Here is a 65195-nt window from a genome sequence, read left to right as displayed (position 1 = left end):
TACTCATAACGCATATACTCCATTGTTGCCTCAATACCATAGTGAGGTTAAACTCAAATCCTCTGTAAGCTTGTGTAAACACATTTCATCTAGTACTTCAACTCTTTGGCAATCTCGCAACAGTTAAACTCACTCTCTTAAGTGAACCAAAAATTTCAAACTTCAACACTTACAATTCATTTGCACATGAGATCTTCTGTCATTCACATGAGGATCACACCGCTTCAGCATACTTCACGGGAGATAACCCACCCGCTTCGCCTCAATATAACATTTTCGTATACCTTCCACCGCCATAAGCATTACGCAGTCACTTGATCTTTCTAAGTCTGTACTCATACTGCAACATGAAATTTACTTCACTCCCAACTAGGAGACATGAAAAGATTCTTCACACGCCCATAACTCGGGCTATAACTTGAATCACGATGGACTTCAAGCATCTATTAGTTCTTCCATCATTCAGTAGACCCTTCTCGTCGCTTCCAAATCATATAGATACGCCTCGCAGTACTAACATACTCATCACATAGCCACAACCATCATTTCCACTAACAGGGACACTACCGAACATATAAGTTCAAAAACACTTGTTCACACAATCAGCACCTCGGCGCTCCCGCCATAGGCAAAGATCCAACCTCAAGTCCTCCAGACTGGCCCACCATAAACTCACAGAGATAACACCTCGCCCCTCGATCGGGGAATCACAAGCCATCGAGGCACATCTGATACTGAGCGCACATGTGCGCATACGAACGCGTGGAAGGAATTTCAAAAGTTTCTTTTCAAGCTGAATCAAGGACGCACGATAAGAATTCAAGAATGTGAAGTTTTCCTAAAGGTTCTGAAGCCTCTCGAGGATAAATACAGACGTCTCCGTACCGATCCGCGAGACTCTACTAAACCGGCTCATAACTCGCGAGACCAATTAACCTAGGCTCTGATACCAACTTGTCACGCCCCCAACCCCGGTCATGATGGCGCCCAACATACTACTAGGCAAGCCCAACCATTCAACAACATTATCCCAAATTCTTATTCAGATTATAGATAAATATCACAGAGAATTTACTAAGTCATCACTTTCATGTGTATAATTAATAATAAAATCTGCGGAAATTCAACTAAAATACAACACCATAGCCCAATAGAATCCGGTGTCACGAATATGAACCTCTAATACAGAATATCCACCTATTACAAGTCTGTTTAGGAAAAATACGAAATAAAAGATAGAGATAGAGGGGAGAGATCAAGGTTGTGAACGCCATGCAGCTACCTCAATACTCCCAGATACTGCCTGCTCAGCTAAACAATTCCTCACTTAGCCTGTGGTGTACCTGGATCTGCACGCAAGGTGCAGGGAGTAATGTGAGTACTCCAACCCAGTGAGTAATAAACATAAATAAAGGCTGAGAATAAGAAATCGTGGAAAAATACAAAGTAAACTATAACTGGCAGTTTAGAACAACAAATAGTGAAGCAACAAGTCAATTAAATTATAGTACCAAATACTGAGACAGGTATAACCGATAAAAACAAATGCATGAGTGCAATGCAATGCATATGATGGTACACTCTAGTACCCACTGCGACGTGCAGCCCGAGCCATCCATTTATTTATCGTCGACGGCGCTCACTGGGGGTGTGTGCAAACTCCGGAGGGGCTCCTATAGCCAAGCGCAATATCAAGCCATCTCGTGGCATCAAATCTAGGCCCTCGGCCTCATATCAATCTCAGTATAATCACCCAGGCTCTCGGCCTCAATATCAATGTAATCAACCAGGCTCTCGGCCTCAATATCAATGTAATCAACCAGGCTCTCGGCCTCAATATCAATATAACACTGCTGCGGCGCGCAGCCCGATCCATGCTCAGTCCAGAAATCATCATAAGCCCCTTGGGAATTTGTAAAACAGTAGTTCTCAGCCCGAAATATCATTTAGAAATATCATTTAAGTTTTCAAATCTTAGAAAGATGGCTAAGTTTGCAAAATAGTATTTAAAACCTTGGACTGAGGTCAAATGATATGCAAAATATGCGAAAGCAGTAATATCGATCCCTGAAGGATTCAAATAATTGGCAAGAAGCCCAAATGTAACAATTAAATCCAAGTAAAGATGATTCTCAATTTAGTTCAAGTAGAAAACACGGTAAAAACATCTCTCGGGACGGACCAAGTCACAATCTCCAACGGTGCTCTACCCCACGCCCGTTATCCGGCGTGCAAGTCACCTCAATATAGCGTTACAATGTGAAATTCTGGGGTTTCAAACCCTCAGGACATCATTTACATCAATTACTCACCTCGAACCGGCTAGTTCTTTAGCTCGCGACGCCTTTGCCCCTCGAATTGGCCTCCACGTGTGTCGAATCTATCCAAAATCAGAACGAATATGTCATAATATGATAAGGGAACAAAGCCCAATCAAAACAATCGAAAAATACCAAAATTCTCGAAATTAGCAAAAATCCGAGCAAAATACTACTCCACAATGCCTTTTCCTCTCAAATCGACCTCTGAATGCCTCGAATCTAGCCACAATAATTCGATTCAATCAATAAAATTATAGGAATTAATTCATATGGAATTCTACACTTTCCATTAAAAATCCGAGATTGCACTCAAAATTCGCCAGTGGGGCTCGCGTATCGGAATCCGGCGAAACTTATAAAATCCGACAACCCATTCCGATATGAGTTCAACCATACCAAAATTATCAAATTCCGACAACAACTCGACCTCCAAATCTTAATTTTTTTTATTTTTTGGAAGATTTTGCAAAAATCTTGATTTCTTCCATTTAAATCCGAATTAAACGATGAAAATAACCATGGATATATGTAATATAAACACTTTCAAGTATAGAACACTTACTTGAGTTGAAATCGTGAAGAACACCTCAAAATCGCCCAAGAACCGAGCTCCAAAAATCCCAAAACGAAAATGAAGAAATCGGCATTTTTGGTCCTTAAGTTTCTGTCCGCCCGTCACTAAAAGTCGTCACTAAAAGTCCACGAGAGACAACTTTACCAGCCATATTCAATCGATCATAACTTTCTGTACAAATGCCCGAATGACAAATGGTTTAAAATTCTGGAAACTAGAATACAAGGGCTACAACTTTCATGTTTTATACATTTTCCGATTCCATATATATTTCGAGATATAAGCTTCCAAATTAGCCTCCTCGCATCAGAAATTTCTGGGAAATTTCAAAACAGCTTTACTAGCCCTTATTCAATCGATCATAACTTTCTGTACAAATATCCAAATGACAAATGGTTTATATTTCTGGAAACTAGAATACAAGGACTACAACTTTCATGTTTTATACATTTTCCGATTCCTTATAGATTACGAGATATAAGCTTCCAAATTATGCTCCTCGCATCAAAATTTTCGAACATTGCTGTCAAAAATCCAGCAAGTTAAATTGGCCTAAAAATGGCCCGAAACCATTCCGAAACTCACCCGAGCCCCTCGGGACTCTAACCAAGTATGCCAACATGTCTTAAAACATCATCCAAACTTGCTCCAATCATCAAAATACCTCAACTAACACTAAAATCATCGAATTACATCGAATTCAAGCCTAAGTTCTTCTAAAACTTCCAAAACACGCATTCGATCAAAAACCCAACCAAACCATGTCCGAATGACCTGAAATTTTGCACACACATCACAAATGACATAACGAAGCTACAAAAACTCTCAGAATTCTATTCCGACCCTCGGATCAAAATCTCACCTATCAACCGGAATTCGCCAAAATACTAACTTCGTCAATTCAAGCCTAATTCTACACCGGACCTCCAAAATTACTTCCGAACACACTCCTAAGTCACAAATCATCTCCCAGAGCTAACCGAATCGTCGGAATTCACATCCGAGCCCTCTAACTCATAAGTCAACGTCCAGTTGACTTTTTCAACTTAAACCTTCTTAAAAGAGACTAAGTGTCTCAATTCCTTTCAAAACCTTTCCGAATCAACTCGTTCACACCCAACACTGATAATGAAGCATAAAGAAATAGGAAATGGGGAAAACGGGGCGGTAACTCACGAGACGACGGGTCGGGTAGTCACACATATTTAATTGAAGTTTATTAATTTTACTCACTATATTGGTTTTTCTTTTCTATTTTTGAGTCCAAGTAGGTCGGCCAAGTTACCTATGCAAGCCATATTATTATGTAATTTTTGTAGCTGAAAATTCTTTTCTTTTCTTATTGTTCTATTTTTATTCTTGTCAGGTACTTTATATATTGACAAATTTTTCACTAATATGTGATAATTAAATAATTCATAAAAATATATATATATATATATATATATATATATATATATATATATATATATATATATATATATATATATATATATATATATATATATATACAATTATTTTACTTTCAATGTAATATTAATGTCAACAATATGAAAATCTTAAAATTCGACCTCAAGAATAAGTCTACTTGCAGATAAAATTATTTAATCCAGTTTATCATTCCTCAAAAGGAACTGAAGCTTCATGGTGAGCTATATTTTACTACTATTTAGAAGCGGGAGTTAGCAGCTCTTCGTCGTCCTCTCAGGGGTATTTAAGAAATTTCGTTTAGAGATATTCTTACTTTGACCTGGAAAACTTGCGGTGCTCTGACAGTCATCTCTCTTGTGAACGGGTGGTTTACAGATACCTACTCTCCTGTTGCTTCCGCCAACGTCTTCCCCGTTAATCTGCAGCGTACCTATCTCGAAGCATGTTTGATGATTCCCCTCTTCTGTCGTTGTTGAAGCCAATGGATTTTGAGTCAAAGTTCTATAAAGTTACGCGTAGGTTAATTTTACACAGAGGCTATTTCGAAATCCCTAGGTAATCTTACTGACGCTCTATCTCTTCTCATTTTTCCCTTCTCTTGTCATTTTACCTTTAATGTGTCTATTTACGTCTGGTTAGTGGTTGGGCTTAAATTTGATCATTGGAAGGTTATGGTGTTATCGGTGGCTGAAAAGGGGAAATAGAGTGCTTCTTCCATGTTTGTTGGCTGAGTTTGGACCCTAAAAGAGACTAATAGGTAATGTAAATTTTGCTTCTGATTTTTCCTTGTATTTCTTTGTCAATTAGATAAAAATCAGACCGTTCAATTGCCCTCACAATTAACAGTATGAGGGTTTTCCTATTTAAAATAGATACTAAGATATAAGATGATGTAGAGGCATTCTTTTGCTTATCGTTGCACATTCTTGCTCTGCATAACTTTCTTTTGAAATAAAAGAAGTCACAATATTATTTACCCCATGTAAGCGATTGGTTTTCATATTGCTTCTCCTGAATGGACCCAAGTTATATTTTTTTGATAGGTCTAAGTGAGTCACAAGTTTATACTTATACAGGCACTCGTGATTGATTGTACATTGAATTTTGCTCTCTATCTTTGCTTCTTTTTCCTTTATTCTTCTTCTGTGTTTCTCTATTGGAGAATTCCTATTTCACAATCAATATGAACAGAGTCGTGTCTAAGAAGTATCTTACTTCTGCACCTAAGAGTTGCCTTGTTGCTCCCAACAAGGTTGAATCCAGTTCAGGTGTAAATGCATCTTTTGGTGTGTCATTGTGGGTTTTTTTGAAGTGTTTGTGCAGTATGTCATCTATTCTTCTTGTGTGTATCATCTTTCTATTTCAAATATCTTGTTTAAGATAAAATTGTTAAACTTCTTGCATTACTGATTTTTAATTGTGAAACTATGACTACTCAAAAGAAAATATCAGTCTTATAATATGCTTTGCTGTGGTGAAGTCAGTCTAATTGATTAACTACCTCTTCGGGAGCTGCATTCACTGGTGCAACAGCATTCAGGTATTTTGTTACATAATGAAAATAACAACTGAAAAATTGTGGGAACTAGGAAATTTTGCTGCATTGTAATTTTTGAGGTTTGAAAATTGTTTTTCACATTGAAAACATTAGATTTCTGTCTTCCTCCTTTATTAGCATCTCGGAGAGAAAGAAGAGGAAGAGAAGAGGAAGTACGATGAAAGAGTATGAAATAAGTTGCTCGTAGCGATTGCGATAGCTTATTTGGTACAATATTTGTGTCTTGAAACAAGATGTACATGACAGTTTTTAAAATGGGAATAGCTATTGGATTGTAATAGTAGCGTGCCCATGCTTTCTATATCTAAGCATAAAACATGCGCTGAAAAACGTTAAGAATTAGTTTACACCTAAATGCTCAAAATCTTATTGTTTTAGATACTAAAATCTACCAAGATCAAGTAAAACGGTGCAAGTAACAAATGAACCGAGTAAAGTAATAGAAATAACAGTAAATAGAAAACTCAGATATGGAGAGAAAGAAAGGGAGTCGTTTCATTATTGTTCTGCTGTCCAGTCCAAGATGCAAGGACCCAAAGTCAAGACCTAAAGGTTGTCACAATATGCTCTGCTCAGAGGCAACACATAGAAAGTTTTTTATTCTTTGATTTCTAAATTTCAGTTTCCAACATCATTAAGTTTGCCAAAAAGTAAGTCGACCGAGCTAATCGTATTGTGAACTAAATCATCAGAAAGGAGCATCCATGCATCTAGAAAGTGCCGAGTTTAATTTCTTGAAAACTTGAAAGTGCTTAGATAAGAGTCTGAGTTATAAGGAGCATCCATGAGAATGTTTATCATTTTATTTCAATAGTGAGTTGATTAACAACGTAATCCCTGTCATGACTCTCTTACTCTCACTCTGCATAATAGACTCTTATTAGACCAAACTTCATGATAGAATATTGGACTCTACTGTGTATGTGTTATTTTGGAATTTAGATGGAGCTTCAAGAATGAGAATTCTCTTCTTAGAGAAATGCATATCTTTTTTAGAGAATAAATTAAATGCTTCACTTTATTTTAGAAAAACTAATTATTTATCACCTATATTTCAATACAGCTAAAAATCTTACTCTTTTTAGGATACACAACCTATTGTGACTAAGAGATATGGAACTAATTTTTTGAGTTTCTTGTTTCTTAAGTGATTGAAGAGACAAATTTGATGTTATACCCGTTCAGATGACTAACATTTTACTTTGAACATGCTATTGTAAAAAAGTTGTTATTGTTAATGAGATTTCAAAGTTGGCTATAGCTTGAATAATCTGTAATCTGTGTTGAAAACCCCGAAAAAGGGCTAGATAGAGATAAACCAGAAACGAATATAGGAAAAAGAAGGAAACAACATTAGCAACTTCAGTTGCAAGAATAATAATCATATGGCATTTCACATATGATTGCTCACAGACAAGTTAAGATAATCTAAACTTCAAAGAAAACAGAGAAGGAGGGAGTTTGCAACTAAAGGCTAAAGATTTATAAAGTCGATCATCTAAATTTAAAGCATTCAAATGGAAACAAAGTATGTTTAATGAGGGGTGAGATGTATGCAAATAAAGAGGAAAATTTTGAAATTTTTTTAGAGCATTCAAATGGAAATAAATTATGTAGATTAAGGGCATAGTCCTCTGCATTTGTAGTAAAATAGTTCTCTGGTGGAGAAGCACCATGGTATCGTAAGCAAGCATATTGTATACTGTGGATGCATATATATGTCGGATGTCACACATGCATTGAATTTTCTTTTTTCCACAGAATCTGCTTATGCTTGAGGAATTCAACAGCAGTTGCAATTATAATGGTTTCCAGAGTTTTCTGCAAACAACTAGCGTATAGAAAAAATGACTAAATTGTAGTTATGTAACATGTAAGGTTACAAATGTAGAAGACACTTGGGATCTTGTGCAATATTAGAAACACATTCTTCATTTGTCCAATATTTTTAAAAAGTATAGTGATTCTCCTTGACACTGTTCACATACAAAGTGATTAAAAGTTTAACATAATCATGTTTCTTTGGATGTGGACTGAATTTTTTTGACAGACAGATGAAACCAGAAATACGAGAGGCAGAGTACTCTCAATGGATAAATCTAACCATGTCGATTTTGCATGTTTTCACATTGTGGTTCGACTCTTTCTCACTCTTTTGCATATGACTATGTTTTTGCTCTCTTATCTTGTTCTGTTATGTGGCTGCTATTCACAAGAGTTCATCACTGAAGCCTCATATTTCAGGGATGTGTAGCCCATCAGTGTAATTAAACTGACTGTGCACTAATTTATATACTCTGACAAATCCTCATTATTAACACAGTATTTTCGTTTGTTGAACTCTCTTCATCAGTCCTTTAATTCGCGGGGAAACAAAAGAGAAGAGACTCCCAAATTGGATTGCTCATATTTTGTGCCTGGGATTAATTGAAGTTGGCGTACTTTTTTGCTACTCATAGATGTCGTGTACCGAGCTAAAAGGTGATTCTTGAGCTGCTTCATACCACATTTGAACTCTACAGTTCGTCTAAAGTTCTTTCTTGAATGTTATTTGCTCACTTTCCTGTTTTCTCATTTCTTTGCTATAGTGCAGTGTACTCTCTTTACGGCTTTGACCTACCATTGTTTAGAAAAATCTTAATCTACCAATTGTGAAGCCATTTTTCATCGAAGTTGAAATAAATGACTTTATTTTATTAGATCACAACATCATTCTGTCATCTGCACTTAATAGGACAGAGATTTGATGTATAGCTGTTTTCTTTGTAATATTTTATTCTAATGCAGTTGTACTCTTGCTAACAGGAAGAAAAGAAGAAAAAGAAAAAGATTGTGTTGGAACATATACAAATAATATATCAGAATATTACATGATGGTTTGTATTACGGACATGTGCTAAGACTTATTCTACTTTTACATTTTTCAGAATAACTTGTTGTCTCGGTTATAAGGCAAAAAACTCTGCTTCTGCAGAGCACACAAATTTATCAGGGACCTAATACAGCTTGTAGAATAGCATTTCATTTCAATTTGACTTTTAATGCAACTTAAAAGTTAATCAACTGTGTTATTAGTTCTGCATCATTTTGAATCAGGTTGTATGGATTTTGTTCAGATTTGATTTACGGTATGTGAAGAAAAGTTCTTTACGTTGTTAAATAAAAAATTAATAAGGTCCTCGGGCCCGGGCTCAGCCGGGCCATCTCTAACTAGTATATTATTTATATATAGAAAAGAGAAGTTGGTCGACCAAGGACAAAATTGACATTTTACCTTGCCATTTTATTTTTCCCCTATTTCTATCTTTAACAGTGCTCACTATTTCGACACAAACAAACGATATGGGTCTAGAAACATCTCTCCTCTATTCCATCGAAACTTAGGTGAACTCTTTGAGTTCTCCTTCTTCAGAATTTGAAGAAAATCATTTCGGGTATGATTCTCTCACAGTTTTTGCTCCAATCTTTTTTTTTTTTTTCTGTCTTCTTCTTCTTCTTCTTCTTTTTGGAGATCTCTTAACAATTTCCTATTTCATGGGTGAATTTCCTTGGCTGTTATTATTCCATGGCGACATAACATTCTTTATTTTTGTAAGCAGTGATTGGTACTTTCACTATACTGTTTACGATGTATTGTAGTTAGTAAAGTTAACTCACTATAGAAGAATGTGAATTTAAAATGGATATCTTTTTTTGCTCAATTTTAATATGCCAAAGTTTAATTTATCCTTTGTTAATGAAAAAAAGTTATATTCTTTAGATTTATTTAATTAAATGGTCATCTAAGTTATGAAAATGATATAGTAATGCTACTTTTGTATTTTTTTTGATAGATTTATTTCTTATATTGCTTTTTGTTCACGAGAAGACATGCAGTAACATAGTTGTGAACTTGTGATCCTTTTATATGTCAATAACTTGCTGATCACACGGATGATGACAAGATGGTTGAAGAATCTAGGAGGTACTACACTAAAATTTCAAGATAAAAGATCTAGGAGAGTCGAAATTCTTCCTTCGAATTGAATTTGCCGGGTTATAATAACAAATCTGATGTATCAACACATGTATGCTATCATAAATCTTAAAGCTGAGATTAGAACAATGAGATTACAGATTAAATTGACGGTATCATACAAAACTAACAGGTAATCCTTTAGAGCTCAAGTTGAATTTCGCAAGTTCTAAACTTGACGAGCCTACAGGAAACAGTGTAAGGTTCTATAGAATGCTGGAGTTACCATAGATTGATTGGCATAATTGTTATAGTCATAGTGTATAATTGTGTTGTCGAGTATTAGATTGTTACACAGTGTATAATAATTGACATGAGGTTGTTTCTTTTGTTTATTTAAGTTGATAGATGTAGTAGTGCGGGACATATATTTGTTTTTCCCATTTTTTTTCTGCAGCTTTTTCCAAAGAGCTAAAATACATAACTTGTCAGAAATATAGAAGCTTCCATTCTTGAGAAGTTACAAATGAATATGGAACGAGACCACAAACTCTGAACATTTTCCCATCTCAGCCCGTGCATATCAACAGTTAATGTTGGCTTAAACTTGCTACTCTCGGAACACGTTATGACTTCGCCAAATAGCTGCATCGTGGTTTTCTTTTCTTTTTTTTTTTTGCTACGCTAATTGTTATACTCCGTCCACCACATTCGTCTCTTGCATTCTATTATATACATAGTTGAGATCAGTGGGATAGAGATGCTTCCTGAATGGTTCAAAGAAGTCCAACTTGAGAGACACTCTGATACACTAATTGCAAGCAATAAGAAACAACATGGACATTATAATGCAATTTTTTGTCAACTCAGTGATGCTGGCTTGACATATTATGATATCTTATTCATGAATAATTTCACAATGAAAAAGTTACATGACTTGATATATGCTAAATGCTGAATATAGTGATCCCTGCCGGCTGCCGCTAATAAAGTATGACTTTTCATGGTTGTCTGTCTTCAAAATAAGAGTCCAACAGTAGGGCGCTTTAATGTTATTGGCTAATGTAGCATCTGGATATATGTATGTATCTGGAAATAATGATGATTGCATATTAAGATTATTTTGATAAATTATTGACTTCACTTAAAGATTCTTGAAGCTCAAAGCAAAAAGAACTCATCACTTTTTTGACTTACCGAATTAGAATATCTTTGACTTAGATTCTTATGATAGACTTGGAAACTTTGCTTTATGACGCAAGATCTGTCGTCATAAAAACTTGAAGATGTGTCTTCCACTTATGTAATTTTTGTACTTTTTGTATATTTATTTGGTTATTAATCTTTTTCAATAAAATTCAATTTATTTGATATATTTTGGAACATATCAGTAGAGCCTCTAATTTGCATTTTCACTTTCTTTTTTACAGTAACGTTTATGATGCTTCTTAAATGGATTTTCTTTCAATACTTGTACAAAATCTCTTCTTCGTGGAAATTATAAGCTATTTCCCAATAAAGGATAAGTATTAGTTTCTAACATTCAAACTTTTTCAAGATTTTTATGTTACTATATTGTTGATATGCAGGACTTTGAATGAGTATACATGTGATGGTACAAAATACTAAAGGGGATTAGCTTTTATGAAAATGAAAGATTTTCGACTTCGATGCTAATCGATTCAAAGGACCAATTCCTCCCAAGCTTGGCAATTCTCCAACCATTGTAGAAATATTATGCATTTTAAGTGTCTCTTACTGTTATTGTCATTGTATGTGGATGTCCCTTTATAGTCTCAGCTAAATATGGTTTGTCATTGTTCACTGATTCAGATTGATTCCCTAAGTTCAAGCGTATGTGACGTAGCTTGATTTTTAACTTTTATGATTGGGAAGTAAAATGCTTTATTCTTTGTTTTCCTAAGTGTTAGACTTCTTAAAATTTTGCGTGGTTTCTATGACTGCGTAGCAAAATGCTTCATTTCTTTGTTGTTCCCCAAGCATTACACTGCTTCAGTTTTTGCTCTTAAAGTTTGAGACGTTTGATTTACATGGCCTGCATTAGGCTTTTTAAGTTTTTGTATTTTATGTTTGAGACTTTTTATTTTTAAGAACTTAAAAATATACATTACCTTGTAAATAAATGATGTTTGATACTTTTGAAGTTATTTTACAGCCCAAATCTAAGGTTCATGCTTAGTTGTCACCTCGGGTTACGTTTACTTGACTTCCCTGTTATGGGACTATACTGGTTGAAAGCAATGGCCTGTGATATCAGATGCATTTACAAAATCAAAGCAATGGCCAGTGATATTAGAATATACATTTACAAAATCATCAATATTCTGAATGATATGTATTAGTACTTAAACCAAATCAAGGATTTAGAAAAAGAGTGCTACCTAAAAGTATGAAATGTTGGGCCCGTGCTTTGCACGGGCAAAAGCTATCTAGTGATGTAAAGAATACGCTCGAACTTTTTATTAACTATTGTAATTTAATGAACTATTGTAAAGGATGGCTAATTTTTGTTGATTTGATGAACTAGCATAAATGATAAATTATAACGGTAAACTGTATGTTTACTCTACGTCATACTGTTTACCTTGAAAATACGAGTAACAATTAAATTTAATTTGTGGTTTTAAAGATATGTGATTTAGTTCAATACCAATTAATAATCAAGAAATATGAAGTAGAAATGAAAGAAATAAGTGAACCAAACCAATGTTACTCAGCAGTGGTGACCTCGAGCTTAGTAACCTCGAGATGGACTAAGAGCAATAAAGTAAGAACAATAAATATAAAGGATAATTTTGATGAATAGTAAGAGAGAAAAATAGGATAGTATATTCTTTGTCAATGATTAGATGATCTTTACAAATGATTGGAGTCCCCTTTATATAATAGGGGAACCTTAAATAACGTACATTTCTATTTACAGTAAAGAATCTTATTGGGACAGCTATCTAACCGCCTAGTACGGATTCGTACAAATTTGTCCCGGGATTTACGCCATCATTTAGGGGACATGGCAGGAATTTCGCTCATTCTGTTACAAACTCGTAACAGCATTATCTCGAGGCCGGTCACGTTTGGCCCCAATGTTCATCGGACACTTTGATCTTCGAAGTCTCCCATCAGGCTTGCTCCTGGTGTATTTCGATCTCTCTCTCGAAGTGACCCTCGAGTTCACGAAATCGGGTAGCCTTGATTTCTACCATATACAGATAGTCCCCGCGTTTCTTAGAGTATAACGACAAGAAACGAATTGAGTCATTGATTTTTACCCCAATTTGCCACGACATCATTATCATGACGCAAATGACTGAGGAAACGAAAGCTTGGAAGCTGTCTTTTCCTGAGGAAAACTCCGAGAACCTTTAGCGAGTCCGGCGGCGGGGAAGATTCTGAGGGCGAAGACACTTTTGTCAATAATGACCGTGCTGCTTAGGTTTCGTGCTCTTAGTAACTTTTTGCTTTTGAGGTTGATCGGCCCTTGCGAGGAACTCTCGATCGTGACCTACAACTTTTTGTAAATTATACAAAGCCCATTTTTCCTTCCATTTGCTTCTAAATCTGTTACCTTTTTGCGCAGGTCAAAGCGCCTTAACATGAAATTCCTTTTGAATGTTTAAAGTTTGAGATGGTAATTACCAAATATAATTTCTGCCCTCGAACATTTCTGATTAATGGTCCCGGAATGACCTTTCGAACATGAATTTAAGTAGCTCTTAGGCTCAACAATCGATGAGGTAAGGTAGCCCTTGGGCTTGATAGTTGAACGAGTGCACGCTCGAACTTGAAATGAAAATAGCCCTTAGGCCTTATGGCCAAGTGAGGATTTTCTCGAACTCGAAGTAAAGTTAGTCCATAGGCTTTATAGATAGTCCTCGAGTGAGGGTTTGCTCGAACTCGGGTTAAGATAGCCCTTGGGCTTTTATGATCGAGTGAGGACTTGCTCGAACTCGAAATAGAGTTAGCCCTTAGGCTTTATATATAGTCCCCGAGTGATAATTTTCTCAAACTCGGGTAGCCCTTGGGCTTAGTAGTCGAGTGAGTACTTGCTTGAACTCAAAATAGCCCTTAGGCTCTATAGTCAGGTGAGGATTTGCTCGAACTCGAAGTAAAGTTAGCCCTTAGGTTTTTTTATATTGGCCCTTAGGCTCTTTTAGATCGGCCCTTAGGCTCTTTAAGTTGGCCAATTCGGCCTCTAAGACGGCTATAATTCTTTTCTCTTTTCGGCTAAAAGACTTAGTGAAAATTTCTTTATGCCTTAGCATGTGTTTTTTGTACCCGTTGGGTTTTTCAAGGGTTCAATCGATCAGAACCCATTCGTGTTAATGCCTCTTGAGGCTTTTTCGAAGGCTGATGTTATCGAAGACTTTAAATTATTCGAGGGCTGATTTTATCGAAGCCCTTTTTGCTTTTGCCAAGGGTAGCCGAGTTTAACCCGTTTTTCAAAGTATTTGAAGGCCTTTAATTTATGGCGGAAGTCGGACGTCTCCGAGCCGCATTATTTCGGCCGTAGCCTTTTACGTGATCGTAGTCTTTAACATGGTCATAACCTTTTAATATGGTTGTAGCCTTCGGGTATGTCTCTTGGACTTGTTTCCCGATAGCCTCTCAAACTTGTCCGAAAGGTTAGTCCCCGATTATGATGGCCTTGGCCTGTATATGGGGGGGGGGTGCCTCTTTGAGGTCTTATGATTTCGAACTTGGATAGCTCAAGTAGGCAGTCCCCGAGTGTTCGAGATATGCTCGCACATGGATTAAGATAGCCCTTGGGCTTTTATTATAGAGTGACGGTTTGCTCAAACTCGAAGTAAAGTTAGCCCTTAGGCTTCGTAGATAGTCCCTGAATGAGAGTTTGCTTGAACTCGGGTTAAGATAGCCCTTGGACTTTTGTATTTGTTACAGATTTTGGACGCCCCCGATCTGCGTTAACTTGGCCGTAGCCTTTTTAGTTCGGAACTTGCCCTTATGGCTTATCTTCCATTTCACTTCAAGCTTGACCGAAGAGTTAGTCCCCGAGTGGGGTGGTCGTGGCCCGTAAAATCGAGGATTGCCTTTAAGGTCTTATGATCTCGAAATGTTAGCAATTTGAACTTCCGTTGTGATCGGCCCTTAAGCCTATTTACACAATAAATCAAGAGTATGAAATAGAAAATTTTTCTAGAAGCATGAGATATCGGCAAGGAAAAATACTTCTCTGAATAGATGATTATACATGCGCGCTTGTTTGATGTTAGGGCTCGAGTAACCTATATGGGCATGGATCATCTAACCTTTTGACCCTTACAACATTTTCCTATCAAGGCCCCGTTGTCATGAAGTAATTTGCTTGCAACAAAGCATACATTCGAGGGTAATGCCTCCCAGATCTCGAGGCTTATCTCAGGGAACCTCAGATACCGTTGAACTACCCTAAGTCAACACGAATAATGGTTACCTTGTTAAAAACCTTGTTGGAAAAATCCATTTGGGTTTTGACCGCTGTCCAAGGAAAAAATAATACAACGCGTGCTTTAAGATTCAAAGCTTCGTGTCGATCTTTGTCGGTAGCCTGCAAGTGTTAGTTGAAAAAATAGAGAGAATTGGAATGGGGTCGTAGCTTTATTCGCAGTTTGGATATTTAATGTGATCTTCCTCGGCATCAGGCCCTCGTGAATGTTGACCTCGACCATTTCTCCTCTTATTTTGTGCGAAGCTTCGCCCAGGCCTGTTGCCTCTATGGTCTCCGTTTTATGGTTGATATCGATCTCTATTCGACCTCGGCCCTTGATCCTACCCATGGGCCTGCTAGGATAAACGGACCCCGAAGGAGTCCCAGTTGATCATCTTCGACTGGTACTGATTATGTATGTCGGCCCAAGTGACAACCGGGTACTAGAGCAAACTTTGCTTCAACTGATGTGAAGCTATAGAACTCCGAGTGTTGAGACCTTGAGTGAAAGCTTGAACGACCCAGTCATTAGTGACCGAAGGTAAATCCATTCTCTTTGCTTGGAGCCTAGATACGAATTCCCTGAGCATCTTGTTTTCTTTCTGCCTTAGCTTGAAAAGCTCTGACTTCCTCGTTGCAATTTTAATGGCTCCAGCGTGTGCTTTTACAAAAGAATCTGCAAGCATAGCAAATGAATCAATAGAATTAGGGGGTTAGTTATGATACCATATCAAGACACCCTTGGACAGAGCCTCCCTGAACTTCTTCAGTAGTACAGATTCAGTTTCATCATCTTGCAAGTCGTTTCCTTTGATAGCGCATGTATACGAGGTGATGTGTTCATTCGGATCGGTCGTCCCGTTATACTTGGAAATCTCGGGCATACGGAACTTCTTGGGAATTGGCTTCGGGGTCGCACCAGGGGGAAGGGTCTTTGCACGAACTTTTTAGAATCTAGTCCTTCTAAGATCAGGGGTGCCCCTGGTATTTGATCAACACGGGAGTTATAAGTCTCCATTTTTTGTCATTATCCTCGATCTTCTTCTCCCGGACTCGATTCTCTTGGTGAGTTCCTCGAGCATCCCCATAATTTTGGGGGCAGTCCCCGAGCCATTACCATTTGATACCTCTGGCACCGGCTCAGTATGTCGAGTGTTCCCTGGTTTGACCACACTTGGAGTTTTATTCTAACTTTGAAGTTGAGCGATGGCAATCTGTTGAGCTTGTAGCATCTCGAATATTACTTGGAGGCTGATTCCCCTGTCTCTTATACCCTATGTTCCTTGGCCACCAAATCTGACTTCCCTGCGTACACTTTCCCCGGGGTCTGCACCTGAATCCGTATTTAAAGCAATGTGTGAACTAACATCGGCTGATTCCACATTTGGCACTTCTCTAAGGTTAATCGGTGGTACACCGGCTCCTCAAAGCAGCTACATTTTTGTTTTTCCCATGAAATCCAAGACCATCATCGTTGTGCACGGGCGCATTTTGTGAGTTTGACATGTTTTTACCTGAAAACAAAGAATCTTTGACAAGAACAAGTGTGAAAATAACGTGTGTTATCAGAATCAATACTGAAATAACCACTATTATCTTTAGTCCCACGGTGGGCGCCAAACTGTTTACCTCGAAAATACAAGTGACAATTTAATTTAATTTGTGGTTTTAAAGATATGTGATTTAGTTCAATACCAATTAATAATCAAGAAACATGAAGTAGAAACAAAAGAAATAAGTGAACCAAACTAATGTTACCCAACAATGGTGACCTCAAGCTTAGTAGCCTCGAGATGGACTAAGAGCGATAAAGTAAGAATAATAAATATAAAGGACAATTCTGATGATTAGTAAGAGAGAAAATTAGGATTATATATTCTTTATCAATGATTAGATGATCTTTACAAATGATTGGGGTCCCCTTTATATAATAGGGGGACCCTAAATAAGGTACATTTCTATTTACAGTAAAGAATCTTATTGGGACAGCTGTCTAACCGCCTAGCACGGATTCGTACAAATTTGTCCTAGGATTTACGACATGATTTAAGGGACGTGGCAGGAATCTTGCTTATTCTGTTACAAACTCGTAACGACATTATCTCGAGGCCGGTCACGTTCGGCCCCTATGTTCATCGGACACTTTGATATTCGAAGTCTCCCATCGGGCTTGCTTCTAGTGTATTTTGATCCTGCTCTCGCAGTGACCCTCGAGTTCACGAAATCGGGTAGCCTCGATTTCTACCGTATACAGATAGTCCCCATGTTTCTTAGAGTATAACGACAAGAAACAAATTGATTCCTTGATTTTTACCCTGATTTGCCACGACATCATCATCGTGATGCAAGATACTGCGGAAACGAAAGCTTGGAAGCTGGCTTTCCCCAAGGAAAACTCCGAGAACCTTTAGCGACTCCGGCGGCGGGGAAGATTCTGAGGGCGAAGACACTTCTGCCAATAAGGACCGTGCTTCTTAGGTTTCGTGCTCTTAGTAATTTTTTTGCTTTTGAGGTTGATCGACCCTTGCAAGGAACTCTCGATCGTGACCTACAATTTCTTGTAAAAAGGTTTATACAAAGCCCCTTTTCCTTCTATGGCTTCTGAATCTGTTACCCTTTTGCGCGGGTCAAAGAGCCTTAGCATAAAATTCCTTTTGAATGTCCAAAGTTTGAGATGGTAATGACCGACAATAAGTTCCGCCCTCGAACTTTTCTGATCAATGGTCCCAGAATAACCTTTCGAGCTTGAATTTAAGTATCTCTTAGGCTCGACAGTCGATGAGGTAAGGTAGCCCTTGGGCTTGATAGTTGAGCGAGTGCACGCTCGAACTTGAAATGAAATTAGCCCTTAAGACTTATGGCCAAGTGAGGATTTCTCGAACTCGAAGTAAAGTTAGCCCATAGGCTTTATGGATAGTCCCCGAGTGAGGGTTTGCTCAAATCATGGCTAAGATAGCCCTTGGGCTTTTATGATCGAGTGAGGACTTACTCGAACTCGAAATAGAGTTAGCCCTTAGGCTTCATAGATAGTCCACAAGTGAGAATTTTCTCAATCTCGGGTAGCCCTTGGGCTTAGTAGTCAAGTGAGTACTTGCTCGAACTCGAAATAACCCTTAGGCTCTATAGTCAGGTGAGGATTTTCTCGAATTCGAAGTAAAGTTAGCCCTTAGGCTTTTTTATATTGGCCCTTAAGCTCTTTTAGATCGGCCCTTAGGCTCTTTAAGTATGGCCAATTCGGCCTCTAAGACGGCTATAATTTTTCCCTCTTTTAGGCTAAAAGACTTAGTGAAAATTTATTTATGCCTTAGCATGTGTTTTTTGTACCCGTTGGGTTTTTCAAGGGTTCAATCAATCAGAACCCGTTCGTGTTAATGAATCTTGAGGCTTTTTCGAAGGTTGATGTTATCCAAGCCTTTAAATTATTCGAGGGCTGATTTTATCGAAGCCCTTTTTGCTTTTGCCGAGGGTAGCTGAGTTTAATCGGTTTTTCGAAGTATTCGAAGGACTTTAATTTATGGCGAAAACCGGAGGTCTCCGAGCCACATTATTTCGGTCGTTGCCTTTGATGTGACCGTAGTCTTTAACATGGTTGTAGCCTTCGAGTATATCTCTTGAACTTGTTTCCCAATAGCCTCCCGAACTTGTCCAAAAGGTTAGTCCACGAGTATGATGGCCTTGGCTTGTATATCGAGGGGTTCCTCTTTGAGGTCTTATGATTTTGAACTTGGATAGCTCAAGCAGGTAGTCCCCCGAGTGTTCGAGGTATGCTTACACTTGGATTAGTTCGAATTTTGGAAGAGTTTGGGTTGAAATCGGAACAAATGGTTCCTTAAGGATGGCTTAAAAGGCCAAGTTTGACTTCGGTTATCATTTTGAGTAAACGACCTCGAAATCAGGACTTGACGGTTTCAATAGGTTAGTATGATGATTTTGGACTTGACGGCTACAAATTCTGATTTGAGCAAATTCCATAAGTTTGGGTTAAAATGGATTTTACATTCTAGGCGCCCGTTTGGGATTCCGAACTTGGGAATAGCTCTGTATGGTGATTCTAGACTTAGGAGCACGTCCGGAAGTAGATTTGGAGGTCCACAGGTCATTTCGGAGTCTTGTTTTAGAAATAAATTCTATGTTATGAGGCTTTAAAAACCTCCTTCTGCATTACTTCGATTTATGTGTGCAGTCCGGGCGCGTAGCCGGAAAGCCATTATGTGAAATCTGTGAAAAATGATGAATTTTGACTTTAAAATGAATTTAAGTTGACTTCGATCAACATTTTGGGTAAACGGACCCGGACCCGTGATCCGATGATCCCGGAGGGTCCGTAGGAAAATATGGGATTTGGGAATATGCCCGGAATCGAATTCTGAGGTTCGAAGCCCGAGAAATGAATTTTTAAAGAAAATTATTTTCTGGAATATTTATGAGTTTTTGGAAACGATATGTATTTAAAACTTGATGGTATCGGGCCCGTATTTTGGTTCCGGAATCCGGTACAGGTCATATATGTGATTTAAGATGAGTTTGTGAATTTGGTAAAAAATGGAAGTCGTTTGAGGTGATTCGGACCTGTAGTTGTGAAAATTGATACTTTGAAAGTTTTGAGATTTTTCTTAGATTTCTATGCTAAATTCGTTGTTTAAGAGGTTATTTTGGCAATTTGATCACACGGATAAGTTCATATGATATTTTTGAGTTAGTATGCATGTTTGGTTTGGAGCCCCAAGGGCTCGGGCGAGTTTCAGAAGGTTTTGAACTTAGAAAAAAGTTGTAGGTTTTCAGTTTCTGGTGTTCTGGTGTGTTGTTCTTCACGTTCGCGGAAGGACTCTCGCGAACGCGAAGGGTAAGTCAGGATGAAGGAATTTTTCTTCTATGCAAACGTGAGAAACAGGAAGTGAACGTGAAGCCTTGGGGGTGTTTTTCTACGCGAATGCGGACATGCTATCGCGAACGCGAAGGCCTTTGGGCCTGGGCAGGGGGAAGGAGATTTTGTTCAACGCGAACGTGACCACTGGTCCGCGTACGCGAAGGCTCTAGGAGTCAAAGCTCCGCGAACGCGAGCCTGAGATTGCAAACGTGATGGTTAATTGATCCTGACCCATCGCGAACGCGATGAAGGTCTGCCCAGTGATTTTAAAACAGAAGCAAAAACGGGATTTCACCAAAATTTCATAACTTCTTCTTCCAAACTCCAAATTGAGCGATTTTTGAAATAGAACTTCACCACAAATTCATAGGTATGTAATCTTAGACTCATTTACTTCAATTTTTATTAATACCCATTAGATTTCTCGGCCTAAATCATGTTCTTAAGGGTAGAAAATTAGGGATTTGGGTAGTGTTAGGGCTTTTTGCATAATTGAGATTTAGACCTCGTTTTGGGCTCGAATTTTGGAACTAATTGCATATTCGGGCTCGTGGGTGAATGGATGATCGGATTTTGGTCCGAACCTCGTGTTTTGACCATGCGGGCCCGGGGTCAATTTTTGACTTTTTTGGGAAGAATGATAGGAAATCTATAATTAAGCATTGAAATTGGATTGTTTAGCGTTTATTGATGTCATTAAGTCGATTATGTCTAGATACAATTTATTTGGAGCCAAATTCAAAAGGAAAAGCGGTGTTTGAGGCTTGAGTTGGCCATGGAAGTTCGAGATAAATGTTTGGTCTAACCTTAGCTTGAGGGATTAGGAGTTGTGTCCTATTTGTTACATGTTACTTGTCAAGTACGACGTATATGCATGGTGACGAGTATCTATATGTTGGTGTCAAGCATGACTGTGAGTCATAAATTGAAATTATTGTGTTCTTAATAAATCCTACGAATGCCTAAGTTGTTGATTCTCTGTGTTGAGAAAGGATTATGATTATTCTCGTGGAAATTACTTATGATTGAGTATGAGTGCTAGTTGAAGTAGTTAGATCAAGTTTGGTTATAACTGATTTTTCCTTGCCGGGACGTATTTACTTATACTGTCGATACCCTTGCCGGGATAGTATTGTTTCTTTATTGATCCCTTACCGGAACTCTCGTTATGATTGGTGTTGAACTGTATAGGTGGATCGGGTTGCGCACCGCAACAATATTATATTTGGATCGGGTTGCACGCTGCAACAATATTATGTTTGGATTGGGTTGCACACCATAACAATGATATAATTGGATCGGGTTGCACGTCGCAATAATATTATGTTTGGATCGGGTTGCACGTCGTAACAGTGATATATGATATGGATCGGGTTGCACGCCGCAACAGTGTTATTATGATTTGGATCGGGTTGCGCGCCACAACAATAGATAATACGAAGTGCTTATAGATTGGTTACGAGTTCCTTATTGTTTTGCTATAAATTTTAAATTGTTCTTTACATTTCCTCTTAAATTATTGTTGGTAAATGATATTCCCCCGCAGCATGTCCCCCTCCCATCTTTACTTGCTTATTTCTGTTTTACTTTCCGCTATATATTACATAACTACACAGGTTTATTTGGTAATCTGGTCCTAGCCTCGTCACTACTTTGTCAGGGTTAGGCCAGGCGCTTACTAGCACATGGGGTCGGTTGTGCTGATACTACACTCTGCATTGTGTGCAGATCCCGGAGCGGCAGCTTTTGGACCGTAGCTGTGGGTGGCTGCCTTCAGTTCAATCAGAGATCCCGAGGTAGTCCTACAGGCGTCCGTAGGCCTGGCGTTCTCTTCTATCTTTATATTCTATTTTCATCTACTTTAGAGACAGATTGTACCTTTCTTTCGAGACATTTGTATGTAGTATTCGTAGAAGGTTCGTGATATTATGACACCAGTTCTGGGTAGAGGTGTATGTTGGTATTGTCGTACTTGTTTTTGGCTAAGTCATCAGATTACGTCTTCCGCATGTATTTATTTATCGTTAATTTTTCACTGTTGATCGCATGTTGATTTAAATTGTTAAAAAGGGCTAAATAAAAGAGTTAGTGAATCTATAATGCGCAGCTTGCCTAGCTTTCACGAGTAGGTGCCATCACGACTCCCGAGGGTGGGAAATCTGGGTCGTGCAGTTAGAACTTGAAGTTTTTGGAAAGTTTTAACGAGGGTGGAATTTTTGATATCGGGTTCAGATTTCAGTTCCGAAAGTTGTAGTAGGTCCGTAATGTCATTTAAGACTTGCACGCAAATTTTGGCATCATTCCGAGTTGATTTGATAGGAATCGGGCGCGCATAAGTGTTTTAGAAGTTTTTAGAGTTCATGAGTAAATTCATGTGTTTTGGTGTCCAATTCGTGGTTTCTAATGTTATTTCGGTATTCCGATCGCGTGAACAAGTTTGCATGATGTTGTTAGACTTGTGTGAGTATTTGGTGTGGAGTCTCGAGGGCTCAGGTGAGTTTCGGACATGTGGGAGGAGTTGAAAACACACCAGAATTCCGGTGTTCTTGGATACTGTTGCAGATCTCGCAAATGCGAGAGATTTTTCGCATACTACGCTTCTGTACTAAATTGTACAGGATCTGAGGCGGGTGCATCTAATTACCCGTTCGGCACACGTAGTTGATCCCCGCTTCGAGACTTCACGGTGAGCTGCCTTCCGAGTCGTTCTGTAGCAGCTGGAGTCTTCTTTATGATTTACTTTCTGTCTATTTCCTCTCAGACAGTCAGCTAGCAGTATTCTTTTGTATATTCTACTAGATTTCCCACACACTTGTGACACCAGGCCCTGACACATTCATTAGTAGACTTAGATTTTGGGTTTGCTTATATGATTCTGATTAGTACTTATTGTTTCTGTTTATTTATGTTTCACTTGCGAATTTCTAAATTCTTTTTAACAAATAAGGAAAAATTACTACTTAATAATTTATTTAAACGGAAAACCACGATTGATCGGTGTTGGCTTGCCTAACAACGGTGTTAGGCGCCATCACGACCTATAGTTGAATTGGGTCGTGACAGTTAAAAAAATTTGGTGTCTCAAAATTTAGGGACCTAATGCAAAGACTTTAATAGCCTTGCCCTTAAGCCATCCCTAATTACTGGTGGGTGGGTTTGTTGCTAAATAAGAAGAGAAGCACTAAGGTTCAATACGAGGGGTCAAAAGTAGGGCTGTTCAAAATCGAATTGTAACCGATAATCTAACCGCAAAATTGGCTTATTGTTATCGGGTTATTGGATTAACGGTTGTTGAACGGATTGAAATTTTATAAGTAATGGCTTATCGGTTCGGGGCCGGATTATGCAATTTCCATATCAGATAAACCACTAACCCGTTAAGAATTATTATACTAGTTTAAATGTACGTGCGTTGCGCGTGTATCTCATATCAATGAATATAAATTTTATAAAAATTGCATAGATATTATTGACAAAAATGTCTGAATTATTAAATAAAAATTATAAAAAATCCAAATTCCTAAAAAACAATGATGAATGTTAATCACATTTATCTAACTCAATAAAAGAACATCTCAACTCTACAAATACCTTAGTATTTGAACTTTTATTAGGGATAGATTTAGGTTCTCACGCCATAGGGCACTATCATCAGCCTAAGAAGCATGCTTATAAAATCAACACTAGTAATCTGGTAATTCAGATCGCTTCACTGCCTTATTGCGCAAATAATTAGAAATTATACTTATAGGACCTGCAGTGCTTTAATCTGCCTATACGAAGCAGTACTGTCTGGTTAATATTGATTAGAATCATATAGGAACCATGCCTATAGGATTTAGCAACCCAAATATGTCTTAATTCTGAAATTGTCTACTGCATAACCATAAATCTGATCGCGTGCTTTTGTGCTTATATGTGCAGGCTAACTTGAGCCTTTTATTGCTATCATGTGCAATCCTATCTATTTTGAATGTCGCCTAGTTTTATCATTTTGATCACCTTAAGTAAAGTCTAGAACCACCCAAATAGTAGATCCAAAGCCTCCTAGACCATAGGCATGGGATGGGTAATGCATGCATAGGATGTCACGACCTAAACCGATGGACCGCGACGGGTGCCCGAGTCCTACCTGTCAAACACCCCAAAACATGCGTCTAAGATATAAACCTGAATAATATCTGCTGAATTACGAGAATAATATACACGAAGGAAACCTGCCTAAAAAGGCATACATACATATACGTGCAACACACGTAGGGCGAGCCGACAAGGCTGCTATAGACAACAATATACCTCAAAACTGGAAGCCGACAAGGCCACATACAACCCAACTAGACATACTTTATATAAACCTCTAATAGAAATATAACTGTACAAAGACGGGATTGAGCCACGTCATACCCATATATATACAAACATATCGTACCAAAATAAAAAGTAGCTCCGGATCAAGTGGAGCACGCCAACTCTCGCTGATCAAGGATCCTAAAAAGGGGGATCGTCAGCTTGCCTACCTGCACATGCGGGCATGAAACGCAGGCCCCATAAAATAGGGAGTCAGTACGAAAAATGTACTGAGTATGTAAGACATGAAAATAAATACATAAAAGATATAGATGAAACATGGAATAAAGAAATCCATCTTTAAATCTGAATAACTTTGTAAATTCTTAAACATTTATAATGCTATGCACGTGTATATAATGTCGTGTCATGCATGGGTTTAGGTGTACATAACATCATCAAGCCACTGAGGGCATCCTATCATATCGTCTCGGCCACTGTGGACAACATCATCAACATGTACCAACTGATCAGGTGGTGGTGCGTATATAACGTCGTAACCTTTTTTCCATATCCCATATACATATAAATACACGTATATAACGTCGTCTGGTCATGTGTCAATGTACATGCATAAATGAATAAAACACATGAAAATATGTTAAAAAATCTCAATATTTTTCGCGGATAAACTTTATCAACTGCGTATTATTTTGAGACCCATGAACGGAAGATATAACAATATGTCACATGGGGAATCAATAACAAGGAGACCCCTAGTATTTCTATGAATAGAGTCGTTTATAGAAATTATGCGTTTGCTCGTTTCTTTTGTATAATTTGGACCATGCCAAAAAGAAAGAAGGGATGACCTTAATATACCTGGAGTAGGGAAAACTTCGTATAATATTCTTGGCGAAGATTGCACCGTACTCTTTTAGAACCGCAAAATTTAAATGGAATTAAGCTTCTGCTTCTTTGAAGTGTTCGAACGAATTTAAGTTTCTGATTGTTGAAATATTTGAACGATTTTGAGCTCTGTTCTTGAAATGTTCAAACTAAGAAAGGGAATGAAATATTCAAAGTTCAAACCAAGAAATGGAATGGAACCTTACTTCAGGATTTTTAGTCATCATTTGGTTCATTTTGTCTAAATGAAAAATGGAATCAGATTGTGAATCAATCTTTTCCTATAAAGTTCTAAGGTAACCACCTAATTACTTAAAATGACTTAGTCATTTTATGTTGCCACGTTACTAGGGTGTAATTTATTAAGTATTATTCAGTTATTAGTTAATTGGGTGATGTCCTTACCCGGTAATTAACCAATTACCCGCATAATTTAAAAATTGCCTTAAATTACATAAAATTCTACTTATTTTTACTATACTTTATACATTATACTATCGTGGTCATATGGTATCTTGCATGGTACTAATTCATAATTATTCGGTATTATCGCTCCACCCGTATTTTATTGCAAATTGGCCACTTTCAACAAAACTCGTTTTCTTTAATTCGTGTACCATTTATCCTTCATGACACTTATTTATCGCTTGTTATAAATAGAGTAAATACGTTAACCTCAAGATAATTTTGTAGACATGTGATTTTTGACCCAACCCAAAATTTTACACATTTTTGTATTTAAATATTTAGTTTAGGTCTAATATATTTATTTTAACTAGTTTACCCTTTTACTTTATTTTATCACAAAATGAAAATTATAAAAATGTTTCTTCTTTTTAGTTGCTTTTAGTTTATATACCTTTCGTAAAACTAAAAAAAATACAAAAATAGTACCTTGTTTTTATTTTAATATGATATTTGAAAATACTAAACAATAGGTTTGTTTTAACAGTTAGTCTTATTTTAATAGTTATATTACTTAAGTAGGATTAATCAGTAAATAAGGTCGTATTTTGATTGTTGAAATGTTTGAACGATTTTGAGCTCTGTTCTTGAAATGTTCAAACTAAGAAATGGAATGGAACCTTGCTTTAGGATTTTTGGTCATCATTTGGTTCATTTTCTCTAAATGAAAAATGAATTCAGATTGTGAATCAATTTTTTCCTATAAAGTTCTAAGGTAGCCACCTAATTACTAGGGTGTAATTTATTAAGTATTTATCCACTTATTAGTTAATTGAGTAATGTTTCGTTATCCGGTAATTAATTAATTACTCGCATAATTTAAAAATTGTCTCAAATTACATAAAATGCTACTTATTTTTAATATACTTTATATATTATACTACCATGGTCATATGGTACCTTGCATGGTACTAATTCATAATTATCGGGTATTATCGCTCGACCCGTATTTTATCGCAATTTGGCCACTTTCAACGAAACTCGTTTTCTTTAATTCGTGTACCATTTATCCTTCATGACACTTATTTATCGCTTGTTATAAATAGCGTAAATATGTTAACCTCAAGATAATTTTGTAGACATGTGATTTTTGACCCTCCCCAAGATTTTACACATTTTTATATTTAAATATTAAGTTTAGGTCTAATATAGTTATTTTAACTAATTTTGACCATTTTACTTTATTTTATCACAAAATGAAAATTACAGAAATATTTCTTCTTTTTAGTTGCTTTTAGTGTATATACCTTTCATAAAACTAAAAAAAATACAAATATAGTACCTTATTTTTATTTTAATATGATATTTGAAAATATTAAAAAATAGGTTTGTTTTAATGGTTAGTCTTATTTTAATAGTTATTTTACTTAAGTAGGATTAATTAGTAAATACGGTCGTATTTTAGTGTCGTTCACGGAGAAAGAATAAAATTTGGGCTCAAACAACCCATTTTAGGCCTAATTTTCGGATCTAGCCAATAATTTTAAAGCCCATAATTCCTAAACCCATACCCCCTAACCTAAAAATAACCCAAAAACCTAATACTACTTAGAGCATCAGTCGTTTTTTACATGCTAGAGACCCTTGATCTTCCTTATGAAGACAACCAAAGAAAAAACCCTAGGGACCTAAGCTCCTTCATCTTCCTTAACAAAACTCTAGAGAAGAACAACCAAGACCAAATCCAGCCGTCATCTTCTCCAAGCAGCAGCCCGTCTCCCTCACCAACTTGTTCCTCTCCTGGTGACGCTGCCAACAACAGAACCAGCGGCGAACTCGCCGAAAAACGCAATAATACACGGACCCTTCAACCATTTTTTCTGATTGAAAGAACACAAAAAAAACCAAGGACCTTCATCTCTTCACCTTTTACAAGCCCTAGTGATCAATTTCTCCCCCATCGTTCTTCTGCCTCAAGTTGTAGAACGCCGGATTCTCCTCCTCTCACCACGCCAGCGACAAACTCAACGGAAAACACCATGACACACACATGAAGACAACTTAAAAACACCCTAAGCTTCTTCTTCTTCATCCAAAACCAACGACAGACTTGAAGCTCCCTTAACATCGACCCCTGCTCCCTTCAACGAAACCAGCAGCCGTAAATCTGGTCGCAACTCCATTATCAACAACCTTTGAGTCAAATTTTTTACTCATTTTTCATCTCCATAAAAAATCAAAGGTTCAGCTCCGGTTTTGAAAGTTCTGGGTCGTCATTTCATCTCTAGTACATTGTTGGTTTGAATTGGTTGAGGTACGTCGAGGTTGTCGGTGCGGTTCATGTTTTCCGGTCAGCGACTCTCAGATCTGTTCGATTTTTGCTTAGAGGTCCATGTATATTTTTAAAGCATCGAAGGAAGTTCAATTTTGATACTCTAAGGTCCATTCTTAATTTATTCTTTTAAATATAAGTAGTTTCTGTTCTAATTTTATTTCAAAATTTGCTTTGGTTGGTCTTTGTTGCTATTATGTTGATTGTGATTCTTTAGTTGAACTAGTACATATATTGAATAGTTTTGCAAATCTGATCCAAAATTCTTGAATGAAGACTTGAGTGAAATACATGGTTCATTATCCTATGTTTGCTTTCGAAAATTAGTTCATTTGTTGAATTCTCTAATGAGACATGACTGTTCATTTGTTCGAAGTTGCTTGTTTCGTAATGTCGCTTAAAAATGGTCCTTTGAATAGTCTGTTGGATTAAAGACTCCAATGACTTGAATAAGATATTAGTTGGCTAGGGTTTAAAAGTTGAATGAATAATGAACCTCGTAATCTGCTTTAGGCACGTAATTAAAACATCACAATTACGAGTACGGTTCCCGTGGCGTAGTTGTGCTACCTAATTAGTTTTAAATATGAATATTCGTAGTTCTTTTAATTGAATGCATTTCCTTTGAAAGAAATTGAGGTGCGCCATTCACACAATTGAATCACCTAATCTATGGCCCTCATATTAATTATCTTAACTAATGTAGAAAAACACCTTGAACTCTCGTAGTTGCTTTAGGCGCGTTGAATTAAATAAATTGTCATAGTTACCGGTACGGTTTTCGTGACGTAGTTGTGACGTCTAATTTCTAAATCCAGAGGTATATTTATGTGACCCGACCATAATTTTAATCTTGTTAATAAAATAAACATGTTGTGGATCATGGGTACGCTTCCCATGACACGATTCGCGACGTGTAATCAAATAATTAGTTGTATGACAATTGGATTACTAAAAGCGGTTTAAAAGTTAAAAATGCACATAGGTTTAAAATGTGTAATTAATTGGATAATTAGGCTAATTATTAACAGTTGAGCGACCGTGCTAAAACCACGAAATCCGGGAATGCCCAACACCTTCTCCCGGGCTAACAGAATTCCTTACCCGGATTTCTGTGTTTTGCGGACTGTAAAATAGAGTCAATCTTTCTTCGATTTGGGATTTAAAACCGGTGACTTGGGACACCATAAATCATCCCAAGTGGCGACTCTAATTTCTAAATAAAATAATCCCGTTTTGATTATCACTTTAATTGGAAAAACTCCCTTATACCCCTTCCGGGGATAGAAAAAGGAGGTGTGACAGCTCTGGCGACTCTGCTGGGGATCGAACCCAGAATCTCTGGTTCAGGGTTCAAGAATTCGAGCTTAGAATAATTGTTATATTTGGCTTCTATTTATTATCTGATTTTTATTATATGTTTGGGCCTAATGTGCTAAATATTGCTTTTTACCACTTTGATATTAGTTGAACTGTATATAAACTGCTGCGAAACCCTTCTCTTCTAATCTTCTAGGAAGTGCACGCTGGCGTGACTTCTTTTCTGTTAGTGTCACGCCCTAATTTAGAATGAGGTTCGAACAAGTTGCAAAGCCGGATGATCTTTTGCTTACCGGTATGCTTCCCCCCCTCGGCTCGAGTTGTCCACTCGGGTAAGCCAATTCTAGAATAATACACCCAGGTTTTAAACCTAGAATAACATAGCCTCATGCCGGATCTAGTAGGAATGCTTATTTGCATCACGTGCATTTGACTTTGGGGACTCAACATAGGGGTTGAGTCCGTCTATGATAGGTGTACCCAAAAATAAAAGACCATCCTGATGCATACTATGTGCTACATGTTGCAATTTTCAAGGGTAAAAGGGGTCATTAGGCAGACCAAGGAGGTTTGAGGATAAATAAGAAAAAAAGAGGGTGAGGTATAAAAAAAAATAAAGCAAGAAGGGCCCAGTTATGTTTTTCTTTCACATTTTTTTGAGAAAAAGACAAAAAAACAACATGAAAAATCCAAAAAGATTTTACACTTTCCCATCATTTTCCAAAAAAAAAAAAATCAAAAAAAAGAGGAAAAAGAAAATACAAAAGAGTTTACATGTTTCATAATTTTTCAAAACAAAAAAAAGATAAAAAAAATATTTTCTCTAAATTAGTTGTTTTTTTTAATTCTCGCCCGTATCCGATTTTCCCGAACTACGCATACCTGATTCCCGTCTTTCGGGGCGTGATACGTAGGCAACCCACATAGGGTTCGGTCTTCCTAGTGAGTCTTAGGTTCTTGGCTTTGACGGGTCTTAGCCAAATTTTGCATTTTTAGCCACTTTTAGCCACATATGTTAATTTTAGAAGAATAGTCACAATCATGTCTTGCATGTGTCCAACAGGAAGGGTTATTCTCTCACATAGCGTTCTAGGTCTTTAACATTATTTGGTCTTAATTTTCTCATACAGGTGTGGGTCTACTTACTGGAGTTTGAGCATGACATACACCCCGGGACTATCCAGTCAGGATCGTTGATTCAGGAGTTGCTTAAGGAGATTTTTTTTATTTTTTATGTTTTGAGTATGTTCTTCATTTTATGTCGTCTTTTACTTTCTAGTTTTGTACAGTAATGTCGAGTCTTTTGTTATTGTACTTTCTACTTTGTATTTGAAAAAGTGTGTTGTAACTCAAAAATCCAAAAAAGAGGTTTTGCGTTTTATATTTCTGTTAGAAGTTTTCTTTAGAATACTAATTCTAGAAATAAAAAAAAACTGAGGTGGTTTTTCTTTAAGAAATTAATATCTAGAACTCAAAATAAAGAATTGCTTATATATTTCCTTTTAGTACATTAAGGCTAAAAATTTAAAAAAAAAAGAATTTTCTTTTAGTACCTCTTTAAAATTTTTCTTTAAGATATTAATTCCAAAAATCCAAAAAGATTTTTGTTTGAGGTTCTTCTTTGAAAATTAATGAAAAATGAATTAAAAAAAATTCTTTTATTTTTACTAGAACTTTAGGACATTGAACATAGAAGAAAAAGAAAATAACATACTTTATCTTTGTTTTATTTTCAGAGTTTCTCCCTTAGGTAATCAAACTGAAATCCAAAAATATTTTTTTATCTTGTTCATTTCTCGTTTCGAAATATGTTTTTCAGGGATATCAAATGAAAATTCAAAATATTTTTCTTTGGTTTATTCTTTAGATTTCTTTCCTAAAAAGAATCAAATTTTTTTCTTCTTCTAGGGTTTTTTCCTTAATAATTCCTCATAGAGTATTTGTTTAAAAAAAAAGATATATGTTTGTTTGAGCTTGAGTTTAGAATTAGTTATAAAATATTAAGTCTATAAAATAAAAATAAAAAGATTTGGTTCTTTTATTTTCCTTTTCTCGTCAGAGTAACGTTAGTTTATTTAGTCTATTCTCGATTTTCCCGAACTACGCAAAGATCTGATTCATGCGGCGTCATGATACTTAGGCAACCTATATAGGGTTCGATCGAATCATCATTAAATAAAAAGCATAAAAAAAAAAGAGAAGAAAAAAAAAGGGTGAAACTATGGGATGTGAGAAATGAGAGGAAAAAAGGAGTGATAATTAGAAGAAAAAAAGAGGAAGGAAAATGAGCAAGCCAAGAAGTGCTAGAAAAGAAAGAGAAGAGAAGATTGAAATGAACAAAATTGGGATGATGCCAAGTGACCTTGTGACCCTCGAAGTCATTCTAGAACCGTTAATTGTTGCTAGGTGTATGACATACAATGTGATATTTTTAGCTGTTAAATGCCCTAATGCTAACAGGATGACCCCATTTTGTTCCTTTTGTTATCTTCATTGAGTAAAAGGGTGGTTGGTTTGTGGTTTTTAAGTAACTTATCCATATAACACAAGGTCAAAGAGCAAGGTAGCCATGGCTAGCAAAGACTTGGACACAGGGGTTGTTGATCCGTTTAAGGGAAGTGTTGAATCAGAATCTGAGTTGAAAGAAGAGGTCTTAAGGTTGAAAAAACAGATGGCCGAAATATACCAAGTTTGGATTAGTGGGCGTCCTCCACCATCAGTTTTAACTAACTACACTGAAAGCCTTGTCACCATTCCGCCACTGTCACAAGTCCATGATATCTCCCCACAACCTTTTCACACTCCACCCTTCAGAACCACCTCATATCCCGCACCTTTGACCATTTTGTAGCTCATCCACCCGCTACCTTTCCTTGATCCTCTAGCGAGACTGCGTTCAAAATCCTCGATGCCCAACTCTATGCTCTAGAATCAATTTTCAAGGTATCGGGTCCATACTCCTACGCTCCTGATTTTGAGCCTCCCGATGAGACTGCAAAGCCTGCTAAGACAGTGGAGCAAGATGACATATCCATAAAGTTTAAAGCATTTAAAATGCCAAAGTTTAACTGGTATGATGGGCATGGAGATCCAGTAGCCCATCTGAGGGGTTACTGCAATGAAATAAAAAGTGTTGGTGGGAAAGATAATTTGTTGATGGCATATTTCAGTGAGAGCTTGACTGCCCCGCCTTGGAATAGTATACTAGTCAAGATGTCAATATGTGGCATGCATGGGATAACATGGCTCAAGATTTTGTTCGACATTTTCAGAACAATCTAGACATTATCCCAGCCGCTCCTCCCTGTCTAAGATGGAAAAGAAATCCGAGGAAAGTTTTAGGGAGTTTGGGCTCAGATGGAGGGAACAAGCTGCTTGGGTCAGCCCTCGGTTGGTGAAGAAGAAATGGTTGAGCTTTTCCTACAAGCCCAGGGGCCCACCTACTTCAATCATTTGATCCCGGCCTTGGCTAAACCTTTCAATGATGTGGTAAAAATGGGGGAGATGGTAGAAAAAGGAATCAAGTCAAGCAAAATCAGGAGTTATTCTGCATTGAAAGATACTACATAAGACATTCAGAACATCTCAATAAGTCTGGGTGGAAGAAAGAGAAACAGAAAAGATACTGTGGAGCCCCGCCAACAACGAGATCCAGTGGACATTTCTGCTCAACGTTTTCAGCCTCAATATCGACCCCATGGATATCCCTGTGCTCCAGATAATCCTCCCAAATGCTACTTCTCTCCACAAAATCCCCAAAGTCATACATCACCTTCCCAGTACTCCATCCATAATGCACCACCATATGCTCCACATCCACTAGACCCCCAATGGCGTGCACCATTTTCGCAAATATCCTACCCGCCTCCTCAAGCATACCAACCACATACCCGTAAAAATTCCAACAGAGGATAGAGTACAACATGAAAAGGCAACAGGAAAAAGAAAAGACTTTCACTCCTATTTGAGAATCATATGCTAGTTTGTTCCAAAAGTTGAGGCAATTGGACATGTTGAAGCCGATTCAGATAAAAATGCTGAACCCTCGTCCAAAGAATTTTGATTATTCTCAAAGGTGCGCATATTGCTCTAATGCCCCGGGTCATAGCACAAAAAAGTGTTGGCATCTGAAAAGAGCAGTTCAGAAGCTTATTAATGCAGGTGACATTATCGTGCAAAATCTAGATACAGTAGACAATAGCCAAAGTCCATCGTCTGTTCATAATGAGACGCATATGGTGTGTATGATTTGTGTTGAAAAGGAATATGAGAATTTTTCTGAGATCCTCGAAGGGACACTTGCCGCAAATCTTTCAGCGATATCACCGTCGGTTCCGGAAGTTGATCTTAAGAACGAGCTGGCAAAAGGGACCCAAAAGCAATTTGCTAAGGTCAATGTGATGGAGACTTGTGAAGGTCCTAGTACTGTTGATACAGAACTCAGTGGCTAAGATGTTGAGCTTGGTGATTGGGAAGTTGCTCCTTTCTTGGCTAGTCAGGGAGGAGTTCTGGTGTTTTATTTTGTTGTCATTTCTATTGTCCGGGTTATTTCAGGGTTGTAATCCAGATATTGTCTTGTGACTCAAACCCTTCTATCCTTTTATTTTGCCTAGTTTCTTTAGTCGTAGTAACTCATTTTGTGTTATCTAAGTTTGTTCTAGGGTTGTACCCCAATTTATTTTGCTTGTTTTGTTGTTCAAACCCTTTCACCGTATGCCTAATGAAATTTTCTGTTTTATATTATTTCTAGTCATTTTTGTTTAGTTCTCTTCTCGTTCTATAGTTCTTTTCATGCTGGTTCTAGTGACATAACATGCACACATAATTCTAGGCTTGGTCTTAAAAGTTAGTTTAGTCATGAAGCAATGAAGCAATTTTGAAGATGATAGGGACACTTGAGGGAAATAAGTACAGATTTGGACATTTTGAGATCATTTGAAGCCTGAACCATGTGAAACTGGGGCAGATAATTTGAAAAGTTAATAGGGTGACAAGAATTCATTAAAGGAGAGTGCATCCCGGATGATTTGAAGCAAGCGACTTTGAGTTCAAGTGCATCTCAAGTTACAAGATAAAGTCAAGGAAGTTTTCTCCAAATTGATGGAGGATATCCATTGTGAAAAGGGAATCACCCAACGAGGGTTCTGTACTTGACAAGGCGCTAAAGAAAATTGAAAGGCATATCAATGATATCAATGCCGAAGCCGCAAAAGAAATATGTGAATGATCTTCAATTTTTATCCTCAAGTTGCATGTGTTGTACTTGACATTTTTAGGGATTGGGAGGCCCTCTTTCAGCTACCCAAACACTTAAACCATTTTATACCGTTTTGAGCCTGTACTGATTTCTTTGACCTCCCCTCTTTTGGAATCAAGTTAGAGTCATACGAAAAAAAAATTGTCCCCATAGGTTTATTTTAGAAAGTTCATTCCGAAAGAAAAATTCAAAAAAAAGAAGAGAAAAATAGAGATAAAGAAAAAAAAGGAAAAAAAAGGAAAAAAAGAAAAGAAAAGAAAAATGAAAATAGTAACAAAAAGTAGTCTTGTGAACTACGTTTGACCTGATTCTTGTCACCACAAGATACGTAGGAAGCCTTACGGTTCGGTCATACCAAATAAAATATTTCACAATCCCACGAAGTCGAGAGTGGGGTAGTCTTTCTTAGAAATTCCATCTCAAAAAGAAAAAGAAAAAAAAAGAATCAAATGCCATTGTTTTAGAAAGTGGGGCAAAGTTTTTAGAATGGATTCCAAAAGTTGTAAATAAATTAACCCCGTTGTCTTAGTTATTTTGAGACTTTATGATATCCTTTCTTTCTAACCTCTTCCAAAAGCCATATTACAGTCCAAAAAAGACCTCCCAAATAATCTTTGAGAGTGCCGAGTCAGACATGCCAGGAGCATATGATAAATGTATCGTGGTTAATGCCTTATCATATGCAGAATCAGAGGGAAAAGAGGAAATAAGAAGAAAAGAACAAAATGAGAGAGTCTTATCGGTGAAAACCTTCACAGGCACCATAAGGCGATGGTGAGTTGAGAGAAAGAACAAAATGAGAGAGGCTTGATGGTGAAAACCCTTCGAGCACTACAAATCGAATAAGGATCGTGAATCAGATTGGATAATCGCAGCGTTGAAGCCCAGTTTTACGGTTTAGGGGTATAACAAGAGTTGAACATCAGACTTGCTTGACAGATTAGGCCATTTAATCCAAAGTTGCATGTCATGGTCATTAGAGTTGGTATCCACATTTGATAAGTTTCTACTTTGTAGTTTTCTTGTTAGGAATGATCTCTTTCCATTGTCCTTCACTCTATTCCTTTTGTCTTGTTTACTTCCTCTTCCTGAGTCTGTTTGGTCAGAACAAGTGAGAAATGACTTCAAAATTTGTCACCAGTTTTCCAATTGCACAAAACGGAATCTGGCTAGCACATCAAAGTGGCATATATCAGGAAAGAACAGTACGCGTACTGATTTGGTAACAATCAATGTGCTTTGGGATTCATGTGAAATACAAAGGTTTAGCATATGTCAATTCATGAACAATGAATCAGATAGAGGGTGTTGGGTTTGAACGGATCAAGGGTATTTTCTATGATAAGGTTGACAAAGAAAGTGGTTAACCAATAACAAACAAGGTCTTCCAAGTGGAAATCAAAGTTATCATGGCAAGTGAAGGAGCAATAGACCTCAAGGCCAAGGCCAGTGGCATACGTCAGGAAAGAACAACAAGCGCACTGAGTGGGTGGCAATTGACGTGCTTTGGGATTTATGTGAAACACAAAGGGTCAATATATGTCAATTCATGAGAACAATGCAACAGATAAAGGGCTTGGGTTTGAACGAATCAGAGGTATTTTCTGTGATAAGGGTGACAAAGAAAGTGGTTAGTCAATAAACAAGCAAGGTCTTTCGAGTTGAAATCAAAGTTATCATGGGAAGTGAAGGAGCAATCGCCCTCAAAGTCAAGGCCACAAACCAACCACCATGTTTAAACTCACAAGTTTTCTTTGTTTAAAACATGGACGAAGATTATGTCCAAATCAAACCTTGGAAGCTTGAATATTTCAAGTGTCGTGCCCAAATTTTGTCAGCACAAAGGCGGTTTGAGAAGGGGAAAGAAAATTTGTTCGATCTGCGGGAACACTCCATGAGGAAAGCATACTTCAAGGGCAAGGAATTTTGTTCGTTCTGTAGAGATCCTCCAGGAAGAGGGTATGGCGCAGGTAAGTTCATTCTCGGCTTTTCAGGACCCTCCCGGATAATGAGATTTAATTTTAGTTTTCAGGGCCTTCCTGGATAATGAGATTTAATCTTAAAAGCTCTCAGACCCTCCTAGATAATTGGACCTAGTTACATTTTAAGACCTTCATAGATAACAAGATTTGGCGTAAGTTCTACCTTTAGGGAACATAATTTAGCTTTAAGGTTTTCACTCTTGAGATGAAATTTAATTTGAAATTTTCAGGATAATGGGATTTAGCTTTTAAATTCTTAGAGCTCTTTTGGGTAACATGATTCGATTAACACTCATAGATGTGACCAGATACCAAACTAGGGCAGAAAAGTTTCTTTTATTTTGTCTGTTTTGTTGTAATGTCAGGCGCCCACCTAGAGAATAAGGGAATACAGTTCAAGTTTTGGCAGTCAGGTGCCCCTAGAAAACAAGGGAATACAGTTCAAGTTTTGGTAGTCAGGCGCCCACCTGGAGAACAAGGGAATACAGTTCAAGTTTTGGCAATCAGGCGCCCACCTAGAGAACAAGGGAATACAGTTTCAAGTTTTTGGTAATCATGCTCCCACCTGGAGAACAAGGGAATACAATTCAAGTTTTGGCAATCAGGCGCCTACCTCGAAAATAAGGGAATACAGTTCAAGTTTTGGTAATCAGGCGCCCACCTGGAGAACAAGGGAATACAATTCAAGTTTTGGCAATCAGGCGCCCACCTGGATAACAAGGGAATATAGTTCAAGTTTTAGCAATCAGGCGCCCACCTGGAGAACAAGGGAATATAATTCAAGTTTTGGCAATTAGGCGCCCACCTGGAGAACAAGGGAATACAGTTCAAGTTTTGGCAATCAGCCGCCCACCTGGAGAACAAGGGAATACAGTTCAAGTTTTGGCAATCAGGCGCCCACCTGGAGAACAAGGGAATATAGTTCAAGTTTTGGCAACCAGGCGTCCACCTGGAGAATAAGGGAATACAGTTCAAGTTTTGGCAATCAGGCGCCCACCTGGAGAATAAGGGAATACAATTCAAGTTTTTGGCAATCAGGCACCCACCTGGATAACAAGGGAATACAGTTCAAGTTTTGGCAATCAGGCGCCCACCTGGAGAACAAGGGCATACAGTTCAAGTTTTTGGCAATCAGGCGCCCACTTGGAGAATAAGGGAATACAGTTCAAATTTCGGCAATCAGGCGCCCACCTGGAGAACAAGGGAATACAATTCAAGTTTTGGCAATCAGGCGCCCATCTAGAGAATAAGGGAATACTGTTCAAGTTTTGGCAATCAGGCGCTCACTTGGAGAACAAGGGAATACAATTCAAGTTTCAGCAATCAGGCGCCCAGCTGGAGAACAAGGGAATACAGTTCGAGTTTCGGCAATCAAGCACCGACCTGAAGAACAAAGGAATATAGTTCGAGCTTTGGCAATCAGGCGCCCACCTGGAGAACAAGGGAATACAGTTCAAGTTTTGACAATCAGGCGCCTACCTGGAGAACAAGGGAATACAGTTCAAGTTTTGGCAATCAGGCGCCTACCTGGAGAACAAAGGAAGTCATTTTAGAATTCAATTCAAGTTAGAAGTAGCAGAAACTCGCGGAAAGAATGCAAGTCAACAGTCCGAGATGATCAACAAAAGTTAGTCACAATCCAGAATAAAAAAAGAAAAGAAAAGCAAGAAGTGAATCCAAATGCGGAAGTAGATGAAAAATGTGAGCTGCTCAAGACATGGCTGAGGTCACAAGCACTGCATGTCCGATCTTGATCCGAAAAAGCTGAAGAAGAATGAACTAGCACCTGCAGCTAGCAAGCGTCAAGGTTCAAATCTAAACTCTGCATGAAGAACCATTCAGGACTCAACATCAAGCTTCAGAAAACTTATTGATAGGAATCTTGTAACTCGTAGTTGACAGGCTTAGTTAGTCTTTTTTATTTTGATTTTTGATGTAATAACAGGAACCGCAGACCGGAACCTCGGCGGCACCTCAATCGGCTCTCCACCTCGATACTCCATCACTCTTCCTAATTTTGAACTACACGTGGCCTGATTCCTTTATAGCCAAGGATATGTAGGCGATACCAGGGCTCGGTCACATTCTCCTTTCTCTTTATTTTTTGTCTCCCTAAATAAGGGTCGGGTCAAAAAACCTGTCTAGTCGTTCTTTGTCTGAAAATACTTCATGTTTCCAGTCAAAGAGGGGTAACTGTAGACATGTGATTTTTGACCCTCCCCAAGATTTTACACATTTTTGTATTTGAATATTTAGTTTAGGTCTAATATAGTTATTTTAACTAGTTTTGACCCCTTTACTTTATTTTATCACAAAATAAAAATTACAAAAATATTTTTTCTTTTTAGTTGCTTTTAGTTTATATACCTTTCGTAAAACTAAAAAAAAATACTAAAATAGTGCCTTATTTTTATTTTAATATGATATTTGAAAATACTAAAACATAGATTTGTTTTAACGGTTAGTCTTATTTTAATAGTTATTTCACTTAAGTAGGATTAATTAGTAAATGAGGTCGTATTTTAGTGTCGTTCACGGAGAAAGAATAAAATTTGGGCTCAAACAACCCATTTTAGGCCTAATTTTCGGATCTAGCCCATAATTCCCAAGCCTATAATTCCTAAGCCCATACCTCTTAACCTAAAAATAACCCAAAACCTAATACTACTTAGAGCATCAGTCGTTTTTACATGCTAGAGACCCTTGATCTTCCTAATGAAGACAACCAAAGAAAAAACCCTAGGGACCTAAGCTCATTCATCTTCCTTAATAAAACCCTAGAGAAGAACAACCAAGACCAGATCCAGCCGTCATTTTCTTCAAGAAGTAGCCCGTCTTCCTCACCATCTCGTTCCTCTCCTGGTAACGCTGCCAGCAACAGAACCAGGGGCAAACTGGACGGAAAACGCAACAATACACGGACCCTTTAGCTGTTTTTTCTAATTGAAAGAACACAAAAAACCAAGGACCTTCATCTTTTCACCTTTTACAAACCCTAACGATCAACCTCTCCCCCGTCGTTCTTCTGCCTCAAGTTGCAGAACACAGGATTCTCCTCCTCTCACCAAGCCAGTGACTAACTCGCCGGAAAACGCCGTGACACACACATGAAGACAACCTAAGAACACCCTAAGCTTCTTATTCTCCATCCAAAACCAACGACAGACCTGAAGCTCCCTCAACATCGACCTCTGCTCCCTTCAATGAAACCAGCAGCCGTAAATTTGGTCGCAACTCCATTATCGATGACCTTTGAGTCAAAATTTTTTACTCATTTTTCGTCTCCATCAAAAATCAAAGGTTCAGCTCCGGTTTTGAAAGTTGTAGGTCGTCATTTGAGCTCCAGTACATTGTTGGTTCAAATTGGTTGAGGTACGTCGAGATTGTCGGTGCGGTTCATGTAGACTTGTAATTTTTGACCCTCCCCAAGATTTTACATATTTTAGCATTTAAATATTTAGTTTAGGCCTAATATCGCTATTTCAACTAGTTTTGACTCTTTTACCTTATTTTGTCACAAAAATGAGAATTACAAAAAATATTTTTTCTTTTATTTAGGTAATTGATATTTTATATTGTTACTTTTAGTTTACCTACCTTTCATAAAATTCAAAAATACAAAAATAATTTCACTTTGTTTTTGGGAATATTAGTAGTTTGGTAGGAATATTATTTTAATTTTGCAATAATTTTAATCTAATTCCATTTTAATCTTTTAGAATGATATTTGAAAAATACCAAAAATAGGTTTGTTTTAACGATTAGTTTTATTTTAATAGTTATTTTTTCTAAGTAGGATTAATTAGTAAATGGAGTAGTATTTTAGTCTTGTTCAAGGAGAAAGAATAAAATTTGTCTCAAACAAGCCATTCCTTTAGACCTAATTTTTGGACCCTTAGCCCACAAATCCAAGCCCAATACCCTTTTAACTCACCCAAAAAAGAAACCTAATCTTCCCTTTAAAAGGAAAGAAGCCAAAATCTGAAGGGGAAGAAATTCCAAAAATAGCTAAGGCAAGAGAAGCTGCGCGACAACAACCATTTCCGAGCAAAAATACAATGCCTTTGGTTTCTTCTTCTTCAAAAATCAGCCATACACACATTGAAAAACCAGCAGCCACCTCCTTTTCCAACACCCAGGTGACACAACGAGAGATAACCCTTCCTCTTCAGCCCTCAGGGATGCCGCCATCGTCGTTTTCTCCGGCGAGCTGGCTGGCCGGTAGCCATGCTTAGCCATTGACCACCTCTCTCTCTTCCCTCATCTCCTCTCTCATTTTTCTTACACAACCATTACTCCTTTTCTGTTTTCAATGAGCAACATTCAAACATACAAAACAAAAAGAGAAAATCGGTAGCCATCTTTCAAGGAGCTCAGCCGAAAAAATCCTCCATAAGTAATCGCCGATTTAAACCGCTCCTCCCATGTTCCCTCCTCATGCCATTGCGATTTTTTCTATAGGCGAAAATCTCAGTGAATCAGCCTTCAATCTACAAAGGTCATTTTTCTAACATATTTCATCTTTTTATTCTGGATATTTTGAATAGTATATTTTTGTATACCCAGTTGGGAAATGCTTGGATATTTGTGTTTTCTTGTTTGTCTTTCAATTTAGTTTCGTTGCTATTTGGTTTAATTATGGTATGATTTTGTGAGTCTTAACGAAATGTGGATTCTGTTGTGTTGTTCTCTGAATGGGTTATGTGGGTCTGCTATAGAATTCAAGAATTAATACGTAATATGATTGTTGATTGATATAAAAAGGATCATAAATTTTTCCATTAATTAATTAATTAGGATGGCACTTTGAAATGATTCGGAGTTACCCTCCTTTTGATGGGTGTATCATTGTTGCTAATAGTCTAAATTTCATTTGCAAGTAACTCCAAGGAATGGAAAATATTCTTTCATGTAGCTTAAGTGCGACAGAGCTGAGCATTGAATCAAAGTTTTGGGTTCAGTTCTGAGTTTCTGTGATCTTGCATAGCTTAGTTAAAGACCAAATCTCGTAATCAATAATCTCAAAGTAGTTTTAGGAAATAATATGAACATCGTAGTTTGCTTTAGGCGCGTAAATAAATAATCGTGACTATGGGTACGGTTCCCGTGGCATGGTCGCGATACGTAAATCTCAATTCGGGTGTGCATTTCATGTGACCCTACCATAATTTTGAATAATAATAATAAAAATAAACATGTTGTAAATCGGGGGTGCATTTCATGTGACGCAGTTTGCAATGTGTACCAAAACGACAAGTGTACGACAATCGTGACATGTTCCAGAAAATAATTCTATAAACATTAAAAGCGGTTAGAAAGTTAAAAATACACGTAGGTTTAAAATGTGTAATTAATCAAATAAATAGGCCAATTATTAATAGTTAAGCGAACATGCTAAACCCCCGAAACCCGGGAATGTCTAACACCTTCTCCCGGATTAACAAAATTCCTTACCCGAATTTCTGTGTTTCGCGGACTGTAAAACAATGTCAATCTTTCCTCGATTCGAGATTTAAAACCGGTGACTTGGGACACCATAAATTATCCCAAGTGGCGACTCTGATTTCTAAATAAAATAATCCCATTTCGATTGTCACTTTAATTGAAAAAACTCCCTTATACCCCTTCCGGGGGTAGAAAATTGAGGAGTGATAGATTTCATCCCCGAGTCTACGTCGATTAACTGAAGATGAAACTTTTAACATACAAAAATGCGAGTTATAACATCCTTCCCCCCTTAGAACATTCGTCCTTGAATGTTCAACTCCCCGAGATCTATATAACCTTTGGTAGGGTCGCCCTTGTAACAACACTACTACCAACTCTCCCTGTAGAAGCTTAATAATCCAATGCCACACAGGGCCACAATCATCAATAACGACACTGGCCTCACACGACCACCGATAATAACTAACACAAGAATTCTTACACGTACCTTGAGGTTATGACGTCTCAGTTGGATCCTTCCCTGGAGGAGGAAATAAGTAGGGATATCTAGGCTTCATGTCTTCCTCGACCTCCCAAGTCATTTCTTCCACATTGTTTTTCCTCCAAAGTACTTTCACGGAGGCTACCACTTTATTCCATAGCTTGCGGATTTATCGGTCTAGGATGACAATCGAAATTTCCACGTAAGACAAGTCCTCTATAATCTATACATCATCCGTGGGCACCACTCAGGTAGGATCGCCAATGCACTTCTGTAACATAGATACGTAAAAAACCAGATGGACAGACTCCAATTCCGAGGGCAATTCTAACTCATAAGCTACTTGGCCCACTTTCTGAATGATCCTATAAGGCCCAATATACTGTGGGCTAAGTTTACCTTTTTTGCCAAACCTCATCACACCCTTCATAGGTGACACTTTTAAGAATACCTAGTCATTAACCCCGAATCCTAAATCTCATCGCCGCGCATCAGAATATGACTTCTGATGACTCTGAGCTATCAACATTCGATCCCGAATAAGCTTTACTTTTTCTATGGCTTGCTGAACCAGGTATGGTCCATGTAACCCAAATTCTCCAACATCATTCCACCCTATAGGCGACCTACACTTCCGTTCGTAAAGAGCTTCGTATAGAGCCATCTGAATACTGGAATGGTAGCTATTATTTTATGCAAACTCAATAAGAGGCAAATGATCATCCCAGCTACCGTTGAAGTATATTACACAAGCTCGTAACGTATCCTCCAGTGTCTGAATAGTACGCTCAGCCTGTCCGTCTGTCTGGGGATGAAATGTTGTACTAAGACTTACTTGAGTCCTCAATCCTTTTTGGAAGGACCTCCAGAAGTTAGTTGTAAATTGAGCTCCTCTATCCGAGATAATAGATACCGGAACACCATGTAGTCGTACTATCTCTTTAATATAAAGCCTTGCATAATCCTCTGAGGAATATGTAGTTCTAACGGGCAAAAAATGGGCTGGATTTGTAATCCTATCAACAATCACCCATATCAAATCAAACTTACGCTGGGTACGAGGTAAGCCTACGATGAAATCCATATTGATTACTTCCCATTTCCAAGTCGGAATCTCCATAGCCTACAATAACCCACCGGGTTTATGATGCTCAATCTTAACCTGCTGATAGTTAGGACACTAAGAAACAAACTCCGCTATATCCTTTTTCATTCTGTCCCACCAATATACTTCCCTGATATCATGATTCATCTTTGTTGCTCATGTATAGATAGAATAACGAGAATAGTGAGTTTCTCCAATAACCTGCCGACGCAGCCCTGCAACATTAGGCACACATAATCACCCTCGATATGTGAGGACCCCATCTTCTGTAATTTCAAATAGTGTCTTCTCCTTCTAAGGGGTGGTATCCCTATAATGAACTTGTTTACCGTGAAAATGGTAATTTCAAATGGCACACATTAGGCCTTGAGCTTGTTGATCCGGAGCCTCGAGGTCGATTTCGGGGCTCGAACTTGAGCTATCGTGGGTGATCGGGGTAGGGCTAACAGATATAAAATAATAAATGAAGGCTCTTTATGGACTAATGTGTGCGGAGTGATAAGAAATGATTTTGACACCCAACTCTTCGGACTTCCCGCAGTGATGTCATGCTGACGATATCATACTTACGATGTAAGTCTCCGCGATAACTGGTACATCCCATGGACTTGTCTTTTCAGCGTTATTCAATGTGCTACCGATTCCCATTGTTCAAGGCGACCATATCTTCGTCGATCCAGTTTCCAATGGCGCATTGACTGTGTCTGTCAATACATCTTCTAAAGGCATTGATGGCATTGTAGGCCACACTATCATCCCCTATAAATGGGGCCTTTCCATGCTAACTTTTTATTCAAGTGTTTCTCAAAATCTTTTCATTCCTTTCTTCTCATTCTCATTATCCTTCTCTTATTGCTACCCGCCATGTCTGGGGTTTCTGACCTTAAGATCTTACGGTGGCGTTCTTACCAGTCGTGCCATGACCCTTTACCTAGGATTTGCTGTGTCACGCAGGATTACACTGTCTCATTGTTGTTGTTGTTGTTGTTGTTGTTGTTGTTATTGTTATGGCTATCACCACTGTCGTCATTAGACTGAGGTGACGAGATAAAAGGTGTCGGCCTGTTCCAACTTGGGGGAATATTTGGACTCTACACCGCTGCTCGGGAGAGTGTTCGGACTATACACCGCTGCTCACTCTCCTACCCTGGCCTAGTGCTGCACTTCATCCCTTAGGTCTTTTCCCAAAGGATAAAATGGCACACCGACCATTAAGCTCGCACGACATGATGTCCCGGAAGGTGGACCCAGAGCGGCCGTGCGAGTAAGGTTGAGGCCCGCCGAATCTTCAACTTTTGGCTTCGGCGGGCTATGTCTCTTTTTTCTGCCTCTTCTGCATCACCTTCATCTTCTTTGCCTTCCTGTTTTCCTCTTCTTCATCTTCGCCCTTTGGAGGTATTGCTCAGTGGGATCGAGCTGGGAACCTAGAGGAGGTGGCAGTCGAAGGTATCACCATCAAGGAAACATGCTCGATGGGGTGGAGCTCGGAGATGTGGATTCCGGAGATGAACCTTTGAGAGTAGATTATGTCCCAGGTTTTCACTACATGCATACCCTCCCGCTTCTTTGTTTCTATGTAAGGACCCCTCGTGGGCTTTTGTAATCATATGTAAGGACCCCTCGTTGGCTTTTGTAATTGAATGTTTCATGAATACTGTATACGGTGAAATCGGAGGGTCCAATTTCTCATTATCAAAGCACCTCAGAAGACCATCTCGAAGTCCCGGGGCTACAAGGCTACGATAGAGATTTCTCTCTTGAGGTTCGTCGACACTCGGTCTTGTGATAATGTCAACCACGGCCACGGCAGAAACTGGAGTTCTCAAGGCATGTGGCTAGGACTGACAGAGCCTAGAGAGCTACTCTAAGACCCGAGTCAGGGTGTCATCTAATGGTCACATCTCCATATCTTTGTAATTAATGCTTGTTGTACTATGAAGGAATTTCCCTCCTATATAAAGGGAATCCCTATCACTTTGTAATGGTTGGTCACTTCAGTTACTCCACACGAAAATATACAAGAACTCTCTGATTCACTCTCTCACATACTCTCTTGATATTATTGCTTTCATTTCTTATCTTCTTATTTGTTCATCATTTATTGCTTATCATTGGCCATAAAGAGATCTCTTTAATTGTCTCGTAACTGTTAGCCCTACCCCGATTACCCTCAACAGCTCGTGGCCGAGCCCCGGGATCGACCTCGAGGTCCCAAGTGACTGGCCTATCGGTTTGGTTATATCACCTTGCTTTCAAGCTCTTATCTCGTTTCTAAGTCTTTCACATAACAACAACTACTTAACAACTAGCATAAAAATAGATCAAGTATTTTTAGAACCATTAAATCAAATTTAATTGTTATTACCATTTTCACGGTAAACAATTTGGTGCCCACCGTGGGGCTAAAAATAATACTGATTATTTTCTTGCTGGTTTTACTACACAATGCAAGTTATCTTTCATGCTTTTTCTTGTCCAAGATCTTCAATTTCAGGTCAATATGTCTAACTCAGTGAATGGAGGCGAAAACAACAATCTCGAGGACCACAGGGAGAACAGTGTGGATGTTCCGGGTGTTGGTGTGCTACCACAAAACCCTAGGAATTTGCCTGAACCAATCCCCGTGGACGCGGTCTCTCTCGACGCCCAACGCATCGATATAAGCTCGCATACCGACAGGAGTGTACGTAGGGGAGATCCACAAGAAGCTCAGAAAACCCCGATCAGGGAAGGTTGTGAGGTTAGCCTTCACGTTATTTTCGAAAAGTTACAGGCACAACAACTAACTATTGCTCAGCTACAGAATCACCAAAAAACTCCTAGCACGGTAGCGTCGGGGACAACTCCCCCAACTGAACAGGTACCGTAGAGATCAAGCAATAACGGGTCGATGACCGATCCTGCCATCATAAAAATGCTCGAGGACCTCACTATGAGGATCGAGTCAGGCGAGAAGATGATAAAAGCCAACGACAAAAAAGTTGAAAATTACAACTACAGGGTTGACCAAATTCCGGCGCACCCCCGGTCCTGAAAGGCGTGGATTCGAAGAAGTTCATACAAAGGTCGTTCCCTGAGGAAGCGGCCCCGAAACCCATTCTAAAGAAGTTCAGAATGCAGGAACTCCTACAATACAATGGCACCTCAGATCCTAATAAGCACATTACTGCCTACACCTGTGCGGTAAAAGGCAACGATATAAAGGATGACAAAATCTAGTCCGTCTTGGTAAAAAGGTTCGGGAAAACACTCTCGAAGGGGGCCATGATGTGGTATCGCATAGTTCCTAACTCCATAGACTCATTCTCCATGCTTGAAGACTCCTTCATAAAGGCACATGCTGGTGCCATCAAAGTAGCAACGAGGAAATCCGATGTTTTCAAGATTAAGCAAAGGGAGAACGAGATGCTACGAGAATTTATATTTCGCTTTCAAATGGAACGGATGGAGCTACCGCCAGTGTCCGACGATTGTCAGTGCAGGCTTTCACTCAAGGTCTGAATGAATGAAGCTCGGTGGCTCCAAAACAATTGAAATAAAATTTGATCGAGTATCCAGCCGTGACCTGGTCGGACGTACACAACCGGCACTAGTCAAAAATCAGGGTCGAGGATAACCAGTTGGGAGCCCCATCGGGCTTAGTATACCCAAGCAAGCTCCTGGAAAAGGAGCCAAAACCAAACAAAGAAAGATATCAGCCATACGTCGAAGACAGAAGGAACGCCCCAAGGCGCAACCCACCGCACAATGCTCGAAGGATAGACCAAGGACTAGACCCTCGGGGGCTCTCCAGTAGAGCCAGATTCGATAGGAACGCAAGGCCAACGGGGGCACCTCATAATGCTGTATTCTGGGCCGGGCCCGGGCCTGGGCTTAGCGGGCCTAGGCTCTAGCTGTCCCGGGCTTCGTTGGCTCAACGGGTGAAACCAGCCCATGACGGGCCTAAGCCCATATGGTCCTGGGCTAAACGGGCCGGGCTCGTGGGCCTAACGGGCTTTTTTATTTCCGTGCTTATTTTTTTAATTTTTTTTGTTTAAGGCAATTTCTTGTAAACCATATCATGGCTATATAAAAATTATATATGTAGAAATCTAATTATTAAAGTGCTTGACGAAAAAGTAAAATAAAAAAATAATAGTAAAACTAAATTGCCATGCATAATAAATTAATAAGAAAGTACAACATGAAGCATAAATACGTCTAATAATTTTAAGACTCTTCCACAGTTCTTGCATTTTAATATTTGGCCTTCTTCATTTTCTTCAAGCACTTCATAGTAGTGCGAAACAAATAAGCGCATTCTTTCCGAACGAGGCATGATGTAACTTGAAAATTAAGATTGAGACTTGAAGTCTTGAAAATTGGAGATTGAGAGATTGAGAGAAATTTAGATTGAGAAATGAGTATTGAGTATTGAAATGAAGAAGAGGAAGGGGTATTTATAGTGTTAGAGAAGGTTAGTTTTGTAAATTGGAAAAAAAAACCCGGCTATTTGTGCAATATGGCTGTTGGTGGTCATTAAGGGTGGGGCCCTCATTTTGAATTTTGAAAAATCTTGTTTTGTAGTATATATAGTATACTAGTATAGTATATTAGTATAGTATACTATATATAGAAATAATGCATTTTTGCATTGTCCACTCTTCATCTATCCAATGACTTGTAACAGTTAGATAATCACAATCATTACCACTTCTACCAATATCAGTAGTAATAGAAATTCGATTAGTTATATGATTAAATAAATACCGCAAATATTGTTCATATTCATGTTTATATTTATAAATATCGCTCTTAACTGTTGCGCGAGGCCAACCTTTATAAGTAGGATTAAAAACTCTTCTAATATAATGCACCCAATTAGGATTAGAAGGAAAAGAATAGGGTAAGCACATAACGGTAACCATCTTTGCTAATTCTTCACGATCTCTATTTGGATCGTAATATAAAATACCTCCGGTCACAATGTTAATTCCTGGTTGAACTAGATTTGAACCTGTACTAGGGTTAACATCAGAATCTACATGTGTTCCCTCTAGCTGCGCTTTCATTTGTAAATATCTAACTTTATCTCAAGGGTGTGTTTTTATGTGCCTAGTCAAACTACCCGTGCCGCTACGGTCTCCGATATATTTATGCGCCAGTAATTTCCCACATGTTTTACACTTAGCCTTATTTTGTTCTCTTACTTGAGTAAAACAATTCCAAACTAATGATGTTTCTAGGCGTTTAGGAGGTTGTCTATTAAAACTAGGGGTTTCTACAGGTGGGTCGGGCGGTACATCAGTTGGATTATTAACAGGACTAGTAGGTGTATCATCTAAATCCGGTTGGGTTTCATCTTCATCCTCATTTTCAAAGATAGTTTCATTAGGATAAAGAGCATTCATAGTTTCATCATCTAAATTTTTACCTGGTGCAATATTATGGCAAAATTGACTATCGGAAAATTGAAAATAGGGGTTATCACTATCAAGAATAATAGGAGCAGCAGGACGTCTACCAGGTCTGGGTCGGGGAGCCGGGGGAAGGGTAGTAGGTTGGCCACTACTTTCACCAGTTTTAGCTTTACCCTTACCACCAAAAATATTTTTCAAAGAAAATGCCATATTAATTATAATTATACTAAATAAAACTAACAAAACTATAATATTAAAACTTAAGAGTTGGAACGCGTTTACCGAATTGCCGAACAACTTCTTGAAAATTGAAAATCGTTGAATACTTCAATTCACCAACTTCACAATTTTTCATGAAATTTCAACAATAAAATAAGCAATTATAGTAGAGAGATTGAGAGAGATTGATGAATTGGTGAGTAAAAATGAAAGAATGAGGGGGTATTTATAGTTGAGAATTGGGAAAAAGTGTAATTATATAAAGTTTGGGGGCCAAATGACTATTTTTGAAAGTTCCAAACGGTCAAAATTGCAGCCCAACGGCTACTTTTTTAATTTTTGACCGTTGCTATTTTTTTTTTAAAAAAAAAATTAAAAAAAATAGCCGTTAGGCCCGTTAAGACCGGTCCCGGGCTTAGCGGTCCCGGGCTCGTGGGCTATTTTATCATACCCGGCCCGCCCCGGGCTTTTTGCACCATTAAGGACCGGCCCACCAGGCCCGGCCCGCCAGACCCGTTTAGCCCGTTAGGACCGCGGGCCCGGTCCAGTCCCGGTCCCAGCCCGGCCCACCATACAGCACTAGCACCTCACTTGTCAGAATACAACTTCAACATTGATGTATCGTACATCGTGTTCGCCATTAGTAAGATCAGAGATGCCAGATGGCCCAGGCCTGTATAATCGGATCCTTCACAAAGGAATCATAACTTAGTGTGCGAGTTTCACAACACGCATGGCCACAGGACCGGAGATTTCCACCAACTCTTAGAAGAGGTAGCTCGACTACTTAACAAAGGTCATCTCCGAGAATTCCTTAGTGACCGAGCCAAAAATCAGTTCCGGGAAATAGAGGCAGCCAGGAAGAGCAAAGCAAATGAGCTACAACATGTCATCCACATGATCTTGGGAGGCGTCGATGCCCCACAGGAACCTATAATGAGAAGGACAAAAATATCCATCACCAGAGAAAAGCGGACCCGGGGATATATTCCTGAGGACGCCCTCACTTTCAGCGAAGAGGACACCGAGACCTTGTCTCAGCCTCACAACGACACACTGGTAATCTCTTTCCTTGTAAATTCTTTTCAAATAAAATGTGTACTCGTGGATCTAGGTAGCTCGACCAACATTATCAGGTTGAGGGTGATAGAGTAGCTCGGACTGCTTGACCAAATTGTGCCCACCACTTGAGTCCTCAGCGGATTCAATATGGCAAGTGAAACAACAAAAGGAGAAATCACACTCCCAGTCACCATGGCCGGCACGACCCAAAATGCCAAATTCCATGTCATCGAGGAAGACATGAGGTATAACGCCTCGTTCGGACGACCGTAGATACACTGCATGAGAGCAATACCATCCACTCTCCACCAAATGATTAAATTCCCAACAAATAACGGAATTAAAATTGTCTACGGGGAACAACATGCGGCAAGGGAAATGTTCGCGGTGCACGATGTGGCACCGGCGCCCGCACCTCCGCTCGTAAAAGAGCTAAAGGGTAATCAAGCCACACCCTTGATCAAACCCGATTAAACGAAATAAAGGACCATACCACGTCCTCATCTCGAGTAATTGGAACATATCGATCCGCAAAACATCATCGGCGCGTCTCGCACTAAGGTACAACCATCTCCCTTTTCATTTTGTATTCTAGACTAACCCTTATGCAGGCGCCTGATCGAAGCATTCAGAACGTTAACCCAGCTCAAAGACCTTGAGGTTTTAAAGCATCTATTTAGCACTCTTTTCCTTCGACTGGGTTTTGGTCCCGAAAAGGGTTTTACCGACAAGTTTTTTAACGAGGCAGTATCTACATGCTTCCTAAGGGAGATTCAACGAGTGTCTGAGGCTTCATTTGCAATCAACCTCGAGCGCTGAGGGGCATCCCCCCCGAAGGTCATCCGCTCGAAAAAGCCAAGAGTCGCCGAATCGGGCCCCTATAGGAAAATGATGTATTGGGCCAAGCGATTGAATGAACCGTGTCCGTATAGCCGGGCCCCCGACGGTGAAAACGTGTACAATTGTACCAAAAAATTGAAGAATATTTGTTATCAAAGCATCTCACGCTCCAAAAGAGGCTCAACACCTTAGCAAAAACAACTCCTCCGCCGAAAATGTCCCGAACACTCAGGGACAGGCATCAACGATTAAACACCTAAACGACCTCCAGGTCAGGACTCCAAAATTGTAAGCCCTTAGATAAGGCAATGCGGAAATCGCTAAACATCTTCAATGCCAAAAGTACCTCGAATACTCAGGGACTAGCATCAAAATCTCAAAAGAGAAACACACGGCCTCAGGGTCGGGATCTCCAAATCATAAGCCCTCGACGAGGCAATGCAAAGTTTGCAAAAAATGGCTCCCGAGTCAAGAAACTCTCGACGACTTGGGGACTGCCGTCAAGCGCTACCTCCATCGACTTATCAAAACTCGAGGCCATAAGAACCCGAGTGGGGATACTCGATCTCGTAAGACCTACATAAGGCAGTAATCATATTTGTAAGACCTCAACGACATGTAAAACTGTAAGACCTCAACGGCATGTAAAACTGTAAGACCTCAAAGACATGTAAAACTTTAAGACATCAACGACATGTAAAACTGTAAGACCTCAATGGCATGTAAAACTTGTAAGACTTCACTAAAGGCATAGGCTCGATCCCAAGGTTTTGGCTATATATCAAACTTGTAAGACCCCTAAAAAGGTATACCCTCGATATAGATGCTGAAACTACTTCACTCGGGACTCAAAGGCTCCGACCAAATACAAGTGACTTTGGTCACACAGCTATACCAACCAAACTAATGCGACTCGGGGACGCCCGACCGTCGCACACATGCCTTTAAATTACTCCGAATCTACTTCGAAAAGAACCGGTGAACAGGCTACCCTCAACGTATACAAAAGAGCTTCGACCATGTCAGCTCCAAATCACAGGCTTCGAGCCACTCAGCCTCCGAGCCAAACCTCCCGAGGTGCTCGAACATCGCCGCAAGTTACTCGAAATCGAGGTTCTTCCTGAACCGACGACGAGTCATGCAAAAATTACTTCAAAAGTCCTTAACAAGAGGAAAATAAAGCCTACATAAATGGTTGCATCGACCAAGCACGTAAGAGCCATTGTCGCCAGCCTAATAAACCTCAGGGCCATACACATAAAAAGGTCGCATCGACCTAAAGTGTAAGAGCCACTGTCGCCAGCTTGAAACCTGAAAACTTGAGAGTCAAAATGAGCTTGAGTTGTAACCTGATTCGGAGACCGGAATCAAAACAGTTAACTAAATATGCCTAAGAGCAAGGCGTAAGAGCCATTGTCGCCAGCCCTCATTAAAAGGTCGCATCGACCAAAAGTGTAATAGCTATTGTCGCTAGCCCTCATTAAAAGGTCGCATCGACCAAAAGCGTAAGAGCCATTGTAGTAATGGTCGGGCATCCCCAAGTCGCGTTAGTTCGACTAGTACAGCCGTGTGATCGGAGTCACTTGTATTTGGTCGGAGCCTTTGAGTCCCGAGGGAAGTAGTTTCGGCATCTATATCGAGGGTATGCCTTTTTAAGGGTCTTACAAGTTCGATATATAGCCTAAACCTTGGGATTAGGTCTATGCCTTTAGTGAGGTCTTACAAGTTTTACATGCCGTTGAGGTCTTACAGTTTTACATGCCATTGAGGTCTTACAGTTTTACATGCCATTGAGGTCTTACAGTTTTACATGTCGTTGAGGTCTTACAGTTTTACATGCCATTGAGGTCTTACAGATATGATTGCTGCCTTATGTAGGTCTTACGAGACCGAGTCTGCCCACTCGGGGTCTTATGGCCTCGGGTTTTGATAAGTCGATGGAGGTGGCACTTGACGGTAGTCCCCAAGTCATCGAGATTTTCTTGACTCGGGAACTATTTTTTTCAAACTTTGCATTGCCTCGTCGAGGGCATACGATTTTGGAGATCCCAACCCCGAGGCGGTGCGTTTCTCTTTTGAAATTTTGATGCCAGTCCCCGAGTATTCGAGGTACTTTGGCATTGGAGATGTTTAGCAATTTCCGCATTGCCTTATCTAAGGGCTTACGATTTTGGAGTCCCGACCTGGAGGTCATTTAGGTGTTTTATCGTTGACGCCTGTCCCCGAGTGTTCGGGATGTTTTCGGCGAAGGAGTTGTTTTTGCGAAGGTGCTGAGCCTCTTTTGGAGCATGAGATGCTTTGATAACAAATATTCTTCAATTTTTTGGTACAAGTGTACACGTTTTCGCTGTCGGGGGCCTAGCTATGCGGACACAGTTTGTTTGGCTGTTTGGCCTGGTACATCATTTTCCTATAGGGGCCCGATTCGGCATCTCTTTTCTTTTCCGAGTGGATAACCTTCGGGGGGTATGCTCCTCAGTGTTCGAGGTTGATTGCAAAAGAAGCCTTGGACAATCGTTGAATCTCCCTTAGGCAGCATGCATATGTTGCCTCGTTAAAAATCTTCCCGGTAAAACCCTTTTCAGGATCAAAACTCGGTCGAAGGAAAAGAGTGCAATGGATGCTTTAAAACCTCAAGGTCTTTGAGCTGGGTTAACGTTCTGACTGCTTCGATTGGGCACGTGCATAAGGGTTAGCCCGAAATACGAAATGAAAAGGGAGATGGTTGTACCTTAGTGTGAGACGCGCCGACGATGTTTTGAGGATCGATATGTTCCAATCACTCGAGATGAGGATGCGGTACGGTCCTTTATTTCATTTAATCGGGCTTGATCGAGGGTGTGGCTTGATTACCCTTTGGATCTTTTATGAGCGGAGGTGCTGGCGCCGGTGCCACGTCGTGCACCGCGAACATTTCCCTTGCCGCATGTTGTTCCCCGTAGACGGTTTTAATTCTTTCCTTTGTTGGGAATTTCATCATTTGGTGGAAAGTGGATGGTATAGCTCTTATGCAGTGTATCTATGGCCGTCTGAACAAGGCGTTATACCTCATGTCTCCCTCGATGACATGGAATTTGGCATTTTGGGTCATGTCGACCATGGTGACTGGGAGTGTGATTTCTCCTTTTGTTGTTTCACTTGTCATGTTGAATCCGTTGAGGACTTGAGTGGCGGGCATGATTTGGTCAAGCGGTCTGAGCTTCTCTATCACCCTCGACCTGATAATGTTGGCTGAGCTACCTGGATCCACGAGTACACATTTTATTTGAAAAGAATTTACAAGGAAATAGATTACCAGTGCGTCATTGTGAGGCTGAGACAAGGTCTCGGTGTCCTCTTCGCTGAAAGTGAGGGTGTCCTAAGGAATATATCCCCGGGTCCACTTTTCTCTAGTGATGGATATTTTTGTCCTTCTCATTATGGGTTCCTGCAGGGCATCGACGCCTCCCAAGATCATGTGGATGACATATTGTGGCTCATTTGCTTCATTTTTCTTGGCTTCCTCTCTTTCCCGGAACTGATTTTTGGCTCGGTCGCTAAGGAATTCTCGGAGATGACCTTTGTCAAGTAGTCGAGCTACCTCTTCTCGGAGTTGGTGGCAATCCTTGGTCCTGTGGCCATGCGTGTTGTGAAACTCGCACACTAAGTTGTAATTCCATTGTGAAGGATCCGATTGTACAGGTCTGGGCCATCTGGAATCTCTGATCTTACCGATGGCAAACACGATATCCGATACATCGACATTGAAGTTGTATTCTAACAAGTAAGGTGCCCCCATTGGCCCTGCGTTCCTATCGAATCTGGATCTGTTGTAGAGTCCCCGAGGGTCCTATCCTTGGTCTTTCCTTCGATCATTGCGCGGTAGGTTGCGCCTCGGGGCGTTCCTCCTATCTTCGACGTATGGCTGATATCCTTCTTTTTTTGGTTTTGGCTCCTTTTCCAGGAGCCTGCTTGGGTATACTAAGCCCAAGGGGGCTCCCAACTGGTCATCCTCGGCCTTGATTTTCAACTGGTACCGGTTGTGGACGTCCGACCAGGTCACAACTGGATACTCGATCAAATTCTATTTCAAATGTTTTGAAGCCACCGAGCTTCGTTCATTCAGACCCTGAGTGAAAGCCTGCACTGCCCAGTCATCGGAGACTGGTGGTAGCTCTATCCATTCCATTTGAAAGCGAGATACGAATTCTCGCAACATCTCGTTCTCCATTTGCTTTATCTTGAAAACGTCAGATTTCCTTGTTGCTACTTTGATGGCACCAACATGTGCCTTTATGAAGGAGTATGCTAGCATGGCAAATGAGTCTATGGAGTTAGGAGCTAAGTTGTGATACCACATCATGGCCCCCTTCGAGAGTGTTTTCCCGAACTTTTTTAACAAGACGGACTCGATTTCGTAGTCCTTTATGTCGTTGCCTTTTACCACACAGGTGTAGGCAGTAACTTGCTCATTGGGACCTAAGGTCCCTTTGTATTTTGGGAGTTTCGGCATTCTGAACTTCTTTGGAATGGGTTTCGGGGCCGCTTCCTCAGGGAACGACCTTTGTGTGAACTTCTTCGAATCCACGCCTTTTAGGACCGTGGGTGCGCCCGTAATTTGGTCTACCCTGGAGTTGTAAGTTTTGACCTTTTTGTCATTGGCTTCTATCATCTTCTCGCCCGACTCGATCTTTCTAGTGAGGTCCTCGAGCATTTTTACGATTGCAGGATCGGTCATCGACCCGTTATTGCTTGATCTCTCCGGTACCTATTCAAGTGGGGGAGCTGTCCCCGATGCTACCGTGCTAGGAGTGTTTTGGTGACTTTGCAGCTGAGCAATAACTAGATGTTGTACCTGCAACATTTGAAAAATAACGTGAAGGCTAACCTCACGTCCTTCCCTGGTCGGGGTTTTCTGAGCTTCTTGTGGATCTCCCCGACGTACGCTCCTGTCGGTATGCAAACTTATATCGATGCATTGGGCGTCGCGAGAGACCGCGTCCATGGGGATTGGTTCAGACAAATTCCCAGGGTTTTGTGGTAGCACACCAACACCTGGAACATCCACACCATTCTCCTCGTGGTCCTCGAGATTGTTGTTTTCGCCTCCATTCATTGAGTGAGACATATTGACCTAAAATCGAAGATCTTGGACAAGAAAAATAGTGAAAGATAACTTGCGTTGTCTGACGAAACCAACAAGAAAATAATCACTATTATTTTTAGCCCCACGGTGGGCGCCAAACTTTTTACCGTGAAAATAGTAATAACAATTAAATTTATTGATGGGACTCTAAAAATATGTGATCTATTTTTATGCTAGTTTGTTAAGCGGTAGATGCTAAGTATATGAGATTTAGAGACGAAATAAAGTCAAGGAGGGAGCTACAATCAAACTGATAGGTCGATTATTCAGGGCCTTGAGCTTGCCGATCCGGAGCCTTGAGGTCGATTCCGAGACTCGGACTTGAGCTATCGTGGGTGATCGGGGTAGGGCTAACAGATATGAAATAATCAATGAAGGCTCTTTATGGCCAATGATAAGCAATAAATGATGAACAAATAAGAAGATAAGAAATGAAAGCAATAATATCAAGAGAGTATGTGGGATAGCAAAGAGAGTGTTTTTCTATATTTCTTTATGGAGCAGCAAGAGCAACAGAAGTAACCAACCCTAACAAAGTGATAGGGATCCCCTTTATATAGGAGGAAAATCTCATCATAGTACAACAAGCATTAATTACAAAGATATGGAGATGTGACCACCAGATGACACCCTGACTCGGGACTTAGAGCAGCTCTCTAGGCTCTGTTAGTCCTAGCCACGTGCCTTGGGAACTCCCTGTTTCCGCCGTGGCCATGGTTGACATTATCACAAGACCGAGTGTCGACGAACCTCGAGAGAGAAATCTCGATCGTAGCCTTGTAGCCCTGGGATTTCGAGACGGTCTTCCGAGGTGCTTTGATAATGAGAAATTAGACCCTCCAATTTCATTGTATACAGAACTAACACAGGATCCTCGTACTAGCATTCCTTTACTTCAGTTACTAAAGAGGATGTTGCAGTATCCTGAATAGTAACTCCAATATCACCTGAGTCTAGTAACCGAACTTCAAGACTAGCTAGCTGATGAACCTCATGGGTTGTTCCCCTCTTTTCTGGCTGTAAATACGACATGCTACCCATAGATCTATGGCTGAGGGCGTTGGCTACTACGTTTGCCTTCCCTGGATGGTATAAAATATCAACGTCATTGTCACGACCCAATTTCCCCTATGTTGGGTTTTGTGATAGCACCGAGTCTTAAGGACTAGGTAAGCCTAACATTTACGAAAGAACAACAATAATAAACAACATCTTAAACTTCTTTTGGAATGAATCCTTTATACAATGAACCTATTCCCAAAACCCGATAGTACAAGTCATAAGCTCTACAGAGTTAACTACCACTTCTAAATGTAACTGTTCAGAAAAGAGTGAAAATAGTTGAATACAAGTAGGAAGATGACTCCGAAGCCTACAAACGCGACAATAGGTTTACCTTGAGTCTCCTCAGCAATGTTCTGCACAGCTTCTAACGATCGATACCTGGATCTGCATAACAAAAATGTGTAGAAGACTAGCATGAGCACACCATAACGGTGCCCAGTAAGTATTAAGACTAACCTCGGTGGAGTAGTGACGAGGAACAGTCAAGATACCTACCGGTCCAATAAACTGTACAATTATAAGCATAGGAACAACGAAACATGATGTATATATAAAGACTACACGAAATGACTTAATAAGAGAAGAAAACAGAAAGTAACAGCGGAAATACCAAAATAATGACATAGAAGAGCGAGCGAAATCACAACCCCAAAACCTAAATCACAAATACAGTAAAGGTAAGCAATAACTCAGAACCTACGACAGTGTTCACATCAAGTCTTAGCCAATAGACTCCATGAAATACCGAACTTCGGATAACTTACAGCTCACGGGTCCCAATACTTGAACCCTAACACTTGGCATCATGTGCCTCCATCACAACTCATGGGCATGCTGATTACTCACTTACTAACTAGAGCTACTCTCACATATATGACAAGTAGATGAGGGTGTACATCTATACTCAGCAATATCAGGAGGACTTCACATCCAATAGGAGTGTTCAACTACGTGTATACTTGTGCAAGTGCTTTAACATAGTTCCTACCAGCTAATAAGCATAAGGAAAAGAATGGAACGACACGCAAGATGTTTTCTCACAACTTCCACGAGATAAAACTCACATAGGTAAGCATACCACAACACAATATCAAACAACAAGAATGCCCCCAGGCCATCACAAATCATCACATATCAATCCCTGACATAGCCCACCTTGTCTCGCCACGTGTGCAAATAATAACATAATAAATGCCCGCCTTGTTTCGCCATACGTGCATCATAATGTTCCCACCTTGTCTCGCCACATGCGCAACCCACATATAAGCATATATATATATATATACATACATATCCCGCCTTGTCACGCCGCATGTGCAATATATCAATAGTAGCGATAGCATGGCAGAAACCTCGTGCAACCCCATAACAATAACCACACGACAGAAACCTCGTGCACCACCACAACAAGTACCACAACAACAATGACAATATATACAAGAACATGACAAGTAAATCAACTCGAGAACTTTCAATCACAAGGAGACAGTAAAACTAGCTCACAAGCAATAACCACAATAGAGAATACTAAGCGTAATAGAACAATTCAACAAGGGAAAAAATAATGTGAAGCAACGATCCAACGATATGTAGTTCAATAACAAGGAAGCTAATACGAATCAAATACTTCCAAATAAGGAAATGCCAACTAAATATAGGATACCTAAACTTCTTTTAAGTTTGGGAAAATTACGAAGGATACACAACAATTTCAATTAAGGATGAGCAGCAGAAAGATAATCATAGCCTCAATTAAGACTAAACAATTATATGAGAGATAATAATGGTTTCCAATAAAGACAAGTAGTTATGAAAGATAGCATGACAATAGAAGAGGTAAAAATCTTCAAATAAGCAAAATAAGAGTCAAATAGGCAATAAGAATGAATCATAATGCAATTAATTCCAATTAAAGCATGTAGAGGTGAAACTAGAAAATGGAAGCTCAATCATATCAAGAACAACTTCATACTCAGTGAATACAAGGACCTGAACTCTAAAAGGCCAACTTTCCCCAAATAAGTCTTAACACGCACTCATCACCTCGCGTATACGGACTACAATCAACATAGAAGACTCAAATCCTAAGGGGAAGTCCCCACACGAGGTTAGGCAAGATACTTACCTCAATCCAGCAATACAATACTCAATTTAGCTTTTCCTTTACCAATTCATCAACGCTCGGCTCAATCTAGCCAAAAACGACTTGAATACATCAAACAATGCTAGAGAAAATAATTTCAATTAACAAAACTATGATTCTTATACAATTTGCAAAAAGTCAACAAAAGTCAACTCACTGAGCTCGTACCTCGGAACCCGACAAAATTTACAAAAACCGAATACCCATTCCGCTACGAGTTCACCCATATAAAAATTATCAAATTCTGATACCATTTGGTCCTTCAAATCATTATTTTACATTTTTGAAAGACTTTACAAATTTTTCCCAAATTGCATCCCAAATCAAGAATCAAATGATGAATTCAATGCTAGATTCATGTATTTTAGACAAATCCAAGTTAGATTCACTTACCCCGATTAATTTCTTGAAAAACCTTCGAAAACTCACCAAGATCCAAGCTCTCTAGGTCAAAATATGAAATAAAACCCCAAATCTCATATTTATAATTCACCTTCCGGATTCCCTCACCGATGACTGCGGAAAATCACCGCTGACCACGGTAAATCCACCGCTGTAGTCGAAAATGTTGACTGCACTGCCAGGATTTAGTATTTTGGCCATCACTTTCCCTACAGATGTCCAAATTATGATTTCTTTACCTTTATGAAAACTAGACATGAAGGGCTACAACTTTCGATTTTGAATTGTTTCAAAATTCCCTGTGGATCAAAAGATATAGGCTTCCGAAGTCGGACTAGTGAACCTGCAGATCTTCATCATCGCAGACCGTGGAAAAACTTTCGCCTCAGCGTTAAGACCATCGCCCCAGCGGAAATTCCTTCACCCCCAGCGAAGATTTAAGCATCAAAACCATTCCCTAACTTTCGATATGTCCGGACTCGCTCAAAACTCACCCGAAACACACCTGAGGCTGTAGATATGTAATTTTTGACCCTCCCCAAGATTTTGCACATTTTAGCGTAAATATTTAATTTAGGTTTAATATTGCTATTTTAAATAATTTTGACTCTTTTACTTTATTTTTATAACAAAAATAAAAATTACAAAAAAAAAATAAAATCTTTAGTTTAAAGTCAATTAGTATATTTATATTTATAGTATATAACATTTGAAAATACAAAATTAGTTTCACTTTTAGTGTTTAATTTTATATTAGTTTATTTTAATTAAGAGTGATTTTTACACTTTACAGATACATTGTATTATTTGATCTTCTTAGCCTAAATTTAAACCCAAGAGATATCCCGAAACATTAAACTCATATCCATTTTCCATTTGACCTAACCTAATTCCTACTCCCTATAAGACCTAGACCTAGCTAAAACAAATATACCTACAACCTAGAAAAACTTCCAAAAAAGATCAGCCGCAATTCTGAAGTGACGATTTTTGGACTTAAATCCCAAAAAACTTCTGCCATCTAAACCTTGAATTCCTCCCTTAGCTAAGAAGCAGTAGATTTTTGAATTCCAAAAAAAAAAACGCACACACTCACGCAAAGGAGATCAAGACAAAAGGAGAAAACGGCAGCCTAAGGTTGGTTTTGGTTTTTGATCATTTTACGTCTCTTCATCTCCAATCTGATGGAGAAATGAATCGAGACCTAAAAAGCAGCGCCGATTCAAAACGGAAATGAAAACCTTGTCTATGATCTCACGAACTGGAAGAGATTTGCAGAGATATAATGATGGTTGTCGTCAAGTTGTTGGGATTGTCGTTTACCTGAGCTAGAGAATTTGTGATCTTAAAATCGAGTGAACAGTAGCTTCTGATTTGGGTTTCGAGCTTTCCGGTGTCGATTCGAGGTTCCAGTTTATTAATTTCGGTGTTTCAGTCTAAGGATTGTTGCTTTATTTAGCCCAATTGATTTGCAATTTTCAGCTTTGTTCATCAATAAAAGGTCCATTTCTCAATTTTCATTCTCATTTCATTATGTTATGATAGCTTGGTGCGCGTGTTGGTTGATTTGTGATTCTACGTTGTTTGAGTAGCATGTCTTAGTTTTCATTTAAATTGTATTAATTAGTTTTATTTCGATTGGGATGTATGTAGTCTTGGTTCTTGAATAAATGCTTTTAATTAGGTAGATGGAAAATTGGAGTTGTTTTTTTCTTGGCAAGGAATAAGAATGGGCCATAAGGTGGGTCTTGAACCATAAGGAATCTAGCCAAGTAATAAATCATGTTAGCTAGCCTATTTGCCCCCCAATAATATCTTGTTCATAAATTTGGCCTTATAACAATCTCGAAGCTTAGGGAAATAATTAAATGCACTAGTTTCTTTAGGCGCGATTAATGATAATCATCGTAACTATGGGTACGGTTCCCGTGACATGGTTACGATACGTAATTCCCAAATTCGGGTGCACATTTCATGTGATCCGACCACAATTTGAAGCAGTAATAAAATTAAACATGTTGTAGATCGTGGGTACGGTTCCGTGACGAGATTCACAATGTGTACCAAACAAACGAGTGCGCGACATCTCGACTTGTTCAAACAAATTCCATAAATAAATAAAAGTGGTTATAGAGTTAAAATGCACAATAGGTTGTAAATATGTAATAAATCAGGTAATTATGCCAACTAACAATAGTTGAGCGACCGTGCTAAAACCACGTAACTCGAGAATGCCTAACACCTTCTTTCGGGTTAACATAATTCTTTACCCGGATTTCTGTGTTTCACAGACTGTAAAACAGTGTAAAACTTCCTCGATTCGGGATTTTAAACCAGTGACTTGGGACATCATAACAAATATTCCAAGTGATGACTCTGAATTTTAATAAATAATCCCATTTCGGTTATTGTCACTTTAATTGAAAAAACTCCCCTATACCCTCTCGGATGGAAAAAGGAGGTATGACAGCTCTAGCGACTCTGCTGGGGATAAGAACCCAGAATCTCTGGTTCAAGCTTCGAGCTTAGAATAATTGTTATACTTGGCTTTCATTTATTATATGATTTTTACGTGTTTGAGCCTAATGTGTTAATTGCTGCTTTTTACCGCTTTGATATTCTGTGAACTGTATATAAACTATTACGAAACCCTTCTTCTCTATGAGTTTTCTAAATCTTCTGGGAAGTGCATGCTGGCGTGACTTCTTTTCTGTTAGTATCATATCCTTAATTTAGAACGAGGTTCGGACAAGTTGCAAAGCCGGATGATCTTTTAGTTACGAGTACGCTGCCCTCCCCCCTCCCCCCGGCTCGAGTTGTCCGCTCGGGTAAGACAGGTCTAGAACAATACGCCTAGGTTTTTAAACCTAGAATAACATAGACTCATGCCGGATCCGTTATAGGTACATTTGTTTGTATCACGTGCATTTGACTTTGGGGACTCAACACAAGGGTTGGGTTCGTCTAGGACATGTGCATCCAAATTAAAAGACCATCTTGATGCATCTTACGTGCTACTTGCGTATCTGTTTGTTTCGCCTTGCATGTTGACTGGCTGATAGATTAGGGAAAGAAAATAAAATCAAAAAAAAGAAAAGAAGAAAGAATAAAAAGAAAAGAGAGTGAGAGGTAGGTATTTGAATTATCCTGAAACTCTGCTGAAATTTTGAAGAAAAAAAAGAAGAGGAGAGGTCATTTCAAAATAAATCATATCTTCCTGTTGCGTCAAAACTGCCGAACTACGCGGGTTTGATTCTCACCGAATGTGAGATACGTAGGCAAACCTCATCGGTTCCGGTCCCCAATTTTTAAAAATTCAAAAATATTTTCCTTTACTTCCTTCTTTAGAAAGTCTTTCTTTTAGACCCCAATTTTGTTTAAAAAAAATACAAAAATATTTTCTCTTAATTTCTTCTTAAAATCCAAAAATATTTTCATTCTTCTTTCAAAAATTGAAAAGAAAATTCAAGATCCAAAAAATATTTTCTTTTTCTTTAGAAGCATTTCTTTCATAAATTCAAAATAAAATTCCAAAAATCCAAAAAAATATTTCCTTTCTTCTTTAGAAGTTTTTCTTTCGAAATTTCCAAAAAAGAAGAAGTTGAAATTCAAAAGGAAAAAATATTTTCTTTCTTCTTTAAAAGTCTTTCTTTTCAATTTTTTTTTTTAAAAAACAAATCGAAATCCAAAAATATTTTGTTTCTTCTTAGGCCTTTCTTTCGAAAAAGTTCAAAATCCAAAAAAAAAGAGTTAGTTTATTTACTTTATTCCAAATCTTCCCGAACTACGCAAGATCTGATTCATGTTCCCACATGATACATAGGAAACCCACATCAGGTTCGATCAAATGATTTTTTAAAACAAAGAAAGAAAGAAAAGAAAGTAAAAAAAAAGAGAGTGGAAGAATGATAATAATAAGGACCGACTGAGTCCATTCTAACATGTTTTTGTTTTGAATTGTGAAGAAAGTTGAGGTGGTTGGTTTGTGATAAGATGGCAACACAAGATCCAAAGAAAAAATGTCATTGACAAATGACATCGAAACTATTACAAATGCTCAAGAGACTCAGGGTCAGAGGGTTCAACAAGAATCTACAATGGTTGAGGAAAATAGAATACTGAAACAGCAAATGACCGAAATGTGTCAAGCATGGGCCCATGACCAAGGAAAGCCTTGTCATGAGTAACAATTTGCTACCCAGCAAGAACAGTACCACTCTCCTGAGTACCACGCGTACCGATTTGATCTTCCGGCAAAGATTGAGAAGCTTGCCCAAAAGATGGCACAATAAGAAATGACCCAAAAAGTGAAAAGATTAGAACAACAGTTGAAAAACATGCAGGGGTTGACAGGTCAGAAGAGTATTGCCTTCAAGGATCTACGTATGTTCCTCGATGTTCGTTTGCCACTTGGTTTCAAGATCCTCAAATTTGAAAAGTATGATGGACATGGAAACCCAATAGCCCACCTGAAAAGGTATTGCAATAAGCTAAGAGGTGCAGGAAGAAATGAAGAATTGCTAATAAATTATTTTGGGGAAAAGCCTTACGGGAGTAGCCTCTGAATGGTTTATGGATTAAGACACATCTCGCTGGTATGTCAAGGATGACATGGCACGGGCTTTTGTCAAACAGTTCTGATACAACATTGACATTGCCCCAGACCGCAATTCCCTTTCAAACCTGAAGAAGAAACCAAGTGAAAGTTTCAGGGAATATGCCATTAAATGGAGAGAGCACAACTAGAGTTAAGCCACCCATGGATGACCATAAGCTAATCACTGTCTTCCTTCAGGCGCAAGAGCCAAATTACTTTCAAAACATGATATCCGCAGTTGGCAAATCCTTCTCGAAAGCAATCAAAATGGGAGAAATGGTAGAGAATGGCCTTAAGACATGTAGAATTATAAGTCACATAGCTCTCAAAGCTGCAACTCAGGTTGTCCAAATTGAATCTGGTGACACGAATGAGATGGATGAAGAAATTTGATGACATCAGGGTCGACAAGAGGTCCTAAGAGAACATCTTGAAGGTATGACCAGCCTTGTCTGTTTTTTGATGATTCCCCTGAGCATTACTATCCACCTCAAAACCCACAATACCCTGTTGCTCCACCTCAGTATGTTGTCCAGCCATCAAAACACCCTAGAAGGCAAGCACCAGCATCGCAAAATCTCCACCAGCATCCACAAAATTTTCAAGTGCCCTATAACCTACATCCAAGCCAGGGGTATAATGGGGAACAAAGGTTGAAAGATAAT

The 65195-nt window shown here is 39.0% G+C and overlaps 1 long non-coding RNA gene across 12 annotated transcripts; it reads left to right on the top strand.

Annotated features, from left to right (window-relative positions):
- Nucleotides 1-4471: 4471 nt before the first annotated feature.
- Nucleotides 4472-11763, top strand: LOC107759719 (uncharacterized). Of its 12 annotated transcripts, none has more exons than XR_012709682.1 (6): nt 4472-4605; nt 4702-4881; nt 4966-5083; nt 5807-8365; nt 8690-9318; nt 11429-11763. It is a non-coding gene; the product is annotated as an uncharacterized LOC107759719 (long non-coding RNA). The 12 variants fall into 12 exon arrangements; XR_012709686.1 differs by lacking the exon at nt 4472-4605 and having other exon boundaries at nt 4612-4881; nt 5811-5866; nt 7935-8365; XR_012709684.1 differs by lacking the exon at nt 4472-4605 and having other exon boundaries at nt 4612-4881; nt 5807-5866; nt 7935-8365.
- Nucleotides 11764-65195: the final 53432 nt, after the last annotated feature.

Source organism: Nicotiana tabacum, chromosome 5 (genome assembly GCF_000715075.1).
Source record: "Nicotiana tabacum cultivar K326 chromosome 5, ASM71507v2, whole genome shotgun sequence".
In the NCBI taxonomy this organism is placed as follows: domain Eukaryota; kingdom Viridiplantae; phylum Streptophyta; class Magnoliopsida; order Solanales; family Solanaceae; genus Nicotiana; species Nicotiana tabacum.
The sequence above is the reverse complement of the archived record's forward strand: the minus strand, read 5'-3'. Positions and strand labels throughout refer to the sequence as shown.